The following is a 72,089-nucleotide window of genomic DNA, read 5'->3' on the forward strand; positions in this document are numbered from 1 at the left end:
GGCAAGTTGAGCCACATGGCATGAACACACAGACAAGTGCAAACACACTTGCTTTTAGGCCACTATTATCACAGCATTATTTGTGTGGCATCAAAAAAAAAAAAATCAAGAAAACACCCCTCAAAGACTGGATCAGCAAACAGCATGACCTACTGTACTGGCAACATTTCATGCAAGGTGGCAAGAAAAAAAAAATACACAGTGCACTGCCACTGCATTGTTGGTTTTGTTAGACCTACTGTACTTTTCCCATAAATATGAAAAAAACAATCAGTACATTCAGTACAGTACAGAATCAGTACATTCTGGCATGGGTAGTAGGGCCATTCAGACAAAAGGAAGCTTTCACTTTTGATAGTGGTTATAAAACTGGATGAAAATAAGTTAGTGAGAAAAGGAAATAGTTGTTACAGAACGAGACCTAAGACAATAAAACTAAAAGTGCAAAACTTGCAAAGCTATAACTTCACATATGGAGATGTTTGAAAGTATAGCAAGTGTACCACATTCATTCATGAGCATAATATCTGGAATATCAACCTCTGGAATATCAACATCATAATATTTGCTTCAAACATCACGATCCTGTGAATTATCTGGAATTTGCCTGCTGTTAACTTTTGTCAAAATATCCATCTATCCATCTATCCATCCATTCCCTACACCACTTATCCTACTGAGTCGAAGGGAACCTGAAGCCTATCCAAAGATACATGGGGCAGAAACAGTGTGTACCTCAAGATCCCCACTTACAGTACAGTCATACAGGTCAAGTCGCAAAACACAAGCAAACCCTTTTGAACTTGAGCCATGGTAACGGCTGCGGACTCACCATCCCTTATCAGCCAAAATATTATCACACTATAATTTATGTGAAAATAATGCACTGTTTCAGGGCCGCTTGGTGGCTCAGGGGTCATAAGTGATGGCCTATAGCTGAAAATTATATTAACAGCAAAATATACTCACATTTATATGGGTTTAATGATGTGAGGTACTACCCATCTATTTTTTTTTCACAATATACATTTTCATAGCCCCAAAATCTGCAACATGAGACAGACATTGTGATTCCAGTGCTATCAGGATATGTTTTGATTCTTATCTGCCCCTAGTAGACAGAGCTTTAAAACCACCAGATGTACTACAGGTACACAAGTATAAGTATATGATCCGTGCTGCTTGTGTAGCTATAATCACATCTCAAGTATACCTCAGGACTTATCAATTGAATTATCCATCCTATCTGAAAAATACTTATCCCAGCAGTTATTTTCATTGTATTGCATATAAAGTTTGCTTTTAAAATTACCACAGACACATCACAGCAATCAACCACCAGGTTTATGAACACAACCCCTGGGGTCCAATCATTGATCACTGGCGTTTATACTGCTTTGCTTGCATTGCGTCTTGCCATTGATGTATGTGCTGTGAGCACTTTGGTAGAGTGTTGGGCCAGCTCTAGTAAAATGTCCCACTGTTTTGGACACAGAAGGCTGTAGAAGCCCTCAATTGCTGAAAGAGTGCCAAGCAGGCTCGAGTGGGAACAGATGGGTCGAACACAGGGAACTGCTAGGATCATGGGGAAGGACCACCATCAACGCCACTGGTGCCCACAGCACACCACTCACATGGTCCTTCTATTCTCCTCCTACTCATTAGCAGTGTATGATGCAGAAGCCTAATGATGCCTCACCGCAATTTTCACTCACATATGGGCTTTAAGTCTAAGGGTCTGCTCTGGGTCATTGTGTTGGACCCTACTGGAACCATTTACAAATAATTACAGTGTAGGGGGAGAAGAAGGTGGAGGGAAGGAAGAAGGGAAAAAAGACATCCATCTGTGGGCTAGTATAGTACTAGCCTTCGGGATGCAGAGCAGAGCATCATGTGAACAAAATGAGGTATGGGAAGCCAGGCATGAAATAGACGTAAATGATGTGGTTTGTTCAACATTAGTCGATCCTCTAGATCTCATATGGAGCAGCTGCAGGTTCTCTGTGGTCTACAGAGAGATTGGTATATGATGAAAGGTGTGTAAGGGAAAAAAACGCCTCAATGATGAATACCCCTTGAATACCCCTCATGCTCATGGCCTGCAGAGACACGGTTCGGTGGTGTCTCCTGAGATATGTGGTTTGGACATGCTGATGAAGTCTACACTTTCTGTATCTGTAAAGAGCACTATAGGTCTCCAACATGCTACTATAGTTCTGCCTCGAGGGTAAAGTCCAGCACCATCATCAGCCCTTCTACCTTGTGGTGACACTTTGACAATGCAGCGCTGAAATGAAAATACGGGAGTGTGGGCAGATTGAGGAGTCAAATATCACCATTAACTGTTAAGGGTTCTTTCCGACTCACTTGCATAACCCGAGGCAAGTCATTTGCCTCAACCAGTGAGTGAAGCGGAGGTGGTGGAAGTGGTGGAAGAGTGAGAAAGATTTCTGGGTGGCTTTGCTTTCCACCCAAAAAGAAATAGAGAGAGAGGAGGGGTATGTGTTGACCACATTTTATACAAATTCTGAACTTTTATTCACATGTTGAAATGCAAGAGAGAATGTAAAAGAAGGGATAGTGTTTCCATAAAGAGAGTGATAAGTAAAGAATAAAACACAGTGGGACATGCTGTATATAGTAAAATAATCAACAACGGCATGGTGTGAGGAGTTACTACCTTAGAGTTGATTCTTTTCCAAAAACAGCATATCGTCGCTGTCAGGCGGAATCCTCGTATCTCCAAAACCGTTATTTTTCAGGAAATTAAAAAAACACCGTACCTTATCTGCAGTGCACAGGGTTTAGTCCGCATTGCAGTGGATTGTCTTGCACTAAATTCCTGTCCTCAGACGAGCACCAGAACTAGCGGGTGTTTTGAAGACATTTACCTCAGAAGACTTGTTGATTCGTTGCGACTCTTCTTGAGGAGAAATATGCCGCGAATCTCTCCCCCGGAGTGAGGAAGAGGTGTGTCCAAAAAAATGTGTTCAAAGTGTCCAATAGAGTTAAGAGATTTGCATTCAAGCTATTTTCAGGACTTTAGATTGGTTAATAACTTGTAAAAATAACAGACCACGTGGGGACTGACCAATAGCATCGATATGTGAAAAAATATGAAATTGACCAAATTTGGACATACGAGGTTTCCGCCCGACAGCGACGATATTCTGATGTGTGTTATTCCTCTTACAACCCAGTAATGTGCAAATGTTAACAGTTTTTTTTACCTAAAGTATGACAGGTTGTACTTTTTTTAACTAAAATTATAGTTACACTTTTTACACTCGTACCCATTTTTTCTAATGTTATAGCATTTGTCTCAGTTTTGAAGTTTCATGTTTTCTTCATTAAGAAATCTGTCCACCACAAGGCTGTCCACCAAGTCCACCTTTTTCATGTTGGAAAACCTAAAGCTCTGATTGTTACAAAGCAGTGACAGTGGAGACTCCTTCCAAAAACGCTAGATAAACGTCTCTTAACAAAAAAAAATGTCAACAGATCACACATTATTATACAGAATGTCAAAATTGGCCACCTTTAGATAAATATGGTAACTTATGTTGCCATGCACTTTTGAGATGTTTATTACGGAAATATACAGGGCTTTTGTGTGTATTTGTTTTATTATGTCCACGAGTATAGTACTAGTTGATGCAAACATACAAGCCATGTTTCTTCTGCTGACTTTTGACTTTGACTGGAAATTTGCTATATGTTAGGAAGGAACCACAGAGATACAGCCAGCCAGTTATAAAAGAACGAGTCTGACAGGAAGAGGATGAGAGAGAGAGAGAGAGAGAGAGAGAGAGAGAGAGAGAGAGAGAGAGAGAGAGAGAGAGAGAGAGAGAGAGAATAAAATAAATCAGTCAGAAGAATCAAAAGAGTGGATAAGAATGAGCTGAAGGCAAAGAAGAGAACAAATAAAAAACAGACGGAGGCAGAGAACAGTACACAGGGATATTCGGTGTGGTCCGAGAGCTGGAGGCACTGATTTAAAGGTTGTTGATCCCAGGCAAGCGTCCCAGTAATGCAATGCCGCCACCGACACATCCACTCCCTCACTTCACGTAAGTCACCACACTTAAAACGTCCTCATGTGTTTAGAGCTATTGAAGTGGAAATTTGGCCTTGCAAGACACTAGCTGTAAAGGACTACTGGATCTCTTCCTCATTTCGTGAAGGCATTCATAAACACATGACAGGACCTCATTAAATATGTCATAACTATGGAGAATATCATGACCACTTTCCATGCTCTTGGAATGTGAGATCTTGTGTGTGAAACACTTGTTACCATTACTGTCAGAGAGAAGAACACTGGGCCATTAACTGCTAAAGCATGTGCTTCCTGTGTCATGTAACTGTAGGTCAACCAAATGACAGCAGTGTCCCTGATGGCCCTATTTTTATGACATCCCATAAAGCTGAATTTCCAAATGAACTGTTGCATATTTTAATTAAAGCAGATCCTTCTAGATAGTCAACAGAAACATTCCCACAAAGGCACAATGCTGGTAGTTTATGTATAAAATGAAAATTTGAACTGAAGTATAAAAGTTCAAATATGAGCTTCAAATAAAGTTAAAATGAACACAACAGTCAATGTCCCAGATAAACAAATTTAAGCTTGTACCTCGAGGGTACCACCTCGCTGGCAAGTGTTCGTACTTTGCAAGTTCCAGTTAAGTACCTTGTTATTTTTTTTTTGAGCGCACTGCACCACATGCTCGTAATTATGAAAGGTTAAATTTGGAATAAACTCCTTTTACCATGGAGGCTCACTAACACCTATAATTATGACAGTCTGCAAAGAAGTTGCTCTGTCATGGACTCTTGGTGTGTGCAGCATGGACTATTCCACCATCTATAGGTTATTATATGAAATCTCTCTCTCTCTCTCTCTCTCTCTCTCTCTTACACTCTCTCTCTCAATCTCTCTCCAGCAGCTTTGGCTCCTGGAATAGTCATGTACTTCCTCTGAGGAAATGGTGAACTCTAAAAATCTAGAAAGCTTCCTTCCCAAATGAGGATAAGGTTTCCTTTTGAGTCTGGTTCCTCTCAAGGTTTCCCTCCTATAATCTCAGGGAGTTTTTCTTTGCCACTGTCGCCTCTGGCTTTCTCATTGGGGATAGGTATTAAAGATAAATAGCACTTTAATTCGAAACTAAATAATGTGGATTATTTATTATTACATAATCTGAGAATAGTTTCAGATTTGTTCATTTAAAAGTAAGCATTTCAAGGTTTCTGTGGATATGTTTCTCATGTCGGTGTTACAGTTTTATATACACTGAGTTTCAAATCATTTTTGTGATGCTATTCAGATAAATGGAGTCGAAAGTGCATCGAGTCGAAAGTGCATCAACATTTTGTTTTGATCACGTGTGGAAGCAAACGAAAGTAGAGCCTTTGCAGTTCCGAATGCTGTCTTCATTTCTGTATTTTCAAGTGATCATGCCAAGCTATCTCCATTGATTCCTGAAGGTTAACAAGATCAGAAAAGAACAGAATGCACAAACAAAGCATTCAAATTAGATAAGTTAATTGTTTTATAACTTAACAAGTTAGCGTTTATGGAATTCGGCAGACACTCTTTTCCAGAGTGACTAATTGAGAAGGTGATGGTTTAGGTCTTACGTAGGGCCTTAGCATTGGCAACTTGCCCACTCTGACTAGTTTCCTATTGATTAAAGAAGCTCACATTGTATATTTTAACACCAGTCTTTCTAAGCCATAATCAAGTCCACATAGGCCATGAACCCCTTTTCCCAGAATACACCACACTGACACTGACAACGTTAAACTACTTTACCCATCAGCCCCAGCATGTCACATGTCCATGTTACGTGTCCCAATGATCACTCACACCTAGTCTATGGCCACGTTCACACTGCAGGTAAAAGTGGCCCAAATCTGATTTTTTTGGGGTCAAGTGACCAGGTCAGACTTCTTCAGGAGTAGTGTGAACACCCAAATCTAGCCCAGATCATGCTACATGCTATTCAGACCACTTCCATATGTGATCCTGAATCAGACCCAAATCTGATTTTTTCCAATGTGGCCGCAGTGTGAACAACCGAGGCGGATTTGATGCAACTTTTACGTCAATCTACATCGACATTCGTCACAATTATGCGCCGGCGAGTACGCACACAAACGTGACTACGCCTACAGAATGGATCAAATAATCAAAAGTTGCCCTCGACATCCGAAAATTTTCAAAACACTGCGTCTCTGTGCTGCCATTACACAAACATTTAGAAAGAAAAGCGAAAATGCTTACTTCCTCCATAACCTCGCCAACTTTAGCGTAACGGCGTGCTGCGTGTGACATCATTGTTATTGTTCGTTTGCGCATGCGGGTCAGTTCGAAACAGCAAACAGTTCACACTGGTATCTGATATAGGCCACATTTTAAAAGGTAATGTGAACAGCCAAACAAAAAAAATCAGATCTGAGCAAAATATCCGAATTGAGCATTAAGACTTGCAGTGTGAATGCGGCTTATGTTACCCCTAATCAGCACCCTTATGCAAGTCCCTTCTCTAAAGCTTTCATGGTTTTTTCTCTGTTGTATTTGTCCTGTGTCTAACAATCTCATATGAATAGTTCATTTTTCAAGGTTTTGATTGTTTGTTTTGCTCTTTTTATTTTTAAAATGCTTAATATGTATTTGCTGACATGAACTGACTATATTTATCTAAGTTAAGCAAAAAACAGCTATTAAAGCTTGTATTAAACATTATTCCTTGCAGTTATACCAGAATCAAATAAAGGAAGCAATGAATCGAATGCAGGAGGTACTGAATTGAATGAAAGAGGCACTGAATTAAATAAAGGAGGCATTGAATTAAATAAAGGAGACACTGAATTGAATGCAGGAGGCATTGAATTGAATGCTGTAGGTCCTGACTCAAATGCACTAGGCACTGAATCAAATGTATTAGGTCCTGAATCAAATGCACTAGTCACTGAATCGAATGTATTCGGTCCTGACTCAAATGCAGTAGGCACTGAACCGAATGTATTAGGCCCTGAATCTAATGCTGTAACCACTGAATCGAATGTATTAGGCCCTGAATCAAATGCAGTAGGCACTGAATCGAATGTATTAGGTCCTGAATCACATCCAGTAAGTACATGAATAGTTACATTTTTTTGAATTCCATTTAACTTCTTTTGTTTGGTCTGGATCTGTCAACTTTTTTTTTAACTGAGGGAGATTTTGTCACATTATCTATAGTATACTTTACTACTAAAGTAAATCTAGTATAGTATAATAAAATCTAATATAGTATATCCTGATTATTCATATGTGCATTGCAGCACAAGAAACTCTGGCTGAGGATTCGATCATGATTAGTGTGTGCTGACTACAACACACACCTGTAGCATTAGTAATGACCTCTATAAGTGGTGAGGGCACAGAGGAAGGGAGCAGGCAATGCTGCCAGGCCTGTATTACATCCTCTAATGACTCTAGATGATCACATGAGCCTTCCACTTCTAGTGACTTGCACAGTGTTGGTGGTCCCTTTGTGGTCAGAACCATGTGTGGTTTTCTTTAAGGGCTAAAGGACTACGGGTTATGCCTTGCCATTTTCAATCGAGAAAACCAATTTTGCACCCAGGGACTTTCCCAAATGACAAAGCAAGACATATTCTGGAACTGCCCACCACAGTCAGTGTACATGCTGAGCTTCCTAACCACGGAAGTGTATTTTATATAAAACCAAAGGAACAATTGCCATAAACGCACCCAGTACTCCTATGCGAATGTGCTTGTTCTTATGATATGTTTATGCTTCAGCAGTTCAGCAAGTTTTCTTTTTCACAAGCCATTTTAATTCAACCAACAGGCAGCATGACAAATGTACATATGGATTCATTTTAGTAGATGCAGTAGCATTGTTCTAAATTGTCCATTACTACAGTAAACAAAACAGACAGTCCTGAATGGGGGTTTTGGTTAAGTTTTTTTTTTTTTTTTATATTAAATATATTAAATCTTATCCACAATGACATGAATGACTATTGATGAATGAAAGCTTAAGTTCACCGGCCACTAATGTGGAATCATGCAATTGTATGTCACTATAAATAGACAATAAAATACAATTATTGGGTGGTCTGATGAGGCCTGTTGATTTAATATAAATCATTATAAATATAAATTAACTATTTAAACTCTTTTTATTATAATTCCTGTAACGCTGGTTTGAGACAATGTCCATTGTTAAAAGTGCTATACAAATAAAATGTAATAGTATGGAATTAATGTTCATTTTGTCAACAACAACAAATTCTATATTGTGGTCTAAGAGGAAGAAAACAGTATAGGATTTGTTGTTGACAAAATGAACATTAATTCCATACTATTACATTTTATTCGTATAGCACTTTTAACAATGGACATTGTCTCAAAGCAGCTTTACAGGAATTATAATAAAAATGAGTTTAAATAGTTAATCCAACCCCCCCTTCTGACCCCAAGTTAAAGAACATCAGAAACACCTGTTATAAAGGCTTTATCCTGTTTATGAGTTCTAAGCTGAATGAGTTCTATGGGTATTTTTTATTGAATATAACACACATTGAGTGCACTGGTTAGTTCAGATTTATTGCTCACAGTTAGCATTTAAATGACCATGTCTAAAAAACAAAAATCTTCTGAATCTGAGTCAACCCACTGTTCTCTCCAAGCCGGTGGCCTCTCTGGTTCTCCTTCACGTTAGTTCTCTAAGGCATTTAACTCTGCTCTCCATCCACAGCTGCCTTCCACATGTTTCCACCTCAATCAGGATTGAGGTTCTCATACCTGAGATGCATCTTGTAAGACCTTCCTGTGTTCCTATCTGCGCTCTCTCTCTCATTCTCTGTGATCATTCTCATTGAATGACTCTACACCTTTTCTGGACATTTCCTCTCAAGAGCCCAACTAGAATGTTGCAAGCATATGAATTGTTTATTATTATAATTATCTTGACTAGCACGCGTTAACTATGGGAATAAATATTAAATGTAAATAAATACCTGGTATTTATGGGGATTTCACACGCATACAGCATATGACACGTAGTGTGTAACTGAAAAAATCATGAATACACATGTATTTCCAGAGCACACAGGAGGGTGTTCCAGTTGTCTCAGTAACATTACAAGTTATTTTGTGTTACTACAAGAAAGAGTAATTAGACAGAATGTGAGAAAACAACTGATTATAGCTGTGATAGCATAAATGATAGCAGGAACTACGGTGAATCTTGAATGTTTCATCATATTAAATGTAACTATAGACAGATTAAAAAGTATATCATTCTGAGGAGAAGGTTATAACACCAGGTTCCCACCTCCGCCAAGTGCACACCAAACCTGTGTGTTTTCTTTTCAAGGAAATGTTCGAAGACATGTTGTAGGCTGATTGGCATCTCTAAGTCATCCATAATGTCTGGAAAGAGATGTCTGAGATTGTCAGTCAAGAAGATGGATGGATGGGTATGTCATTCTTTAATGAATAAAAATCATAATTGGCATGTGCTTTTATAAGAAAAACAGTCAACATTGGGATGATAAGTTCTTCTTACTATTATTATTCACATATGAACTTGCACTCAAATTAAATTTTCATTACATTCATTACTTGTATTTAATATAACATCTGATTTCTATCATGGATAACCACTTACGACAGGAAAAAGGTCAAACAGAGTTTTAAATTATATATATAAATAATATATAATAAGTTCATATGTGAATAATAATAGTTTATTTTTTAAATAGATTACTTTTTAAATAGATTTTTTCCACTTTTATTTTTGGTTGTAATTCACATCATATCTGCCAACATTGCAAACCAACAAAATAGAATTAAGTTAAACAGTGCGAATAAATAAGATAAGACAAACTTTTCCCATATGACAGGCTGTTTGGAGTTCGGAAGCATTTCCATAACTGTCCACCATTTCACAATCAGCGTAGATTCCTGCTGCTCCTGATCTATAATGATAAGCAAGCAGAGCTCTGGTCAGGGTTAGACCCCCAAGGAAGTGCAGGTGTGGCAAGGGAGCTGATTTGAGGTCTGTTCTCGTTTCTTCTTTCTCTTCTTTTTTTTTATTGCCGTGGACATTCCCTCATGGACTGGCAATCTGGAGATCTCTCTGAAGACGAGAAGAAAAGAGAACTTGTCCTGCATTTGGCTCTGTCTTATCAGGAGCCTTCTGAAGAACAGAAATACCAGGCATTCTAACATCCCCACTTGTGTAATAGCGTAGCATGTTTTAATCAACGGAGACCATCCCGCTGTGGCCTCCTGATTAGCCCTGGAAAGAGTTTGTTTGCATTTAATGACCAACAAAAGTTAAAGGGGAGATTCCATTATCTCATTCCCTTGGGTATGCTAGATACAGGCCTGGTTCCAACATCTAAATCAGCAAGAAAATGTTTCACTGAGTTTGCAATAATCACAACTGTCCATGACGCCATAAAACTTGCATCATTTTTTTTTTTTCCCAAGGGGTTTTCGGATTTAATTAAAACATTATTTGTCAATAAAATGTGCAGTATTAGAAAAGCAATTTCAGAGACTGCCTGCCTTTTTCATTATGGATGTATTCAGTGATGCACTTTATCCACAAAACTTACCTTGGTTGATTCTACATTTCTTTGTTCATTTATTATTCTTTTTCTCCTGCTGATTAATACACAGGACTTGTGTAATGGCCGTTTAATTTACCTTATATGCCTTAAATACACACATATATACGTGTATATATATATATATATATATATATATATATATATATATATATATATATATATATATATATATATACATATATATATATATATATATATATATATACATATACATATATATATATATGTATATATATATATATATATATATATATATATATATATATATATATATATATATATATATATATAATTGTTTTTTTCTAGTTTCCCATTCAGTTCTGTCCTAATTTAACTAATCTCATTAAAAAGTTATTTTACATTTCGACATTTACATTATTTTACATTTCGACTACAGAACACGACTTGCTTACTTGAAACCATGCTTATTTATTTCATACTAAACTCTCTGTGACTATTTTAACACACACACAAAAACCCTTAAAATGTGCAGTGCATGTGGAACTTAAGGACCTGGATGAAGAAACACTGCTCTAACACACCCCGACATACTGTACACTTCTACACCAGCACCCGTTCATTTTACCCTAAGCCCTTTCATGGAGGGGTGTAAATGGGTGTGCTAGAGAAGGGGATAACAGTAACAGCGTGCACGATTGCGACACGAGCTATCAGACCGACCCGTCCCAACAGGTAGCACACTGCGCGTTCGCCTATTGCGCGTTCTCGTCGACGCACGTCATCCGACTCGCTTCTCGCGCGCTGGTTAAAAAGAAGACGGAGACGGATCGGGACAAGCACGTGAGCGCGCGGAAAGCTTCGCGGGAGAGTGAGAGAGAGAGAGAGTGAAAGAGAGAGAGACACGCGACTAAACTTGGTGCTACTTTTTACGCACCGCTTTAACGGGATTTAACTTTAACGTGCGTGGAAACCAGCTGAGATTATTTGCCCGGATGCATAACCGTATTTATAATCGCTTTACATTATGAAAGAAAACGTTGCTGGGTGTTTTGGTATCTCCTTGATATACACTTGATAGAATATTTGATGCGAAGTTACTTTACAAATTCAGCAAATATAAAGCAGTAAAGGACAAAATAAATTGTTGAAGTGGGGGAAACTTTACTTATAAATCCGAGGCAGCAGAGCAACTCTTGTTAGATCCGTGATATATTTATTTCTCTGCAATGAGGCATCTGAAGTTCGTGCTCGTGTTGGTGATCGCCGCCGCCGACCTGTGGGAGTGCGCGGACGCCAAGTGGGGCGACAAGAGCGAGCTGAGTCCGCGGAGGCGGAGATGCTACGATGGAAGTCTACCGAGACGCATGAAGAAGAAGGAGCGCAAAGTAGCCGGCGGCGGTGGAGACGTCTGTTCCGCGCTCTACCCGCGCGCCTCGTGCTGCCCAAGCCGCAAAGTCCCGTACCGGACAGACCCCACGGTAACCCACTCACATGCACACACGCCACATGCATGCTTGTTTTTACGCTCCTGTCATCCTCGTGCTGTTCAAAGCGAACTCAGGCTCTCACACACCTACCTGGTCATGAATCAGGTTGTGTGTTAAAGCACTGAGATCAACTGACTGCGCGTATTTCTTCTTTATTCAACCTGAAAATATCATATAAGCATAAAATAAGCTTTTGTTGTGTTGTTTATGGGTGCATTTTAAACTTTGTGTAGACATCTCAATGAAAGTCATAAGAATAGATATGGATTCATCTTTACACTTTGGAACGTTTCAATCCAATGAAGTTATGAATGGAGTCTGTTTTTGGTAGAGTCTGAATGGTGAATCTTACTGTAATGCATCCTGTAAAGCTTTGGAATTTTTAAATTTATGCATCTGAATTTAAAAACTGAGTGATTCATAAGAAAGTCATGTGAAGGGGGGGTCTAAAAATTCCACCTTATTTCTGTCTCAACAAAAAAAAAAACTCCTGTAAAGCACTTCTCAGTCATAATTTTGTAATTTTCTTGTGGCTCATGGTAGTATACATTTTGTTGCAGGTTCCTACTGGTTTCATCTATTGTTTCTGAAATGTTTTTGTGTCATCTGTGGCACTGCATTATTTCACACGTGTCCAATATCCATGTCCATGTCCTTGTCCTGTCCGTTTTTTTTTTCAAATGTTCATCATTCTTTATTGTCCTTTATTGTTAAATGATATTCACCAACTATCACCTGAACAAATCCTGTCTAAACACCTGATGTTTCCAGCACACAGGTTTCTATTTGAATGCAGATTTACTTGTCTAATTGCCAGGTCTTTTGCACCTGCAAACTGGGTCCCATTGGTGCCATAGTTAAATTGAATCATGGAACAAATAAAAACCAACTTTTGTGATTCTAAATCGAATTCACAAAAAAGGTGCCCCTTTTCTCATGTAAAAGGCCTTGGTCGAGCAGCCCATGTGGCTGGGTGGCATTACACTTTAGTAGAATAAAAAGCCATATTGCATCATTTCATTTGCTCAAGTCATGCAAATAAGAGTGGTTCTGAATGGAACAAAAACAGGGAGTGGACATCTCCTCCTCCCCGCTACACTGCCCACACACGGAGCCTTTTGAGCCTATGGCAAAAGAATAACAACAACACCATTGTGTTTGTTAGTTTCACTAATGGCTGGAGCTGGAGAACATCACTCTCCCGAGTGCTCAGCTCTGGCCAAGTGTTAATGCCGTGGGGAGAGCGTTTGCCCTGCTCCCCACCCCCCTCGCAAACTTACACCTATTCCCCCCGAGGGACCAAAAGTGTTTGGCTTGAGCCCTTAAACACCCTTCAGAGCTGAGAAGGTTCCTATAGAGAACTTGTGAGTCCTAAAACATGGTCAGGTTAATATGATTTTCAACCAATAGACTCCAATCAGATCTTGTCTGGTTCTGTTTTTATATAAATAAATAAATAAATAAATAAATAAATAAATAAATAAATAAATAAATACTCAGCTTGAACACACATCCAGCTATCCATGACGTAATGTGACTCCTTGGCCTCCTGGTTGCCTCTTACCGTGTGGCCTTGTGGGACTCCAGCAGCCTCTATTGTGTAAGGGTGAATGACAAGCAATTGTTTTCAAGTGTGTCTTTGTGTGTTTATATGTTTGTTCTGGTAATCTCACTGACAAAGGGAATTGTACAGATCTTAATAAGTAACCCCAGCAGCTGCAATATCACGCTGGAAATTTTTCAATCTTGGTTCTTCCAAAAATAAATAAATAAATAAATAAATAAATAAATAAAATAAAATAAAATAAAATAAAATAAAATAAAATAAAATAAAAAGATGATGTTATTGTTAAAATAAGGCATGAGCAACATGTATTTAGGAAATTGGGTCATAGGATATGCACTGAAAAGAACTTTTCAAAGTGCAACAGGATCAAAGGAAGTTTTGAAACAAGGTTATTCCAGGGATAATGTTTGTTTAATGGGTCATTTTTAACTTTGCTCTTAGTGTTCACCTTCTTGTATGACTTGGCCTTTATTCATGTTAAGTAATGGAAGCAATATATTCATGAAGCAACATGACAGAATGATGCCTGACTTAAAAAGGTTGAAATCTGCATTACATTCACAGATGGTTTTCCACCCCAGTATAGGAAATGCTTCCAAACTTTAGATCACATATAGGTTTTTTCCCCTCTATCCCAACAAATAAAGGTGCCCTTTTTTGTGGTATGGGTGATGGCATCACTGGAGCATATCCCAACAGCATATGGGCACTGGGCATGCTTGAGAGCGCACAAATGCTCCTCTCCCTGGACCATGTGCCAGTCCATGGCTCACTAAATCAATGGGCAGTTTAGAGCAGGCTAACGGGTATGCGCTGCACTGGGGAACTAACCAGAAGAACCAAACTGAGACAGCCTGAGATGCTTGGGGTTATGTAACTAGCATACTATTTTGGAGAATCTGAATGGGTTTAGCTTCATTTCCTGGCATGCCATCTTCACAGAATTGCTTCGATACACCCCTAGAATTGTATCCTCAGTAGAAATTGAAGCCAGTTTCATCATAGGATCTACTTACTTGAGTAACCACTAACCACTCAAACGTCTTTCAGTGCTCATTTGGCTTAATTATAGACTTAATTATAAAGTTAAAACTCCAACTTTTGTGGCTGAATGTTCCTGTTTAAGAGGCTGGGGGCAGGCCACAGCTTTAATTGACTTGGACAGACTGCTAATTTGTTGATCCCAGCGGTGGAATGATGTGCCTGTCTATCTCTAAATTGGTGTTTACATACAGACCTCACACAGAGCAGGCGAGTGGTACCAGGCGGCTGCTGCTGGGCCACAGGCGCACGCCTGTGGAGGGGAGGCCCATTACACTGTTGTTTTATTACAGCTAATTTGTTACGTAAATAAGCCCGCTAATTTTCTCGGCCCCGATCTATTTGTTTGCATTTGTTTGCTGACTTAAAAGAACGTTTAGAATGCACTACGATTTTTTTCTCCGTTTCACATTGCTGTGTTTGTTTTGTTTTCAGCATGGCATGCAGCCAGAATGTGATGGGCAATTTTAGATTAACTGATTTAAATTTAACTGTTTGTCAGCCTTTAGAAACTGGATCAGGATTATCAAGTGGCCCAGGAATCATTGTGAATATAACACCAAGTACTTCAAAGATGTAAATCAAATATTTGTTTAATTCTGCTTGTATTGAGCACTTAGACAATCAAACTAATCCCAAATCTAACAATTAAAAAAAAAAAGACAATGAAATCTCATCTGAATGCCAGTCAGACTCATTCCAAATCTAACAAGAAAAGTCACTGTGACTCAACACAATGTCAATCATAATCGAATCAGACTCTTCCCAATGTCAAGAGATTTAAAAAGGCAACAAGATTTATTCCAGTGCCAATCAGACTCACCCCAAAGCCAGTAAGACTCAAAAGCCAAAGCCTCATCTCAATGCCAACCAGATACTACTCACTCTCACTCATTTTCTACCGCTTATCCGAACTACCTCGGGTCACAGGGAGCCTGTGCCTGTCTCAGGCGTCATCGGGCATCAAGGCAGGATACACCCTGGACGGAGTGCCAACCCATCGCAGGGCACACACACACTCTCATTCACTCACGCAATCACACACTACGGACAATTTTCCAGAGATGCCAATCAACCTACCATGCATGTCTTTGGACCAGGGGAGGAAACCGGAGTACCCGGAGGAAACCCCCGAGGCACGGGGAGAACATTCAAACTCCACACACACAAGGCAGAGGTGGGAATCGAACCCCCAACCCTGGAGGTGTGAGGCGAACGTGCTAACCACTAAGCCACCGTGCCCCCAACCAGATACTAATTAGACTCAAATGCAAAGTTCTCCAGAATCACCCAAAAGCCAATGAGACTCATTCCAGTGCCAATGAGTCTCAAAAGCTGATGAGATGCCTACCCATGCTAACAAGACTTAAATCTCTATCAAGACACAAACCAGTGACAGTCAGCTACACTTAAAGGCAAATTGGAATCATCCAAAAAACTGCAAGACTCCAAAGTCAATCAGACTCCCCACAAATCCAATTATTTTAAAGCCTCAAAGCCAATCAGACATCCCTCATATTAAGTCATACACAAGTGTTCTGCTTCTATAGCAAATTTAAAATGATGTGGCTGTAATACCGGTTGCCTGATCTCCTCAGATCTTTTCCACCAATAACACGGAGTGTTCCAGACTTCTGGAGGAGATCAAGTGTGCCCGCTGCTCACCAAATGCCCAGATGCTCTTCCACTTATCCGAACAAGAGCCGGGACGACACCGTGAACCAGACCTGCCACGTCTTTGCCTAGACTACTGCCAAGAGTTCTACTACACCTGTAGAGGACATGTACCAGGTAACGCAAAATAGCACAAAACACTTAACAGTAAACCGCATTTGATGTTTCTGCTTTGTGGAATTGTTCTGCATTTTACTTTGTTATCAAACAAAAGTGATTCGAATGTTATAAAAGAAACAGCTTAGCTGAAATAATCAACAACATTTCAGCAAACGTTCAATTTCATGTTTATCCTGAAGGTCTTTTTACTGTATATAAGACAGCTCTTAAGCTCCGATACTCAGTGAGCACATGCACGTTTACAGCATGCATGCACACTAAGCCTAAAGCCAAAGGAAAAGACGTCAGTGCCAAACCCTTTCCAAATGTTTGAATAAAATCCCAGTAAAGGTTAGAATACAAGGATTATCATTCCACAGATACTACGCAAAGACACTGCGTGAAAGGTATTGCCTTATCCCACAGCAGCGGCCACTGTTTATGGGTCATGCACATACACACAAATACGGTGCTGGAGGCTTCTGCCAAACCCTAACAAAAGCTGACTGATTAGTCCTGGCTTTCGGGATGTACTGCTTGTCTTTTTTTCCTCACAATGCCATCCCACATGGTGCATTGGAAAAGGTTCTCTAAGCTCCTCAAGCACTACCATCATGTGCGTTCAGTGTAAGGATTACGCGAATGTCTAAATATTTCTGCTTTTTGGTACAATCTGAAATACAGCAGAATCCTCTCTGATCCACATCGCTCGCATTTCATGGTACTGTTTTTGTTTTGTTGTTGTTTTTTGTTTGTGCTAGATCATTTTTTTTTAATATGCATGAGCTCACAGGCAAATCTCATGCCTACTACAAACCAGGAAAAAAAAAAAGTTACACAACATCTACAATGTGACAGTCTACAGAGTTAGCTCGGTTATATCTCCTCATTGCAAACAGTCATGGACCAAGTGGTGTTCTCACATGCTGTCATGTCGCAGCTGTCTGACACACCTCTGCACCCATGAGTGGACGGAGACACACACACCAAACAAAGCCCAACAATCTAGAATGAATACACATGAATGAACGATTTAATGATGAGTTTCTTTTTTTGTTTTCCTGCCAAACGGCTTCATTTACATCAGCGGAGCCCGGGTGCATGTATACGATTAAGGTCTAGACATGACCGACCCTGACACCTTGCCCTACTTCACAACGCGACGAAAATACCAGCTGTTTTATGACAGTCGTTTATGACAGTCGTCCTCTCTGGCGGATTGTTTTTCTTGGTGCTGCATTCAAGAAAGTCAAAACAGTGCAGGTTTTCTGCGAAGTTTAATTGTATAAGCAGCTATCGCTATCGGATTTATGTTTTCTACACAGCTTGAATGGCATTAGCAACAAATTGCCTGTGTTTCCTGGGTGTGTCACCACGCAGGGCCACAACTGTCACTGCTTGGCGCATTCCATCAGATGGGATGGTATGTAGATTAGGCAGGGGCAGATATGCAACCAGGCCACACACATACACTAACACTTACATGTATATATACACACACACACACACACACACACACACACACACACACACACACACACATATATATATATATATATATACAAACAAATCAGTCATCCTAAACACACCGTCAGTCAAACATACTGAAAATGATGGAAGCAAAACTGTTGTGGTAAAAGGCAGAAAGACACAGTCCGAGAACAGAAGTCCACAAACCTCAGCTCTCCTCCTCTGTTCCTCCTCCTTCCCTCAGCCTCTCTTTCAAAATCAGCATATGTGGTGACGAATGACACATTTATTTTTCTACAAAGGTTGTGTATATGTAAAACTGCTGAAGTGCATCAAGATGTCAAGTACTTTGGGTGGCCACCCAAGTTGCTCTGGAAGATAACCAGATGTAAGTATAACCATAGAAGCGGCGATGTGGACAGAGTCTCGCTCTCAGAACAGTACAATAAAAAAACGGGCTGTACTGCGTGGACGCACAGACAGTGTGTGGCCACATAGTAATTTTACCATATGTTTAGGGAAGTTGTTAACCATAAATGGCCCAAATTAGAACAGTTGTTTTTCATGTACATATAATTTATCATCGAGCGAACACTTCTTTAGTCTCTGCCTCTTCTTTTTTTTTTTACCCAGAAATGATTCTTATACTTATATGACTAAATAAAAACGCTCCTTCTCTGATCTATTTAAAAACTGCTTCACAATGAACAGCTTACATTAATTAGTTAAGAAATACGTTTCAGGGTGTGACGTTATAGAAAAACAATGAATTATGGGATGTTGTGATGTCACTCAACAGGAAGTACATAACAAGAATAACAGCAAGTGTTTCATTCGTATTCTTATTCTTCGTATAAAAGTAAAGCAATTTTCCTTCTAAACAAATGAAGTTCCAAGTGGCCTAAATTAAGTTGTTGTCACTGGTTAAATTACCTTGATGGATTTTGTTGAGGTTGCTAAAAACTCAACTCACCATGACACCAATCCTCAATCCATCACACAAAACACACACAAACACACACACACAAACACAAACAAATCGTTCTTTGTGTGCACTATTTCCTTAATCAGGAGAAAAGCTGACTTAGCACGTTCACGCTTAGCTAGCTACACTTCACTTGATGGATAGTATCCGCTAGCAAGCTTTTTGTAGCTTATATTTTAAATCCCATCATTACTCATACTCTATATACTGTGGTACAAGAATCCAAAAGCATGAACATGTATCTTTCGAAAGTCCTAAAGATTCTTGCTCGTACGGTTGTCCTTGTTCATGAATGACCTCAAACACTTCAAGGAAAGGTCATGAATTAGCACTTATCTACCTTCCAAGCATAGATTTTACAAGCTACTTATCCGTCCTTCAGCACCAGAGACACCCCAGTCCACTTCCAGACTATGTAGTAACCCCATAAAAGCATTTACTGCTTTACCTCACTCCCTCACGCCGCTATGACTCAGCACTTGCATTCGCAGGCCTGAGATAACCACATGTGCGTGGGTGGCATGGCTGAGTGGGTATGTGCGTGTGTCTTTGATCTCCTTGTTGTGTTTAGATGTTTAGGGATATCCTATCACCTCAGTTGTTGGTGTGGTCACCCCCAGCACCAGCACACACACAAACACACACTCCTCAGGCGTTGCAAAGGGGCTTGGCGAAGATGAAAGTAAGGAGGGGAGTGTGTTTGTGTTTCAATCGCTGGTGTGTTCTTTCTGCCCTCCCCAGCAGACGCTCCTCTCTGTGAGGGTTTAGTTTAGAGGAAATCACCAGGCTGGTTGTTTTTAGGTCTACGTGGAGTTGTTAACAACCTACATTCTTACAAACATTGCTTTACCATATAGGCCACGTACTGTATAGGTTTTATCATTTCCACTTCCTAAGCTCTGCCTTATGGGCTTTTCACATCCTAAGAGATTTATGTTGACTGTTAATAGAGAAATAAATCAGAGTGTTTCAGCGTATAGCAAGCAACAGAAATCTAATCTGCTAGGCACAATCAATCAAATTTGGGTGTTCATTCATCATTTACTTGAATTTGACTGACATGTTCCAGATGAACCAACGACCGAATGTTTGACAATTTGGAGTTTGACATATTCACTTTTGATGTGTTTAACACTCCTCAAATTTTACACATATGTCTAAATGAGGTTAGTATTTCTCTGCTGTGTGCGCTAATTGTTGGAAGATTCCGAGATTCTGATGTCGTTTTTTATTTATTTATCAGTTTTAAACACTGGATCTACAGAAAGAAGCAGTTAAAAGCAGTTAAAATAACAATTTTTGTATGGTTTCTTTCCTAAAGCCATCTGCCTCTTGTCACGTAAATGAGTAACAGCGTTGTAAATTCTTTAGTGTCTGATTGGCAAATACACATATTGGAATTAATTAGCATTCGTGCTTACGGCAAACAAACATCATGTTTATTCATTCATTCATTCATCTTCTACTGCTTATCCGAACTACCTCGGGTCACGGGGAGCCTGTGCCTATCTCAGGCGTCATCGGGCATCAAGGCAGGATATACCCTGGACGGAGTGCCAACCCATCTCAGGGCACACACACACACTCATTCAATCACACACTAGGGACAATTTTCCAGAGTTCGCCTCACACCTCCAGGGTTGGGGGTTCGATTCCCGCCTCCGCCTTGTGTGTGTGGAGTTTGCATGTTCTCCCCGTGCCTTGGGGGTTTCCTCCGGGTACTCCGGTTTCCTCCCCCGGTCCAAAGACATGCATGGTAGGTTGATTGGCATCTATGGGAAATTGTCCGTAGTGTGTGATTGTGTGAGTGACTGAGAGTGTGTGTGTGTGTGTGCCCTGCGATGGGTTGGCACTCCGTCCAGGGTGTATCCTGCCTTGATGCCCGATGACGCCTGAGATAGGCACAGGCTCCCCGTGACCCGAGGTAGTTCGGATAAGCGGTAGAAAATGAGTGAGTGAGAGCGAGAGAGATTTTTCCTGTTTTTAAAATGTCTTTTACATGTATGTTCTATAAATATTTGTAAGCATTATATCAGTGGAACACAAAGAACATGCCTATTGTAGAGTCCCCAGTGTTTTGCATTACAGGTTTCTGAAAAAATTCTACCAAAGATTTCTAAATGTTAGCATCTGACAAAACTAGCATCTGACAGTGTCCAACCAGTGCACCATAACCACAGATGGGATTTTGCTTGAGCCTGTGGTGAGACGTCTCGATCTGTGTGAGCTTGCCTGGGGAACAGCTTTAACTACAGGGGATTCTGCTGGTCTAAGAGGCAATGACATCATCCTTTAAGACTCGCGCGGTGTCTGTTAAGGGCTGAGCTCAGTTGTCTGTCTGTGTTTGGCAGAGCTCTTCCAAGCCGATGTAGATGAGTTCTGCCAATACTACGGGAGGAGAAATGGGGGCCTGTGCTTTCCTGATTTCCACCGAAAGCTACTGCGTGGGCAGGACTCCAACTACTTGGGAGATGAGCAAATAGAAGCGATCAACAGGTATGTAAATGAAGTACAGTCAGATTTCAGTGATTTTCTTTAATGATAGCGATCCCCATTTAAACATTCATAGATTAGGCTGTTTTCTTAACATTTCCGAAGCATCGTTCCAGATAATTCCACACTAATGACTTTGAAAATTGGATTCATCTCGTCAGTTTTTTTTTCCACAGAGGTCATTGGTGTCCCGATATGCATGAATGAGCCTACATGTAAAAATATTCCCGCTTGTGCTTTGAGCCTGGCTCGATGCCCCCTCCTTCCCATGGCTGAGCCATGTCTGTTTGTCCAGTGCTGGTTTAGCCAGCTTTAAAGGCACAAAGAAAGTGCTTATACTGCTCCTGCTCTGATCTGGACCAGTGGGCTTTGAAGCTTATGTGAAAAGACATGATGAGGGACGGTCTCCAATAGCAGCTATCACATCTGAAAGAATCAGAGGATCAACAAAAACAGGATTTAGCCTAAAGACCTCAAGGGTTCATTCTCATGTTGAGCTTGCACCTCGGGATTCTGAGCTGGGATACTTCAGCTTTGTTTACATTTGCTTCAGAACATTTTAATCCATCCCTGATTTTTTAGCCAAAATATCTTTCATTTGTTCACTTCTCGGAGCCAGAGCAATGAGGAAACCTTTAAGGCATGTGCAGGAATGTAAATATGAATAGATAGCTGTTAAAACATTGATATTGCTCTGATACGTATCAGTGTTATGAAGTATCCGCAAAATCATATTGCGCATTCCTAAAAGTATGCCAAATACCTCGCAATCTGTAAAACCCATTGCTGGGTGCCTCCTTTTTCTGACGCTCTTGGGGGTGTGCTGATATAATAAAATGGGTGATGCTGTGATGCCAAAGTTGATTATTTCCTGTACAACAGCACATCCTTTAGTGTTGTATTCTTATACTCAAACTCCAAATGTGTTTCCACATCTATAATCAGTCATTTCTTCACCAGGCTCTCACAAAAATGTGAAAACACAACATGTGCTGTCCTGACTTTGGAGACTCCTTCCTTACACGTAAAATAAAAACTTTACCACATTAATCTGTTTATTATTAATCATAGATTATGTGGTGCAACCTCCATAAATGTCATTATGGAAATGCTAACCTATTAGAATGAGTAGGTTAGTCAACAAAACAACTGTCAGAGCTGCTTTTATTGAAAATTAATCAACTTCTCATGACCGATCGATCCAAGCATTCTATAGTACTCTGGTGCAAGTCTTATGTATTAGCTGATGTGACCTGTTATTTAATCACATCAGATCTAAAGTGTCTGAGTGATCTGACCAATCTGCTCTCTTTAGCAGGAAGCATAAGCACAACTGCTACTGTGCTCAAGAGATCTTGAGTGGACTACGACAGCCCGTGGCTGTGGTGCATTGTGGGGATGGCTCGCAGCGCCTTTTCATTGTGGAGAAGGAAGGCTTTGTCCGCATCCTTACTCATGACATGGAGCTATTGAAGGAGCCATACCTGGACATCCACAAACTAGTGCAAACTGGGATCAAGGTAAGAGGCATCACATGCATTTCCTCTACAATATTGCAAATGCAGAAATTTATGAAAAAATCAAGCAAACTTTTGAGAAGCTTGTAATTTTCATATACGCTCTTAGGAACACTTATTGGCAAAGAATGTCCTGTTGTTAAAGCATATAATTAGAGCTTACATGGCTCAGAACTGCAAGATACATTTATTTCATTCAGTTTTTATTCAGAATCAGATTTATTGGCCAATTGTGTTGACACACACAAGGAATTTGGTTCCAGCAGTTTGTGACTCTCAAAGGTACTGATATAAATAACACAATACTATACAAGAAAACAATGCAGACGATGAGATACAATATAGACAGAATGAGTATAAAATATGGATATAGAATGAATAAAATATATAAAATATGAATATAGGTCATTGTTAACTGCTTTAGCTTGTTCAGGGCCATGGGATGTTTAAATTGTTTGTATTCTGACCAAATAAGGCATCAGAATAATAATATATAGCTATGGTTATATAATATACAGCTATGGTTGCAACAAGCTGGACCAGCAGGGTTATCTTTCCCTCAAACAAGATGTTTTTTACTATCTATAGCCCTATTCGGACGGGATTAGTTTTACGTGGAGTAATGCAATTTTACCTCAGGACGTCTGTAATATAAATTGGCCAATTCGCACGGGACAGGACATCTCAGTAAAACTAGCAGAAGTGGGAGGGGTAACTCGCTTTATGCACCACAGTAACCTCCTTGTCGTCATGTGCGTATGACGTTGCTTCCTGTTATCACGTTTACAACATGGCGCCTCCATGCTTGCAAAACGCGCCAAAAACTACTTTTAAACAGGAAATGACGGAATTGTACCGTACATATTTACAGTGCGTCTATTCGGACAGGATTAGTATTACCTGAGGTAATTTTTCCGGACCTTTTTACAGAAGGTAAAAGTCGCCGTAATCTTTACTGACATTGTCCGTAATGATTACCGAGATGGCACATTCGGACGGGACTAAAATCACCGAGAAGCTCTGGTAATAATTAGTTTACCCCCACGTCCCCAAAAACTAATCCCGTCCGAATAGGGCTTATGTGGCCCCTAGTTTGCTAAAATCAAGAAGCATCACAAACAAGTTCCTTTGGTCAATCTGGACAGGTGACAATGGCAGCATGCTCAGTATTCAGTGTCAGGTACAGTAATGAGTAGTTTTGGGAGGAGAATGGGGATTGTAAGGTGCTTCTTCAAACACAGGTCACCCTGTTAAGTGAGTTGCTCCAGACAGGAAGATGTGGAAGGTTGTTTTGAAGATGTCAAAGAACAATTTGTATCTACTAGAGATCCATCCAGCCTGGCCTTTTAGTATCAAAGGTATCTGATCTCCAGAATACAGAATATCATAATGCAAAAGGATTTTCAGTAAACTTTCAATATAGAGAGAGGTTTGTACCATCATTATAAGACATTGCACCTCTTACATCACTCTTTTCCTGTTTCCTGCATCTTGAATTTCAAGCATTTTATGTATGGTGTATTGTTTAATGAGTAATAAATTGCACAGAGCACAGCATAAGTGATGCAATGTGTAGCTATTGTTAATGTCACTGCCAGTGTAGCTATTGTTTATGTCCCTGCCCAGGCAATATGTTTAATTTCTGAGAATGTTGCTGCATGATTATAGGATATCCTCCCATACGTCTGTAGATGCTTTGCCGTGTGCCACTACGGATGTTTATCTGTCCCCATTACATATGCAGGCATTTATTTGCAAATGTGTCCCAAGGTGGAGGAAGCGGTCAACGTTTTTTCAGGAAGTTTACATGTGTCGCATGCTTCTTTTGCTTCCCCAGATAGAGCGATTATGGGCTTCCGTGGACTTGACATGCGAATGCTTCGCTAGGAAGTCTTTGTGCACCTTATCGTAATTAAACATAATTGGCTGTGGATCCAACACTCATTATGTCAAAAATGAGGGGAGTCTCAAGCCCTGCTAGACCCCAAGAGTCCTATTCTGTGAAGTTTGGCTGCTATCATATAGAGCTACACAGAACGGATGGTGTTTACGCAAAGCAACAACAGGATGTTGCTCTCTTTGTGTACGCGGTAGGTCCCCTGATTCCTTCAGAAAAGTAGATAGTGTTTTTATCACACAACTTTGATTCTAATGTTCTATGTTTCCTTAAACCGTCAATCCTCCCGCTGGCAATTACACCAGCTCAGACACAATACACTGTCCACTGTAGGGAGGTCCCTCAAGCGCTGTGGGTGTTCTCCGATTGTATTTTATCTGCTGTGTCTCAAGCCCCAAGGGCCCAGAACCACATGTATTTGAAATTTCTGTCATCATTACTCTGAATGTCTGAAACTGTTTTTAGACCAACATAGTTTGCATGGTTGCCGTTTTGTTAAGTGGCTTCTTGAATTCTTTGTGAGGACTCAATAGCCGGTATTCTTCTTTCAATTATGAAACTATCCTGCAAGCCAGTGTAATGTTGTTTAGCTTTAGCTCAGTGCTTAAATGGGACAATTAAACCCTGTCAGCTGACAACCAAGCCAACTGGCTAATCTGAATTGTTTGCAGTTTCTCAGTTTTTTTTATTCCTTTTCAGCTGTGCATTGTGGGATAATGATCTTGCTTGGAATAATCCTCCACACCATCACAGCTGTGCGGTGTTTACCAGGTTAACCAGCTGCTAACGTTGTCTGGATTTGACTGAGCAAGACTGCGCTTAAGCACCAGTGCTTCGCCAATTAACTTGTTTTGGGTTTGCATTGAGTCAAGCTTTTCCAGATGCCGAAATGAACTCCAGTCCTCATGGTGACACGTAAAGACCCGGAGCATGTGTTGATCTTTTAAAATATTTGTGTGAGGGAGATGGTGATTAAGAGTTTAGCCTTGATTTGCTGCACGTTGAATTGTTAGCAGCAAAAGCATTGGACTGCTCCGCTGTTGTGTCTGCTAGATCGGGGTGCATGGCGGTGGAGATGAAGACATCTGTATGCAACGTGAGCATGGCTCTATTGCCAGAGCAAGGGCAGCCAGCTGCAATAAAGTATTTCTTGCTGAAGCAAATAGTTCACGGCATGTCATGCTCTCTGTCACACTACACACACAGCTGTTGGTTTTTTCAGTCAGATGAGCAAGAAGGGCTCTCAGACCTGTCTGAGATAAGTACCCCAGCTTTGACAAATGGCCTTTTTCCTCCCCCTTACCCCCTCCTTTTTAACAGATCACTTCAGGAAATGACCACTGCTGTCATCTTACTTGAGTTAACTTCCCCCAGCACTGTCCTGATCTCCAGAAGAACATTTAGCTCTTGACAATCAACCAGTGTGGCTGAAAACATTGTGATTTGCGGTCTTCCATACAATTTTCCATTGTACTCCATTTCAGGCTTCAGTAATGTATACTAACAGGTGTAGGAGTGTGTGTTTTGGAGGAAGTGGAACACTAGATGTGTGTGAATCCCAATCCTTAAGTTGGGGTTCTAGATTTGAAGTAGCTTTTGTGGTATGCATGTTTTTTTTTTAAATCAGCTCCCGGGTAAAGATATTTTATATAGGATTTTCCAAGCACACTGCAACCAAAAGGTGCACTACAGTAATCTGCAAGCTAAGCTATGGCTGTGTATCATGCCTTGAAAGCTGCAGGCCAGGAAACTGCCAATGGCTACGTGAAAATGTAAGGGGAGTGTTGTGTAGTTTGTGGCTGTAGCACATCTCGTTCTCAATTCCTGGCACTGGTTCCACTACTGGCAGAGCACTTGTAAAGACAGGCTCTTATGGACATCTCTTTCTCGCTTTGCTGAATCTGGATATTGTAAAACAGACTCATATTGTTAGGAGGTTATTTCTAAGAAGTTGGTGTTTAAGGCACTTTCAGACAGAGTTAAAAAAGAGAACCCCAGAAAGATATCATAGCCTGCCCAACTCCCACTAACTTGAGTAATCTATTATGGTTGGTGTTACATAAGAAAGATATCTTACAATATGTCCAACTTGTAAATTCTTGAAGAGTTTGCAAATACGTGTTTAGAGTGTCTTGGCTTAAGATGGGGATGCTTGTGCCAGTGTTGCAATTAAGAAGACCTGTTCACTGGGTGCAAGTCTGCCAACAACTTGCCCCCACTGGTATTCTCTTGTAATATACTCTTGTAATGATAAATGGACCACAATGGATTGATTTCAGCTTCATTTTAGTGCACTTCAGCTGTTAATTTTAGATCCAGAGGAGTGGGAGTCTTCTTGCCACACAGTATCATCTTTGGGGTCTGCCTTCTTGTGTACATAGTGGTCCCTGGCTGGATATCATACAGTTTCATGGAATTCGTGTTTTGACCTTGCACGTGTTTGTTTTGGTATTTGGGTCATGACATTAGTCCTACATCTGAATCAGGTGGTTCAACAAAGTAATAGGAAACACATTTACATTTATTCTTTTAGTTGCATTGTACCTGCCAACTCAGGAAAAGGTGTTTAATAAAAACCACAAAAAAAGTCTTGTCAAGCTTAGTGAGCCCATAAGTCATTATTTATCTGTCAGATTTCACGGCTTTCCCACTCTTGCGGTCAGATTGAAAAGACTCTGGAGTGTGATTACTCAAGCCTCTGAAGATCTTTTACACTCCCCGCTTGAGCATTCCAGAGATGGTGCAGACTCGCGTCCGCATTTGTGCCACTGGCCTATCCAACTTGGATTAGTTCAGCGCAGCCTAACAGAGCTTCTCTGACCAATTTATGGTCTGTGTGTTTTGGCTCGTTCTGCGGGCTGAACCACAGAGTTAACTCAAGCAGTTCACAGAAGACCTCTCTTTACTCAATTCCTGTGAAATATCGGAAAGGAATGCCACATAACTGACATGACGGCATGCTGTATTTGTTTATTGGACATGCTACATTGGCTCATTGTGGGGCAAAAACACTCCTCCCATGTTACATCTGATCCCAAAGCGCTAAATCTCGGCAATCCTTGTTCTAAAAACAAGCTTTCTTGAAAATGCTGTTATTCACACATTCGGAATACATACGCCTGGCTTTCTGTTCGTTCTTTATATTTTCCTAACAATGCAAGAAAGAGAAACCCCAACCTGATCGTTTGGCCAGGGATTGAAATGATACAGCTGCTTATTATAACTGACGATGATGAGTAGACCACCAGAGTTGTGACAACTGATGTAGCTGCCCCCGGGGTGAAACAAAGGTTTACCTATTACACAAGCAATTTCATTGCTTTTCTAAACAAGTTGCCAAGACAGTGGGAGTTGGCAGTTTGCTCCTTGTTTATTTTTATGTTTTTTTTCTATCCCATTTTCCTCCCCTCTCAGTTTTTGCACGGATTAAAAAAAAGGGGAGGGGGGGGGGCAGGAGGGGAATAGGGCGGGGGTCGGGATGGAATAAGGAGGTGGAGGCCCACAGCTTGGGCTGAAGGACTCCTGGGCTTTTTGTGCTCTCTATGAACTGCCAGTGAGCTAATAAATTCTTTCAGCCTCTCGCCGCTGCATTCGTGGATATCCCCCCAAAGATTACACACACAAATCACTAGTGTGGTGGAGGCTGCAGGGAGGGCCCAAGCATCATGGAGGGGCCTTGCCCTAAAAATGAGCCACACATAACCAAAAGGAGGACCAGAAAGAAGGGGGTTGCTGGGAGTCAAATGTTTTATAATTGTTTGTAATGCAGTAGTCAAGGAGGGAGAAAGGGGTGTGAGAATAAAAGAGAGTTGGAGCAAGAGGGCATGGGGGTAACTGGCTCCCATATGGAGAAAGCGAGATAGAAAAGGAGAGAATAAGAAAGAGAGGGACAGAAAGGGACACAGGGGGCCTGGCTTTAGGCCTGGCCCTACGCTGGCTTTTAAAAAAGGAACATAATTAACTTCTAGATTCTTTGTGCTCCCCATCTGACTTGCAGGGAGGAGATGAAAGGGGCTTGCTAAGCCTGGCATTCCACCCCAATTATAAGAAAAACGGCAAGCTGTACGTCTCCTACACGACGAACCAGGAGCGCTGGGCAATCGGCCCTCATGACCACATTCTTCGTGTGGTCGAGTATACAGTGTCCAGGTAACAGTCAGCCACTTACACACTGCTCACATCTCAGACTGACCAGTGTTGTTGGGTGGGAGGGAAATAAAATTGGTTTAATTATTGTTATTAAATGTTTCAGGATATGTGTGGTTTTGAAACCAGGTTTTTGGCTGCCAAGGGTGTAGTAAAATATTTTATGACAGTGATGGATATTTTTATAGAGATTTAATGGCAGTGCATAATTAAACAATTTCATTGACTGGAATTATTTTCTGCTGCATTGCAAAACACGCAGCAGTTAAGAAAGGAAACTCATTTTCAACTATATAGTACTCATGAAAATAGTAATTGTAGATCAGTGAAAGATTTTGAAAGTTTTTTAAGCTTCTGCATGTCTAATATTATTTTATTACGGATCCTGCAAATAAGCATGCAACAGATTTTCATTTATAAATCATATATTAAACATAGGAAATAATGCAATCTGATCATTAGGCACAAACTGGTACTCGATGATGAAGAGTATATTGAGTGTTGTCAATGTTTTTCTCAGAAAAAACCCCAACAAGGTGGACACTAGGACCTTTCGAGTCTTAATGGAGGTGGCTGAGCTCCACAGGAAGCACTTGGGTGGGCAGCTGCTCTTCGGACCAGATGGGCTTTTGCATATATTCCTGGGTGATGGAATGATCACTCTGGATGATATGGAAGAGATGGACGGATTGAGGTGATTGTGCCAACAATGTATAGCAGGGGCGTCATCTTCTAGTATTGAAGGGTCACAGCAAAACATAGCAAACCATTACATATAATAGAGCATATGAAAATCATTAATCCACACACTTTCTAAAGCTCTAGAACCATATAAGCATATAATAATTAGCAGTGCACTTGCAGTGTAGGATGTCTTTGACCTTGATATTAGCTATGTTCCTCTGATTTTGTCAACCAACTAAGAGAGAGATTTGCTGCTGCAGTGACTTCACTGGATCAGTTCTGAGGGTAGACGTCGATACGGACCACTGTTCCACACCCTACGTTATTCCAGGGGACAACCCATACTTCAACAGCACCAATCAACCTCCAGAAATCTTCGCCCATGGACTGCATGATCCTGGCAGGTGGGTGACAATAGGAGGATGCTTCAGAGTACAGAGCAAGTCTTTAATATAATGTGAAGAACTGGTGAGGTTCTCTAGAGCCAGCTGAATAAAAGCCATAGTTGTTTTCTGATGTTTGCTTTGCCTACTGTTGCCACCTTTCTTTACATGCTTCAGAAAGATTGCATTTTGTTTATAGTCTGTAACAATAAATGGCTGACAAATTAAAGGATAATCCAGTGGCTTTGTTATGCTTTGGGGGAAAGGGAGGGCATTCTTTTTTTTTTTTTTTTTTGTGGTGATATGGTTCGACTTGACTGTCTCTCCTTCTTGTAAAATATCACAGTAGATCAATACAAATATCTACTAACTTCCGACCAGTTACCTTCTACGTTAAAGTGCATGGTCTCGGCTAGGATGGCTCTACCCCATCCACATGGCACAAGGGTTCACTAATGAGTATTAAAATAATAAATTCTATGCAATCTGCATGACACTCACCAGATCTCAACCCAAATGAAAACCTATGGGAGATTTTTGAGTGATGTTTTGAGTGACAGTTTTCTCCACCACCATCATCAATGCACTAATTGCAAGGACTTTTGAAAGAAAATGGTTCATCCTTCAGAAAAAAGTTCCAGATATGATGACACACTGAAGCTGTTATAGTGGCTTAATCTTTTGTTACTATCAATGAAAAAACAAACAATTATATATTTGACACCAACCATGTTTTGGTTGCTTGATTGAATTTCAGTGGCGTTATGCAAACACTACTACAAGCTGCATATTTCACACGTGTTATAAGTAATACACCTTGTCTTCCTGCTATTGTCTAATGACTGCCCTAAACAATATCCCGTCTTAGGTGTGCAGTGGATAAACTTCGCATGGACACCAATGGGAGCCTCCTGATCTTGTGCACTGATGCAACAGGAAGAAACACAACAACAGGAAGGATCCTGCAGATCAGCAAAGGGAAAGATTATGGTATGTCTGTCTACACTAGTTTTCATACACCAGATTTCATATAAACTCTCTATATTCTCTATAAACACATTAGCCTTATTCAGGAGTCTCTCAAAAACGATCAGTACAAAGTTTGAACTTCTACCTTCTAGGATACATTACTACATTATTTTAGGATGCAACAACACATCATTGAGGCATTTCCATCTGTGAAGGAGAAATAAAGAACATAAATACTTTGAATTGAAATTGGTTATACAGTGTTTGCCAGGGGAAGGCAAGTATGTGTTCATGAATATGATACATCATTATCAGATACAATTAGCTTTTAAATTACGCTTTGGCATCCCAACCCATATTGTGGACAGCCTAATCGATACCAGAAGATCTCACGATTGTTATTTCCATTGGAAACTAAGAATTAGTTGTTTAGATTGGTTACATTTCTGGCCCCATGAGCAATATTCATTCTAGCGTATGGCTCCATCTTAGTGTATACAGTACGCCACCATCACATGCCCCAAAGAAGCTCTACTAAGTTGGCAAATTACTGGTCCTAATACACTATTAAAAAATCACCATGCTGAAAGTGTAGGTTCATTAAACTGCACTGAAGAGTTTTACAACACGCTGACTGCAACATTATAATACTGGCCATTCCCAGAGCTGTCATAACTTATGTTGCTATACACACTGTCTCAAACACCCAGTACACAAACTCTTGTTAGAAACTGGTCCCTCCCTCACATAAGCTGGATGTTAACGATCCCATTTTGTGAAAAGGAGCACAGTCAGCTACCCATAAAATAAAGTTGTCTTTAATGTTCCCAAGCCATTGGTCATTAAAACCCTCCTCTATTAGCATTCTGAAAGATTGTTGGAAATATTGGGTATACGTTCCTATTAGGCAAAAAAGTACATTTGTTAAAGCTAAACTCTGACATAGTGTGATTTAAAAGCAGGATGCAAACGATTTATGATATTTTCATAACATCTGAACCATATCTCATACATTTTATTGACCAAGTTCTTTCTATTGCAATGCAGACGTTTTTATAATCATGACCAATTATAGACATTGGCAGAGAATTTTTTCTTAATAATTAACATGAGATACTTGTGTTTCTTTTGTATAGAAAATGAAGCATCGATTTTTGACGTAGAGTCTGCTGGTGGTGCACTGCCTGTTGGTGGGTTCATCTACAGAGGCTGTCAGTCAAGAAGACTTTATGGAAGTTATGTATTTGGTGACAAAAATGGGTAAGTCCATTATTAATTGTGAATGTGCTATATGTTTGCCTGTAGTCACAAAAAAATAGTGATAGTAGCCAAGGTTTACAGAGTTAGATCTAATCTGTATGATTGCAGATGTCAGACATCTTTCCGGTGGTTTTGCATATCCAAGTACACACATTTCCACCCACCCCTTATAGGAAAAGGGCTTATTTTTTCAGTGAAATTGAAATTGTCATTGATCATTTGTTCACAACCTCATATCATTAACACTTCACACTAACCCAACTGTTCTGTACATTTGGTACAACAGTAGAGGATAAATTATGGGGTTTTGGGGGATTTTGCAACTGGTAAATCTGTTCACAGAGACTTGATGATGTAATTTGCACCGTGTTGGTATTTCAGAAACCTCAGAATACTCCAGAGGCCTGCTGAGGACCGGCTGTGGCAGGAGAAGCCATTCTGCCTTGGAAGTAGCAGTTCATGTGGTTCCACATTGGTAGGCCACATCCTGGGGTTTGGAGAGGATGAAGTAGGTCAGTGTAAATCTCTATTTTTTTCTTAGCTAATCATTCTGATCACTGTTGAGCATGGAATTTATATACAATAATTATAATCATTATTATTATTGTTGTTGTTGTTGTTGTTGTTGTTAAGTTCTTCGTTCATCAGTCCAGATCAGTCCTTTTAAAATAATATTAATAAGACTTTAATACAGGATACAGATGACTTTGAGGCAAAATGGAGTCAAATTTGAAAAAGACATCTCCACGATACAGAACAAGGATAGACGGGGTCATTGAGGAAAGCCAACTCCTACTCCAAAATACTTTTCCTCCATGGCACATTCCATTATGACAGAGTACTTTAACTTCCTGACAGATAATTTCCTCTCTCTCTTGTTGCTGACAGAAGATATGACCAAGATTCAAAGGTCAGAATGATTTGTCAGTGACTGGGGTTTCCAATTGCAATTAACTTCCCCAACCAAGCCTCAAATTTAACCTCACGCCAAACGATAACAGCCTTTCTACACTGTAGAATGGCCATTTATCAGGGCCGTGTGCCAAGTTCAGTGATGAAGTTTCTACATGCTAGAACATAGGGATTGGATTGCAGGCCTTGCTGGAAATCAAACCTCCAAGTGACTCACAGCAAGCCTGTGTTCCATCATGCTGTACAATCTGCTTGACCTCTTATCACAGGAGAACATAAACTATTTGTTCCAAATGCCTAGAACAAGCAGAACAAGGAACTATCCTTTTTCAATAAAAGCTGTGGATACTTTAGAGGGATTCATTCAGAGAGCTGGGTCTCAAGACTCAGTCAATTCTATGTCACTAGATCACATGTGGATCAGGTGTGTTGGGGACAAGAAAAACACTCAAATATGCAGGGCAAGAGGTACTCCAAGAACAGGGTTGGGAACCTGACATAATAAATGAAGCAAACTTTGTACTCATCACATCCTCATTTTTCCCAATCTTTTTCTCACCAGGTGAGGTCTATATCTTGGCATCCAGCAAAAGCTTAGCCATGCAGTCACACAGTGCGAGGCTCTACAAGCTGGTGGACCCTAAAAGGTACAGAAAGTTTTCATTCATTCATTCATTTTCTACCACTTATCCGAACTACCTCGGGTCACGGAGAGCCTGTGCCTATCTCAGGCATCATCGGGCATCAAGGCAGGATACACCCTGGACGAAGTGCCAACCCATCGCAGGGCACACACACACACACACTCTCATTCACTCACGCAATCACACACTACGGACAATTTTCCAGAGATGCCAGTCAACCTACCATGCATGTCTTTGGACCGGGGGAGGAAACCGGAGTACCCGGAGGAAACCCCCGAGGCACGGGGAGAACATGCAAACTCCACATACACAAGGCGGAGGCGGGAATCGAACCCCCAACCCTGGAGGTGTGAGGCAAACGTGCTAACCACTAAGCCACCGTGCCTCCCTTACAGAAAGTTTTCATATTACAAATAATACTTTCCACTTTTTTGTCTAGATTGTAGCAATCCTCTAAGAAGCACTAACCTGCAGAACCTCTGGGCACACTTCAAGCAGCTAAACAAGCGCTTTATGAATATTAATGGCACAGTAATACAGCAGATCACACAGCTACAAATTCAGCTAGCAATCCTAGGAAAGGTTACTGTTTCTATGTATGGTTCCACCAGGTTCTCTGGTTTCCTCCTCTTTAAAAAAAAAAAAAAGACCAAAAATTGAAATAATTTTTGTGTATTTAGTGAAGTCTATTCTTATATGTGAATAGGTGTGGGTATGGTGTATCATAATAGACTGCCATCTTATCTAAAGTGTATGTTCACATCTCATGAGAAGTATTCCTGGAAGAGGCTCTGGATCCACTGTGATCCAGTTTAGTAACTGAAAACTGCATAGAATTTCTGCTTTAAAGCCACGTAGTCAGCAATGCTGAGCACTAATTCCTCTGCCTTCATTCCACTAATGTGAGTCTGGAACATTTCAGCATCCCTATGATGTAATGTCAAATTACTGTCTTGTGAAATAAGACTCCTGTTTCACAATGTTTCTGTCCATCACTCACCACTGATCACCTGCATATTAAGCTTACAACAAGAAGAGTAAAACAAGAGCTTGGGGTTATCATAGCTTTTTACATTCTTTAGCTCAGAAGTACATCATTTACTGTCTCTCTCTTTCTCTTTCTCGCTCTTGCATACGCACACAAGGACTGTGCCCCTTTAAACAAATCATCACACAACTGCCGGCCTCAGCCAACACAAACCTCAGCCATAATTGGAGAGTAAGCATACCATTTCCAAATGTTAGTGTAATGTGTTTCTAACACCAACACTGTCAGGGCAGTTCAGGCGTCACTGGTTAACTGGGGAGCATGTGTGGTCTGCTGGGATATTTTCTGAGCTTTGACGAGACTTGCACACCTGTCATCAACAGGAGGGATGTTTTCCTTATAACGGCAGAGAACCTTCATTTCAGGGAGTGCTCGGAGACGAATCCACCCAAAATCTGACCATGTATTATTAAGAGAATTCTGTTCTTAGGTTGGCATGACCAAGAGAGCAGGCTGCTTCCCTACTGAAAGTATCTTTGTTACTGCAAATATAGCTTAATTGTCCATGGCGTTTGTATCAAATCTTGCTTTAGGGAACATGCTAATGATCAAAACCTTTCTTTTACAGTTCTTGCTTCTACAATGTATTTTATTCATCGGGAATTTCTCTCAGCATGTATAGTCTAGAAGAAGTATGGTTCTAGATAAACATCAAAACTTCTTGAATCCTTGAACCATTTTCTACCATTTCTAGTCGAAAATGCAATCAAAACCACGGCTTTTGTAAATATTCCTTTACAACGACAGTGCCACCCAAGTCAAACTTAATTCATTATTCAACAGATGTTTCTTCCTTGCCCAGACCTCTTGCACTCTCTCTTGTTTTTTTATTTATGCTTTCTGGCAATGCTGCATTTTTTCCAAGGAACATTTCTTTCCATGATTAATTGGAGTTGTTTAGTCTGTAGGAACTACGGTGTTGGGTGTGCTTATTTACACACCCTGTCAGTTTGAGAGAGCTCGTTACCAAACGACGGAGAATGGATCGCGCAACTAACCTCACTTGAACAGCCTTGACAGGTGGTCTTGCATCGATGTACCTGCAACATCGCAACATCGCAAACGTTCCATGTTTTAGTCTTGTGTCTGTCAGAATCCAAGGGCTTCAAAACAAACATGTTTCGATGTTTTGATTTTGATCAGCTGTTTTGTTTTTATCGAGCAGTAAGGATTCAGGCACATGAGCAGAGAATTCACCTCATCAGATCAAATGATAAACATGTTACAGCAGACTTATTACATCCATCCATGTTTTTTCAGCGTGATCTAATGTCGAATAATAATTAGACAGTGTTCTGGGGATAGGCTCAGGATCCACCTTGACACTTACCATGATAAATTGAAAGATAATTAATGCTTTTTCTTGCTTTGAACAACACCCAAAGGCACAAATATATCCTTATGTCAACTTACCATGTGATGACAGAATGGCATGTAATTCTATAGATGGAAAAATATATATATTTTTTTTATTTATTTTTTTTTTATTATTATTTTTTTTTTTAGATTTTAGTAAGCAGCAAGAAGGGAAATATGAGCGGATGGTACTTAGGTGTGCTGAGTGCTTTAAGAGAATGTCCGCTTGCACTTTTGACGTCAAGGATATCCCCATCGTGCAAGAAAAATCCCTTTAATTCTATTTCTGACATTTCATAAAATGAAAGGTGACTCTCCCCTTTAAGCCCAGTAGGAAGTCTATTAGGTCAAAAGCATTGGAAAGCCTAGACGTTTTGCTCAAGTTTCTTACCACCCCGTGTTGAAATATTTTTCTTAATTTCATTAATCTACAAAACAACACAATTTCACGAAACCCGCAAAGCATCAAAGTTAAATCCTAGGAAGTAAAACTGAAAATGAATATCTTTTTTTCCCACCCAAGTAATCCTAAACTCCTAATAAGCAGTCAGCTGGCTGCGGTGGGTCTTTTTTTGGTCACTTAAGCTTACAATGGAGCTTTAGAGCATACTGTAATGTAAAACATAGTATATGAAGCATATGTTTCATGCAGATTTTGCCTTTTCAGTGGATTTCAGCGCTGAGATCTTGCGTTCTGAATGGGCTTTTTAGAAGCCTTTTAATGAAGTACTTTCGTTATGAAAGCCACAAATCACTTCAGGCTTTTTCTCGAGGTTAGCAGGCATGCACGTGTGTGTGCACAAGTGAGCGAGAAAGCCAGAGATGTGTGAAAGAAGAAGTAGGATACAAATACGTCGAAAAAACTGTTCACATTTTCTGGTTCTATAACCCCCAATTCTTCACCAAAGACCCCTTTATTTGACTTTGTCCTCTAAATCTCACGAACTCTCCACCACGTCCTTCCCTTTGACAAAGCCCCTTTGCAGTGTCACTGAATGGCCTACAGCTACAATACACAGTAAATTTTTCTGACACAATGTACTCACAAAGACTGCCGGACAATAGCGAGAGATGACAAAAAAAGGGATAGAGGGTCTGCAGCAAGCAGCGTGACGAAGCTCATTTTGGCATGGACGATGTATGTAACTCCCACAGTACACCCCACTGCTTGGATAAATCTACTGTTTTATTGTCAAATTCAGCAAGTTAAATCCTAGGAAGTAAAACTGTCTTCTGAGAAAAATGCACGCGTTGTTGGACTCCTAGGTTTTTTGTATGTGCATATTGGTTTGCTGTTGGATTCTCAGTGGCAGAGAGAAGTGGGAGAGAAGATAATTCTTTCTTAGGGGCTGTAAAAGGGATTCTGTGTCAATCAAACATCACATTAACAGTTTTGTATAATCTATTCATTTAAAAATGCCAAAAAAATAAACACTACATGCATTCCATGATCCCTATGTTTGCACAAGTACTGTAAGTGACAAGTTGACAGACAGCTAGAGACTGAGTCACATTTTTACAGCAACAAAGCAACAACATAAAAAATTTGAACTGCGATTTTTCTTATTTCTATGCCATTAGGTATGATCCATTACAGAGACACATACAAACATTGTGACCAGTCCGATGGTCATCAGACATGCAGTCAGACATGTTTCTGTTTCTCTGTGAAAGCAACTCACTACTTGCTGTTACAGTAAACATGACGTTTCACTTAAAATGCATTGGGAAATTACGAAAATATATAAAGATCGGACGGAAATAGGACAAATCATTGGGCTCTCTGGTGAGTGTACATAGCTAGTACAGTTAGCTTGCTTTGCTGGGCCACCAATAAAGCTAACATGTAACCTAGCATGTAGTGTATATGTCAAGCAACCAGTTTTCAGACTAATTATGGCATTATTTGTGTTGCTTAGGTTATTTAAATTGTTTGTGTCATTTCTTTGTGTCAACAAACAAGATAAATTGCTTGTTGTTTAACAGTGTGAACATATAATAAATGTAAATGTCAACAACAGAAAATGGAAAATGCCTAATTTAGGTTACTGAAATAAACCACTCAAGATCACAATGAATTAAAAGCTGAAAAGAATTGTGAGGCACTGAGAGCTTTCTGCACTTAATTCCAATTACAGACTTCATCGCCTCCTGGAATCTTGTTGTTGGGGTCTCGTAGTGTACAGGACCCTTATGACTATAGGCACTTTACTGTACGTTTCCAGTCTGAACTAGGATCAGTATACTTGAAGGACCGGACAAAGAGCATCCAAGCAGCTGATGTGTTCAGCCTCCTATTCAGCGCAGAGGAACGGCAGGCTCCAGGAAGGCCTTAAACTAATAAGCCATGGCCCTCCTTTAATTTATCAGTCTGTGTTTTATGCAAGTGGCCTCCCAGAGTTGATACATTCCCACAGTGCCTGTTGACCCAGCTGCCTTTGTCGAGGGCTGCAGCAGCAGGTGTTGTTTTCACGGCCACCCTGCCAGTAATGCAAACTGTTTAGTAGCTGCGCTGACCCTAGCGTCATTAACGGCGTTAGCCCAATCCTCCGGGGAACCACCTCTTTCTCTCCTTTCTCTTCCTCTCTCGCTCTTTCTTTTCCACCCTCCATCTCAGTTTCTTTCCCCTTATTTCTCTCTCTCTCTCTCTCTCTCTCTCTCTCTCTCTCTCTCTCTCTCCCTCTCCCTCTCTTTTTTGTTTTAACAACATACAGCCTGTCACAACAGCACAAAAAAAGAGTGCGGATGAGAGAAAGGGGAGAGTTGATGCGGGTGGTGAAAGCAGCGGTGGGAAGCATGGGAACTACCCCCTGCTACCCCCTTCAGGTCCCCTCTACCCCACCCCACCCTTCGAATACAGCCTGCCAGAAGCCCCTTGTTACCACCCTACTCCTGCCATCAGTCACTGATGCTGTCAGGCTGGTTCCAGCATCCCACACACACACACACAAGTATATACTTATAGAAGTAAGTCATAAATTCCTCCCACTATTTCCTCTCGCATATATTTCATTTCATCAGTAATCAACACTATTTCTCATGCAAAGGATTCTTAAACATTTTGTCAAATAAGAAGCAGTGGATCACTAAAGTGTAGAGAAAGACCTAAATGGTGGCTTGCTTTCAGTTTTCCACTTTCCTCACATGCTGGCCACCTCACTTTCCCAGGCACCACTCCCAGTGAAACACACAGGATGTGAACTAACTAAGTGCTCTTCAGTCTGTTCCTCATAGTCACTGCTTCAGCGGAGTCCAATTACAGTGTGCAAGTGTATGTATGTGTGTGTGTTTGTGTGTGTGTGCCTGTTGGGTATGTCAACAGGTCTGCCTGTTCTGTAATAGACAGCCTTGAAGAGATTCGCCTGGCTCATTAGCTGGTGTGTGAAGGCATTAGGTTGTTTGAAGAGCTACAGCTCTCACAGTTTCATTAGTAGCTACTCAGCGTGATGGCGAGGTTTCGCCTTTGAGCCTCATTACACACAAAACGGTACTGTTTCCACTTCCAGATGTTGCCAGGCCAAAAGAAATGTGCCGTCATCCATCATATGAAGTCTTCTTTGCTAGAAATAATAATTTTCTTTCCATACTTGCATGTTTTTGCATCTTGAGACAGTGGGATGTGTATCCACCCTGATCAATATGTGCTTCAGGGTGTGTATTTATCACGGCTCGTGTAATAAATAAAGCACTTGGCAATGTGTTGTAATAGGAAAATAGTAAATGATGGGGGTGCAATGGGGCCAACACAAAGCAGAGTTATTCTTACCACCCTGAAATTGATTATTTTCCTGAAGTTACTTAGTTCCTGTTATTTCTAACATTATATAATCACTTATTTCTCTCTCGATGTTAATAAAACAAAAAAATTGTACGATCATGTTGCCCATTCATGTTGCCAATAAACACAAAGCTCAAAATCTTGAAAAACTGGCTGACACTGGAGACACCTTTTAAAATTGTTGAATAAACCTTTCCTTACAGAAAATGTCACCATATCAGTGAATATTAGTGGCAGCTGATATCTTTTCTAATTGGCTATATTATTTAGTCTTATGGAATAGCATTTTTTTACCACCAATTTTCTGTCTATGTTGTTGCTATAGAAACATCATATGCTATACTATATGACATATTAAAACAAATCCATTTATATTAACCTGTGATTTGAGGCTGCAGTGCTGTCAGAGCTGTCTGTCCAATCGGATGTGAGAACTCAACAATGCTGTGGTATAAAAATTGATAGTCGCTTAAAGGAATCTAATCCTACAGCTGCTCATTTTTTGTACCAAACTGGTATTTAGTAACAGTGTGGTAAAGTGTGTGTGATGTTCCTACAGGCCTCAGGTGCCTAAGGAATGCCGGCGGCCAGTAGAAGCTCCAGAGATGCTGAGCAGCTCGTGTTCTCGGGAATGCAAAAATGGCCACTGCACTCCCACCGGAAAGTGTTGCTGTAACAACGGCTGGGAGGGTCCCTTCTGCTTAAGAGGTACTCATACATACCTTTACATATTATAATTAATATGGTGTTATATCAAAGGTGTGGAGAAATTTTGAAAAACTTCTTCTGCTCATCCTTTACAGCCAAGTGTGAACCCACCTGCCGAAACGGAGGAGTCTGCATCGAACCTAACAAGTGCTTCTGTAAGGAAGGCTTCTCTGGGGCACAGTGTGAGAAAGGAGAGCGAGGCGTAGAAGAGGATCAGGACAAAGATGGCATTTTAGATCACATCATCGATATGACATCATATCTGCTGGACCTCACTAGTTACATTGTCTAAATAGCGCAGGGAGACTGAGCAACTCTACTCCGGTCTGGAGGCGGAACTTTAAGGAGACTTTTTTCTTGAGGGTTTGCCTTCAGGACACCAACACCCGCAACCTCCAACTGCATCCCATCTTCATTACCACAATCATCACTGACTACCCATGTGGTGGACCATCATTGGTCAATTAATGCTGGTATTTACTCCCAAAGTTGGTTGATGCATTCAAATTCTTGTTTGGGTTAACCTCGTAGACTCATCCTGACATTTAGCAGGTTTAATTTTTATATATATTAAATTATTGACAAAGATCCCACTATGAGATTCAGTGCAAATACCATTGGTTCAAAATTAGATATAGCACTGTCCCAGGCGTCATTTACACAACCATAAACTTAGTGATATGAAATAGGAGTCCATGAGAAGCCCTTGCACAATGCTAAAGGGTCCAGCACTCAGTGCTTTAGCTATCTCTTTGCTGTGTATTCTTCCGGACTCAGCCCGTATTCTTCTTCTATGATTGGCCAGTGAAAAGGATATGCCTCAAATCGCTGGACTCACAATCTAAGCTCAGTTTGGACAGTCTGTATAAACCCTGCACATGACTATAAACCGACTGCACAACCATTGAAAGACCAATATACAAAATCAAGACATATAAGGCTACAAAGCTCACTCTGGGAAATCAAATGGACAGTCTACCTGACTGAAGCTCCTCACAGGAAGTCATAGTGGCTCTGGATCCATAACCTCACACCAAAGGCTTAGCCAAATAACATATATATATATATATATATATATATATATATATATATATATATATATATATATATATATATATATATATATATAATTTTTTTTTAAGAAGAACGTTGTATCTATTTGTTTGATAAACCTGAGTTTATCCCATTCATCATCGAGATAAAAAGAAACTGGTTACAATACATAGTGCCAGTGTAATTCCAGAAATATTCATGGAGTCACCTAGTTGGGACTTGATGCCAGTGTTTAAAGCTTGGTCTAGGCCATTAATAACTCTTGCAGAAACGATCAAAAGAATCAATTCAAACCTGAAGACGGCTGCAACCCTCGTGTACTTGTGTAAAGGAAAAATTTGCAAATCAAGAATGTTTTTTCGACAGTCACTTTGATTCTGATATTTCTACCAGTTTTCTGATATTCTTCATGACCATGCACGCTGCTTTTGATATAAATAATGTATCATAGATTTACATACATTTCATTAGGTTTGTGTATGTTTTGTTGTTCCTGTTTGAACTTCAGCAAAGAAACAAGCTAGCTTTGTATAAATCTTCTAAGACCAGCATTTTCACAGTATTTTTTTTGTTGTTGTTGTTGTTGTTGTTGTTGTTGCTAGTTACACTGCCACGAGTATAAAAGAAAATAATAGTATAAAACAAATAATAGATTACCATCATTCACTGGGATCTTTTTTTTTATTTATCAAAGATCCATGTGTCTTTTTTTTCCAATCACTGAATGGTCTTCAGTTAACAGTGTCAAAAGGGAACAAGCATAGTGCTGTACATTTCTGATAGTACTGTACTAAGATAAGTACTACTTAGCTTTGCAAAGTAATATAGTATTACCATTGTTTCAATAGAGGAAGGTTTATTTTTTTAAGCGTAATAATATATGACGGGAGAGTATTACTAGAAAGCAGTTTTACATTAAGCCTATGGATTCACATTGTGTATTATTAAAAAAAAAGATGTTTTTCTGATTTCTTTTTCATATCTAGGAAAAAAAAGCTATTGTAAACTCATCACATTGTGTATAGCATTTTGCTCTATTCATGAGATTATTTGAAGTCGTACTTGCTATCTCTATAAAAAGTGAATGATGCAAGTCTGTTTGTTTTTTTTTTTTGTATTTTATTTAATTTTTTTTTTTTTTTTTTTTTTTTAAATAATGACCCATTGTACTGAGTATGTGGAAAAAAAAGGCCTAAAGGCAAAAACAGGAGAATGTGTAATCATATACTCTAAGCATGAGTCACCAATAAAAATGAATGATACGGCCAATGGAACATTCCACATTGCAAAAGACTGTGTGATTATCCTGACTGATTAGAGGTTCCCCCCATCGCAAGCTGACAAACGTAAACAGATCCGACACTTATGTAACACAGAAAAGCTTATTTTTTTGTAATACGTAAAAAGTGATTTATATGCTGAACCTACCACAATTTAAATTGCTTGTGTTCATCACTTTTAATCTTAAGCCTGAATTTCATACACCATCACGGCATGCAAAAAACCTGGCCAGTCAATTGGACGAATTTTCTTCAAACGCATCCAAAGAGACGGACATTTCCATCCGAGATTTTATTTTATTTTATTTTTTTTTTATAGATCACTATCATTTGTGTTATTTAGTCCACTGTATCACTAGTCGCCTTTTTGTCCCTGCTCTCAGCGTCACACAGAGCGTTCCTTGCTTTTAAGTACACTAATGATGGTACAGTATGTTGTCTTCCATGTGAAACTGACTTCATTGCTTTTCCCATAAATGTAAGGAATCTATGCTGTAAGTCTATTTTGTAATATTAGCACTTAATGTGAAACTTGCATTGGAGCTGCTGGGAAGGTGTCATGTGAATAGAGTAACCCTTTTTTTTTCATTTGTTTTTTTTTTTGTTCATTTTGTTTTAATACGTTATTTAAGTAGTTATGCCATAAAGTTATTTAATTTTAATTGTCTGCAATGTTTGTTCTGTTTCATGTGAAGAATTTGATCATGTATTGTAAATAAAACTAGGGCTATCTTGGTGTCTTCCTAAAAGTATCATTATGTTTATTAAAGTGTATAGCATGTTTTAAGAAAAAAGAAAAAGCAGACTGTTTTTTCTCCAAATTTGAGGAACATGTTAGATATAAAAACACTGTTATTCAGTAGTGTTATTATCAATGAATGTGTCGTAACCGCTCATTGTACCAAGCGCTACTGGATTCTCGATTCTGATTGGTCAGTTTGTGTAGATTCAGTTCCTGTAACAAGGCCAATCAGTTTTTATTAATTCACTCGTTACTGGTTCCATAGAAAAAAGCACACATAGAGAAGATCATAACCGGAATTATTTTAACCTTTATAATATTTGATATGGTGAAGAGGAGGTTTATATTACATGTTTAGAAGGAGTCTCCAGTGTCAGTGCTTTATAACAGTCTAAAGTAAAGCTTTAATTTTTTTCTCCATGGGAAAGCCTTCACTATGGAGATATTTGGTTTAAAAGCTGCTTTCTGGTTTCTCCAAGCTTTCTGATGCTGGTTTGGGAACAACTATCTGATGAACAGTTCCAAATAAAATACTAATTCTGGCTTGAGCAAAAGTTTGGACACCCTCGTAGTTGTAAAGTCTCAGAACTAAGTTTTAGAAATAATTCATTATTTGGCTCATTAGGACTCATTAAGCTGAACAGGAATTAACAATTTCATAGCATTTTATATTTTCTGACTCTTTAAACTCAACAACCATAGGCTCCATAGGCTCGATGCCTACAAAGCAGCAGAAAGTTATAAAATGATATCAAAACACTGCCGAATTATTATTTCCAGTGTTAATTTTCATTAATAAAAGATAGTTAAAGGGAAACAAGGCAAGGCAAGGCAGGATCAGGAAAAACTCTAACAATATAATTTAACTAAAGCTGCAATTCCGAAAGTCAACACAAAACATTCTAGAAAGTTCTGCTAACACTAGAGTGGTGATACATTCATTCGTTCATCTTCTACCGCTTATCCGATCTACTTTGGGTCACGGGGAGCCTGTGCCTATCTCAGGCGTCATTGGGCATCAAGGCAGGATACACCCTGGACGGAGTGCCAACCCATCGCAGGGCACACACACTCATTCACTCACGCAATCACACACTACGGACAATTTTCCAGAGATGCCAATCAGTGGTGATACAGTGGAGTAATATTAGCACAGGAAACAACACACATGTAGATGAATGAATGGATTCTAGAAAATATTAGCAAATACTGGGAGCAAATGTGAAACAGGCTATCAAGAAACTGACCCTGGCTTCTACAACAGGACAATGCTCCAAAACATTTAGGTCAACATCCACCATGTAAGTATCCTCACAATCCCTGAATCCAACATCGGTATAACTCTGTATGGAGGTAGTTCTTAAGGCTACTGGGAATAAAATATGTCTGAAAAATTCTCATTCATTCATTCATTCATTCAAACATCTTCTACCGCTTGTCCGAACTACCTCGGGTCACATGGAGCCTGTGCCTATCTCAGGCGTCATCGGGCATCAAGGCAGGATACACCCTGGACGGAGTGCCAACCCATCACAGGGCACACACACACACACTCACACACTACAGACAATTTTCCAGAGATGCCAATCAACCTACCATGCATGTCTTTGGACCGGGGGAGGAAACCGGAGTACCCGGAGGAAACCCCCGAGGCACGGGGAGAACATGCAAACTCCACACACACAAGGCGGAGGTGGTAATCGAACCCCGACCCTGGAGGTGTGAGGCGAACGTGCTAACCACTAAGCCACCGTGCCCCCCCTGAAAAATTCTCAAATAAGAATAATTCTTTTCACTCTTTTCAAATATGTACAAAATATGTGACTTGGCCAGGTGTGTCTAAATCAATTGCAAGAGATAAAAGGAACAAACTTGTCTTGAAACCATACCATGGCATTCACTATGGCCAATAAATATGGCAATACTGTAAATATGGAATTTTTCCTTGCCACCGTCACCTCCGGCTTGCTCATTGGGGATAGATGTTAGACATAATAACTTAATTTTAAACTTGAAAATATTTTGTGTAGAAACAGAATAAAATATTTTCAAGATTAAAATTATCAAGCTTTTTTATCCAGTTACACTTACATTTCAATTCAATTCAATTTATTTGTATTGAAATGTAAGTGTAAATGGATAAAAAAGCATTTCATTTTATTAATTAAGTAAGGAATGACATGACCAGAAATCCATTTCAGGGCATTGTGAAGCAAAGACACATAGTTCTAATTGTATTATTGTCACATTACTGCACATCTAGAAAATATTAGCAAATACTGGGAGCAAATGTGACACAGGCCATCAAGAAACTGACCCTGACAGGACAATGCTCCAAAACATATAGGTCAAAATCTACCATGTAAGTATCCTCACAATCCCTGAATCCAACATCGGTATAACTCTGTATTCCGCTTTCACCACAGCAATTACAATGCTGCATTTATTGCTGAACAAATCATCATGCATTTTTGCATGATTTGAAGTTAGAGTTGATGTTAGTTCCTGTTATCACTTACGTTATAGCCGCAATAAACTGTAATTCACTCATCAGCTTTCTCTCTCTTTCTCTCTCCCTCTCTCTCTCTCTCTCTTTCTCTATATGTCTCTCTTTTTTCTCTCTCTGTCTCTTGTTCACAGCCTGATGTATTACAGAAAAAAGCAGATAGTGTAAACTTCTTTGTCCTGAAAACTTTCTCATGCTGGGAAACTTTACAAAGCTCCACGGCTGTCCAAAATACTGGCACCAGAGACTCCTTTCATAAATGTTAATTAATTAACTAATTAATAAAAAATTATTCAGTTTAAACAGTTTACAGCTCTGGTTTGAACCCTGGGTTTCACCTGTAAAGACTGACATGCAGACCAGAGAGCTGTCTATGGGAGAAAAGTGAGTCGAGAAAAGAGGGAAAATCAATCGGAACTATTGTACAAGCAATGGTTTTAGTCAGTACAACAATTTGGATTGTCCTGAAAGAAAAGAAACCACTGGTGTACTAACAACCAGACATCAAACAGGTCTGCTAAGGAAAAACACAGCAGTTGATGACAAAATCATTGTGACAGCTCATATCACAATCCACCATAACAAAAAGACTTCTAATGTAATGTAATGTAATGAAATGTAGAGGCCATGCTATAAGATACAAACCACTCATCAACAGTAATAATCAGAAGTCCAGATGGAAATTTACAAAGAAATACAGAGATAAGAAGCAAACGTACTGGAACCAAGATGAACCTCTGGCAAAGTGACAAAGAGGCCACAGTGTGGAGAATAAAAGGATCTGCTCATGATCCAGAGGATCCAAGATCATCAGTCAATCAGGTTGGAGGTAGTGTCATGACTTGGGCTTTGCATAGATGATTCCGGAACAGACTTACTAATTATTATCAATGGTGTAACTAATGATGGTAGCAGCAGAATGGATTCAAAAGTCTGTCTGACAATTTACAGAGAAATGCATCCAATGCGTCTTATTCGGAGGAACTTCATCATGCAACAAGACAATGATCCAAAATATACAGCCAATGCAACACTTGTGGACGGGTAACTTATAGTGGAATGTCCAAGGCAATAAACATCGATCTCTTAACCCAATTAAGTAGCATTTCACCTCCTGAAGAAGAGACTGAAGGGAGAAACTCCATGAAAAAAAACAACAACTGAAAAAAGCTGTTCTTATAATCTAATGCAAAATAATTGAAAGTAATCGGTGGGTTGCCAGATTGGTGCAGTTCTAGCAAGCAATGGATACACAAAAAACAAACTAACTGTTTTAATACTTTCACTCACTTAGATATTTTATTTATCAAAGTTTATTAACAAATCTATGTATATCATTTTCATCTTTTGATCTCATATCCAAATATCTTAATTGGCCTTGCTGTTTTTATACGGTTAGCAGTCATTGTCTTTTATTTTAATAATTTTTGTATTGTTGTTTATTGGGCAAGTTCTGGACAATATACAATATTTTCCTTTTTGTTAAGGTAATAAAACATTTTTTTTTTTTTTTTTTATTTTGGACTCAGATTTTCCTACCTGACTTTCCTATTTCTATGCACTGAGAATAGATTATCTGAAACTGAGTCCACAACAGGTACAAGGACACACTGAGAGGCTTCAGTCTGCACACGGTGTCCAGCACATATAAACATTTTATCCGCAAATATATCAGAGAATATTTTGCAGTGCAAACAAACTATTGCTTTACGTAGGTTCCCCTGGTGTCTGTTGTGGCTCAGTGCTGGGAAGTGTCTCATTTCTTGTGCGTCACTGGCCAAATTTCCAGCTAGGTTTTTTTTATTTTTTTATCAACGTACAGTGCACAGAGAAACGTTCAGACTACGCCAAGGAGGCCAAGGTGGCTTCTTAGAGCAATATTTTAAAAATGTTAATCCAGAATTAAAACCCTGGATGTTTTGCTCTTCTACTGCTGTTACAATACCTAAAGTAGACAGAAGTGACCTCGATCATCCAAACTTTCCATTTCCACACTTCCACAAGGTGCGGATTTCGGGGAAACAAACACGATCGGATTACAAGGGTGCACGCCAAATATAAACAGCCTTCATATGATTTGAGTTTGTAGCACACAGAGATACTCTGGATCTAAATGACCATTTGCGGTTTTCACTGTGCAGACTGACAGTGTTTAATTAAATTCTTCAAATAAATAGAACACATCACCCGGGGAATATCACCAAATATCAATCAGATTGAGTGCTCGTTATCATAACAAATGAGGACCACACACAGCATCGAAGCCACCACAATGTATTCAGAGAGTCGCTTGATGCCTGCTCGTCTGTTGATTGTTTGGAGCCAACTGAAATAGCGAGAGCCAGCGTGATGGGGTACGTTTTAGTTTATGTGTTATCTGTGGCATGAATCATTTCTTTCATTTGGAATGGTTTTCTTTCTGTCCCCCAAAGAGCCCTTGTCTGGCTATCTTTAATAAACAGTGTAACCCAGCACTGGGTAAACACCACGAGACTGTATACTAAATATTTCTCTGACTTGGATGGTTGGTATGATAGAGGTGTGTTAAAATTCTTCGTACATGTACTGTACAGAATTTATTCTTACGGATAACAGTTTAAAAACAATGACCAAAATAATGATGAATGTGCACTCACACTCTGTTCTCTATTTATTCAGGTTCATCGTCCTCACACGTAAAACCTTTATTAGAAAAGACTTTATTTTTGAGTAATAAGGTACAGTGTAATCATTTTAAATAATGGCAACAACTGTCTTATAGTACTGATATGCTTCGAAAGAGATTGAGTAAACAGCTGATGTACTTTCCTTTGCATGACAGTCCCCCAGTTCTGTATCTGGTCTTGTCACGGCCTTGATTGCGCAGCGTATTCTGTTACTTCATGTGTTTACATGACTGAGTCATTGAGGACTACTGCTGCAGTGTGTGTGGGCCATGAACGAGGAATTCTGATATCCCTGTCAGCACACACTCACCGACGGAGCGAGCCTAAGAGCAAATTTCTGCCTTTGACTTTTTTACATTAACTTTATGGAAATTAATAAACTAAATATCAAGAAAAGAAATGCATTTTTTTACACTGCGCCTAATCAGTAACAGTTTCTACACAGTCCCTATATGAACATATGAACAATATGTCAGCACTGATATTTTTAACCTATTAAAGAATAACACATAACTTTTCAAAGAGCACTTTAAAGTTGATTGCTTACGTTAAAACAGTTCTTCAGCTTTTTCTTCACTTTGCTCTCTTTTTTCTCTGTTAGTTCATTTTATAAAAATGCAATGATATGTTAGAGATGAAAAAAAAAAGTTATAGCTTTTTTACAGTTACACTGGAGACAAAAATCGCTAAATAAGCAGATCCTCACTGGAAATTTCAAAATATCTACGTATATATAGATGTTTATTTTAATCCGTTTATATGAGCATCTTTTATACAAGCCCTTGTGAAATAAACTATTTCTATGAAAGTAATAACAGCTCATAGCCTGAACTATTCTGACAGCTGCAGAAATCTAATAAACATCTTCTAACCAATCAGAATCAAGGCATTTATCTTAATGCCTCTTATACCATGATTCCACCTCATTCCATCTTTATTCTGGTATGGGTAATACTTAATTCTGTCTCTATCCTGGCAACACTGGGTGCAAGGCAAAAATACACCCTGGACGAAACGCTGTTCCAGCACAGGACTAATAGAAATACTTTTTTTTTTAAAGGTAAATCAGTAAATGGCATTTAAAAATGAATCACTCTACTGTAGTTCAAATAAACTTCCTTATACCAACCATGGTTTCTACACCTTATACCATCTGGTTCATGGCACTTTCCCAATTTACATCCATCATGCTGCCACTTTCACACTCACACTCTGAACACAGCCAACAGATGATCCAACCCAAGCATGCATGGTTTTTATGTGTTGGCTAGAACATAAGCTCCATCAAATGCCTTGGTCCTCCACTGTTTACTGCCTGTAAGCCGGTACGCTGACTCGCATCCATGAAATGATGCAATTAAGGTTCCCACTGGGGCCCAATCTGTCATGTAAACACACACCAAGCCCAATCTGATGGCAGGAGACTGGCAGGAGAAGACAGGTAAGTGTCAGGAAAGGAGGGCCAGGGGGATGGGTGTGGAGGAATGAGATCATGGACTGAGTTCCGTTGCTGCTCTGCTGTTAATTACCCGTCGGTATCGAATGCATCAGTTTGTGTGTGCAGGTACGGCCGTGTGTGTGTGAGTGTGAGTGTGGTTTTAAACAAAAGTGTTTATACATGAACATGTGCGTTAAAAGAGAGAAGGTGTGTCAAGGCCATTGTGTGCGGTTGTGAAACCAGACACTTGTCTTTTTTGTCTGTTTGTCTCAGCTGTGATCCCTTGAAGAGCGAAGTAAACAACTGGATGGGTGGAAAGAGACCACCTAGGTAAAAGTTTCCATGCTGAGGTATCTTCATCAAGCGACTGCGCAATTTTTTCCAAACACATTAAAACAAGTTATGCAAATGTTTTATGGTGGTACTTGTGTAGAGTGGTGTTATATTAACCTGCACATGTCGCCGTTCATCTTGCCTACTCGCCTGGCGTGCTTTTTTTTCATTCAAAAATGCTAGCGATCAAAGACTGCAGTGCAAAGGTGTTAGCCTTGCTACACTAGTTTCATTTAAAAGCTAATTACTGAATATCAAAAAAAGTAAACATAGGAAAAGTAGAAGTTTTTATGAGCCTAGAATTTCAAATAAAAAACCAAAGACTATTATAATGCTTGAATTTATAAGCGATCCAAAACCACTGTTTAAAATTGTGCACTTATTTTATTTGTAAACAATAATCACTCACTCACTCACTCACTCATTTTCTAGCGCTTATCCGAACTATCTCGGGTCACGGGGAGCCTGTGCCTATCTCAGGCGTCATCGGGCATCAAGGCAGGATACACCCTGGACGGAGTGCCAACCCATCGCAGGGCACACACACACTCTCATTCACTCACGCAATCACACACTACGGACAATTTTCCAGAGATGCCAATCAACCTACCATGCATGTCTTTGGACCGGGGGAGGAAACCGGAGTACCCGGAGGAAACCCCTGAGGCACGGGGAGAACATGCAAACTCCAAACACACAAGGCGGAGGCGGGAATCGAACCCCCAACCCTGGAGGTGTGAGGCAAACATGCTAACCACTAAGCCACCGTGACCCCTAAACAATAATCTTTCTTTGTTATTTTCATTAAATTTCCTCTACATTTACTCTAAATTGGTTTCAAAAATTTAAAATTCTTTGTTTCTACATTCTCAGTTTCTATGTGAGCTTTATTATGTTTTAACACTTGGAGTCTACCCTTATGAAAGAAAAACATTTTTAACCTGAGTTGAAGTTGCCTGTGTTTAACCTTTGGCCCCTTGTTTCAATCACAGCTGTTAGTCACATGACAACAAAGAATAGAAGCCTTTTTTTGGTTTTGTCCATTTTGAATTATTTTTAAGTTACAGTTTCTACAGTTTCCATAAGGTTTATAATTTTTATACAACATGTTCCAGTGTGTTTATTCCTCTTATACTACAGCAAAACATTTATGGTTACATTAAACATAATTACTTCTAGCATAGTAGCACCACTAGTACATCCCACTCTGGATATATTTCCAAGATCGTACAGACGTCAGACTCTGACTGTCCTCGTCATCTTTTTTGACTGCACAAAATGTTTACATTGTTAAAGAAAATCGAAATATTCCCTTAGTCTAATATCCCCCACTATGCCACTTTATGACTGCACACATTGTTTACAGTGCACTTTTATTTTACTTGCTTACTTATTGAAACATTTTGTACAAACAAACAAAAAAAAAAACACTGAGGCTAGGTAGGTAGGAGAGAACAACTGTAGCACAAGGAAGCTTAAACCATTATATTATCATTTCCTCTCTATTTTGAAGATATATTGAATAAGACAAAATCTCAGGTCATGTGACTGGGGAAGTGCAATGCCCTCCATCCTGTAGACTGTCGTTAATAAAGCTCTGACACTGGAGACTCCTTCCAAAGCTGTTAAGATTGTGTTCTCCTGAAAACTTCACCATATCAACAACTAAACAGGTTTTTTTAATACCTTTACATTACATTTACCTTTACCTTTATTAGCAATTAGCAGACAAAGGTTAAAGGCCTTGCTTAGTGGCCCAGCAGGGGCAGCTTGGTGGACCTGGGATTTTACGCAACCGTCCTGTTGGTAGTCCAACACCTTAACCACTGGGCTCCCACATCCCCAGTACCCAGACCGTCTGCCATACAAATCCCTGTGTAATGTGTTACTGCTATTATAGAAAACGATTTAACTGTTTTTTTTCTACAATGCTGGTGTATAAGGAAGCTTAAAGTTTGATTCGGAGCAACCTGACACAGAATGATTAATAGAAAATAAGTCAAATACTGTAGGTGCAATGACAATATAATAATAATGCTCCTTAGTATTATTATATATTATTTGCAAGCACTTCACAAAGAACAGTAAAAACACCACTGATCAAGAATAACAGACTTTTATCAATGCATGTTTGTTCTATTAGTTTTATCAGTGTTTAGGTGGTTATGTGGGCCGTGAGGCCTGCGCTCCGATGTGCGTGATGATGCCCTGTGCTTGTGTTGGCAGCTGGCACTCCGTCGTTTCTCCAAGCTTGAGGCGGGAGAAAAGAATGTGCTGTTTACAAACTGCATTCACAATGAATCAGAACAGTGAATGTCTGCTCAGTGCAGGCCACACGCACACTCCTGATCCACATGTGCATGTGCACGCACACACACACTTGCTTAATGGAAAACATCCTGATTCACCCATAGCACTGTCACGAGTTCTATTCTAATCTTAGACACGGCTAATTCCCAACGAATTAATCACTGCAAAATATCCCCTAATGAATATCAGCAGAGTGTCATGTTTCTCTCTCATCCTTGATGAACCCTGGTACTTTGATATAGTTCTTCCTTTTGGATTCACATCATTTGCATTTCCTTGGCACAGGATGCATCTTTTTTCCGTTTCTTTAATAAAGACCGCCGCCGCTCTGTTTTTCATACACAGGCTTGTGTGGTGCTATGTCGTGATTCACCACACGAGGTGGTGCATAATATTTTCTAAAATCATCCTCAGCCCCCTCAGAGCTTTAATCTAAGCCAAATGATGCCCTTGCATTCCATCTCAAGTGCAGGCTTTAAAAGAGTCCGGCTGTAGGTCAATGCTTTAGAGAAAGTTCTTCACAAAGAATAAAGGCACCCTCTGCTGAAGTTGCTTCAACAAGACATTCTGCTTATTCTGATATGACAAGGCCGGACGACATCTAATCATTTTCATTCTGCTTTTCAGATGCTTTCTCTAAAAATTACAGAAAAGTTGTAGCAACAAAAAATGGTGAAAAGCCAAGCAAAGTATTTCAGCAAATCAGACTAAACACTTAAGAAATACTGATCAAATATATAGCCTTAGCTTTTTAGCTTTTAGGCCATACTTAGCTTCATTGACTGTAGTAGTCTGGACTTCAACCATTACAGTTTCTGTAGTAGTCTCTCTGTTGTGGATTATTATAACCAATCACAAGCATTTATTTAAGTTATTTAGCTGAAAGTAGCTCACTGTAGTGACCGGTTAGTGGTTAGTGTAGTTTTTGCTAATAACCCCAAGATGTTCTTCACATGTTCTCCTCATGGCCTCCAGGTTTCCTCTGGCAGTAGGATGTTGTTGTTTTTTAAAAAAGAAAAAGGCTACTAAAGTGCCCCAGGTGTGAAAGAGTGTGTGAATGTGTGAGTTCCCGCCTCGCACCCTGTGTTCCTGTGACAGGACAGGCTCCAAACCCTGAGAATAACTACAGAGCTAGAGACATGACGAACATAGTGTTTCAAAACTATTTGACAGAAGAATGCCTTTATGTTGTCATTTTCAAATTTGAACCAGGCGTCTCATCTGCTCAGAAGTCATGGCTCTAGTCAAAACTCATTAAGTGAAACTCCACTACAAAATAAACTAGAACCACTTCAAAGAGGTGTGTTGTATTTAAAGCCATGAACTAATCATTAATACTTAGTCACTATGCACTAAAAGCTAACAGTTGTCTCTATTCACTTATGTGATTTACTTCATATTTTGTAGCTGGACCCAAGAATTTTTACGTATTCCATATTTAACAGTAATAATACCTCAGGATTAAAGTCTCTATATAAACAAACCAAAGAACATTCAATAGCATTTTAACTTAGCAGTTGCTATAACATAAATATTTTACAAATACCCAGAAACTGCACATGCAATGTGATATTCATACACCGCACTCATCCGTCTCTATGCAGGTGCCCTATCACACCCTCTAGACCCTGTGACCTGACCTCTGTCCTCACACACCTGGGAGTCGGTTCATTGCAGCGCGACCTTTGGCTATAGTGTTCCTGTCACTTCCAGGCACCTGTTAAACTTATCACAGTGGCAGGCAATTCTTCTTCGTGGGTTCACAGGACGGCAGGTGATAAAATGCTTCCCATTCTCATATTTCAAGTCAAATAAAAAATCTGAAATGTTTTCTCTAGTTTTAAATATCAAGATGTTCAGCAAAACCAACTGCGAACAGAATAAGGTTTCAGCACATGCTGCCAAAGGCTTGTCATCCAAAATGATGAATGATCCAGAATAATGAGCTACCTTGAGGTTTTTAGACACTGTCTTTTCAGTGCAAAGAGAAGGTGGCTGTCAAGTCAAGTCATGTCAAGTCAAGTCAAGTCAAGAAACTTTTATTGTCATTTCAACCATACAGTATATAGCTGTGGCAGTACACAGTGAAATGAGACAACGTTTCTCCAGGATCATGGTGTTACATAAGACAAAGGCAGGGCTAAGGACTTAGTAAGTAGTCCTAGCCACATAAAGTGCAACTGTGCAACCTGGTGCAAACAGTGCAGGACAAGAGAGACAAGACAGTGCAGGACAAGAGACAGTGCAGACACAATGTTGTACTGGACAGAGTGCCAACCCATCGCAGGGCACACACACACTCTCAATCACTCACGCAATCACACACTGCGGACAATTTTCCAGAGAAGCCAATCAACCTACCATGCATGTCTTTGGACCGGGGGGAGGAAACTGGAGTACCCGGAGGAAACCCCCGAGGCACGGGGAGAACATGCAAACTCCACACACACAAGGCGGAGGCGGGATTCGAACCACCAACCCTTGAGGTGTGAGGCTAACGTGCTAACCACTAAGCCGTCGTGCCCCCCACAAGACTATACAAACAATACAAAAAAGACAATACACAAAAGACAATAAACAGAAACAGCGCCGAACGACCAGTGTAAATACTGTATGTTCAGACAATATTGCGTGCAGTAATACTAGAATGAACACAGTTTCTATGCAGCAGGTCCCTGAAATAATGTTAGGATTTGTGCAAAAACAGCAAACGACTGAAATATTGTGCAGTATGCGCAAAACGACGGAAATGTTGTGTACAAAGGGACAGTGTGTACAAAGAGCAAAAAAGTTAAAAAAGTGTAAAAAAGTATGCGAAACAGCATGTAAACTGTTTGATGGATGTAAGCAGCGTGTAAACAGGTTGATGGATGTATATTGGAAGTGTGTGTATTTTGTGTTGGTCTGTGCAGTCCATATAGCTGAACCAAATTAAGGCTGCTTTCCAGGTTAGCATAACCACTGACTTTTGCTGGTCTGATCCTGACCCAAAAGACAATCGTGAACACTTTCCTGTTGTCAGCACCTTGGATTCACTGTACAATCTAGGTTGCAATTTACAATCCAGTTTTTTTTTTTCCCAAACCTCAAAATCGACCGTTTTGACCACACATTATTCTGAGCAGTAAAGCACTGTCATCTGGCTAGATGGATGAGCTTCAGAGAGGCTCTCGTCTTACAGACAAAGTGGCTCATATGGGGATTCGAGGAGGTAACCGTTATAATCGGCGAAACAGAGAAACCCTCTCGAGAAGCCCATCAATCTTGATGCCACACACTGAGACAACCAGGGAGCTCTGCCTCAGCTGTCTTCTACCCGATCTCTCTCAGCAGCCAGTACTATATTTAATTGTGTTATCATCATGAGCAGACTCTGAGGCTTGGCGGGGAGTCAGCGGCAGATCATCCACAACTGTTTCTCTGGTTTCTTCCCACTCAGTGATGTGCAGCAGAGCGCTTCGACAAAACCACGCTGGCTTAACACCGAGAAATCCAGTTCCAAACCACTCTCACCCTTCTCAAGTCACTCTGACACACAGGTGCTGTGGTTTACAGGCCCTGAATATCACACAAATACTCTTATTCTTCATTAGAGGAGCTCATATGCTTACTGGATGTTTTTTGAATAGATTACAATGTTTATATGCCGTTGCCTTATCAGTCAAAAAATAATTACTTGCACGCAAACACGAGAAACATCATCTGTTCTAATTAAACCGTTGTTATGGCTTATAAATGTATCACACAAGGTTAGGAATAGTTTACATAGACAGAGTAAGCATGGTATTTTACAAAGGATATCACTGTTAACTAGTTAATGTTACATCAATGTCAGCTGGATGGATAAATAAATGGATGGATGGATATGTGGGTAGGTTGTTGGTAGGGGTCATTGGTTGGTTTTGTCTGTATGTGCATGGATGAATGGGTGGTTGTATAGATAAGTGGTTGTGTGGGTGGGTGTTTCGGATGGATAAATAGATGGATCAGTAAGAGGGTTTGTGGGTATTTATGTGGATGGCTGGATGCATGCATGGGTGGGTGCTTGGATAGATGGATGGATAAATAGATGGGTTAGTGGGATGGATGGATGGATGGATGGATGGATGGATGGAGGCATGGATGGATGGGTCGGAAGGTCTATGGATAAATAAATGGGGTAGTGGGTGGGTTAATGGGAATGCAGATGGATGGATGAATGGATGGGTGTGTGGGTGGGTGAATAGGTGGATGGATAGATAGATGTATAGATGGATGGATAGATATTGATAGATAGATGGGTCACTGGGTAGGTTTGTTGGTATTTGTGTGGGTGGATGGATGGTTGCATGCATGGGTGGGTGCTTGGATAGATGGAGGGATAAATAGATGGGTTATTGGGATGGATGGATGGATGGATGGATGGATGGATGGAGGCATGGATGGATGCATGGGTCGGAAGGTCTATGGATAAATAAATGGGGTAGTGGGTGGGTTAATGGGAATGCAGATGGATGGATGAATGGATGGATAGGTGGGTGGGTGAATAGGTGGATGGATAGATAGATGTATAGATGGATGGATAGATATTGATAGATAGATGGGTCACTGGGTAGGTTTGTGGGTATTTGTGTGGGTTTATGGTTGGATGGATGGAAGGATGAATGGAAGGACAAATGGACATTTAGATGGGAAAGTAGGTGAATGAATAGGTGGACAGATTGACTAATTGAAAAAGAGTGGGTGGGTGGATAGACAAATAAATTGTTTTATTGGGTGGGTATGTTTGAATGGATGGCTGATTGGAGGAGAAAATAAATGGATGGATAGGATGACTTGGCTGGATAAACAGGTTCAAGCAGATGTGAATATATTATTTGCTCAGAGCACAAACTCTGTAAATAAGAGGAAAACCATCAACATCAATCCAATTTAGAATCAAATGCAGTGATGCCTGTTAATTTACAAACCCCCATCTCTTACAGTAGCATTTAGGATCTAGTCTAGGCGGTGTTAGAGCTGGTGTTTTTATAAGGGTGTGGTTTTAAAGAATCTTCTTTGGGAGAGGTTATATTTGTTTAGTTTTAGATGCAGCTTAGTCATAACTTAGTCCAAAGCCTCTGAATTCTCTGAAGATATTCTCTGGTATAATTTGTGTATATTTTACGTTGTTTTGTGTATATTTTACGTCTGTACAGTATGGCACAAATTATAAATACACTCAAGCCCTACTTACTTTAGGCAATTTTACACTTAAGACAGGCAATTACATACAGTCTCCTATGGCCCACTGGAATGCTAACTGCTTCAAAAAAGACACTTTAATAACTTCTGTGTTTCGTTTTTGGGCTCTGAAAACACTTGTTGTTTCATGTTGGTTTTAAATTTATTTTCACATGAGCGTTGATTTTACTTCAGCATGGTCATGGTGTTTGCATGGTGTTCAGCGTACTGCATCAATCACAGTCAACATACACGTACACATACGCAAACATGTACACATACACCTAGACCTACACATACACAAAAACGTACACTAACATAAACACATACACATACACAAACATATACAAGTACACGCATAAACATGAGTATGAAAAGTAGCAGCTGTACTGTGTGATCAGCTGCTGCTATTGTATGTTTATATATGTTTACAATAATCCTTTTATTGTTCTCATTGTGGGGCAGTGGTGACTTGAGAGGTTAAGGCTCTGGGTTGTTGATGAGAAGGTCAGGGTTCAAGCTTCAGCACTGCCAAGCTACCACTGTTGGGCAATTGAGCCAAGCCCTTAACCATCACTGCTCTTCGGGTGCTGTATCAAAGCTGCCCCTGTGCTCTGACCCCAACCTTCTCAGTTGGGATATGCAAAGAAAAGAATTCCGCTGTGCTGTAAATGTATATATGCTGAAAATACCAGCTTCTATGTCCAAATTCCATACTTATTCTGTTTATCTGATTATTTGCAAAATGGTGATTTACAGACTGAACAGTGGTCAGCGCTGTTTTATTCCCTGTAGTGTATTGTATTGTCTGTCCACATTGTCTTGTTCTGTTTGCAATAAGTTGCACACTATGCACTTTATTTGGCTAGAAAAACTTACTTTTCAGTCCTTAGCTCTGTGTTGTACAGTATTATGTAGCACCAGGGTCCTGGAGAAACTTTGTTTAACCCTTGTATGTTGTTCGTATTTTTGTTACTCAGCCAGTGTTGGTGGGTCTGCTGGACCCGCTGCATTTTTAGGATTTTAATTCAACGCAATCAAAAATTTTATGTTAAAATACTCTACAGATGTTTACTTCATCCCAATTACAAGCAATATAAACAGCATATATGGTTAATATTTGCCCTTTACCTTTATTACATCACATTTTTTAATTAAAGTGCTACTCGTTTTTTTTTGTTGTTGTTGTTTTTTAATAAAATGTAATAAAAAAAAAGAAAATCAAATTTAATCAAGTTATGAGTGGGAAAAAATCAACAAATTTACAAGGAATCAAAGTTTTTCAAAACTATTGATGTTTATAAATATGGGTCCCACAGACCCGAACAACACACAAGGGTTAATTGTACTTTGTCAACTATATATGGTTGAAATGACAATACAAGCTTCTTGATCTCTTGACTTGATGAATGATGGCGGATTTCAATAACAAGAAGTATAATTCAATGACATAAATACAAAGTGGCTTGTGAAATTAATACCAGTAGTACAGTACATATCAGTTGTGCAATAAAGTGCACGATTGCTTATTATCCTGATTATACAGTAAGCATAGAAAGTGTCTGATGTGGGAATCTATGGAGGGAGAGTACAGAAGCACAATACATTACAGAAGTTGTACAATGAAAATTATTGTAAAGCTTGTGGCCAAAATACAGATATCAGACACGCCATAGCCTGTCGCAGAGTATCTCAGAGACAAAGCTTAAGTAAATTTCTCAGCATAAGTGAGAGAGTTAGAAAAATATATAACTCAACAGTAGTATTAAAATTCTTGGAATATCTGTGGCACCGAGTGATAATTGACAAGATAGGAACCTAAAACTGCACTCTTAGTCCTTCATACCACTGCACTTCCATTCCGGACATTTTCAGTCAGAATAAACAACAGAATTATTTTACCACCGCAAGTCTGATATAAAATTGGTCAGGGCGTTGTTAGCTTTGTTTGATTCTTTTCTATTAGGAAAATAATCATCAACAGAGTGGTGTGTTTTGTCCAAGCAAAATGACTGTCAAGCAAGATTACTGTAACAAGCCAAGTTATTTTTTCAAAAACATCAAAGTCTGAAGTATTTTGTTCATCTTACATGAAATTCTATGCAGAAGTAAACATTTACTAATGTATATTTATTGTAATAAAGAGCAACACATCATAATTTTTATTCACTTATGGTTACAATCATTCATTCATTCATTCATCTTCTAGCGCTTATCCGAACTACCTTGGGTCACGGGGAGCCTGTGCCTATCTCAGGCATCATCGGGCATCAAGGCAGGATACACCCTGGACGGAGTGCCAACCCATCACAGGGCACACACACACACTCTCATTCACTCACGCAATCACACACTACAGACAATTTTCCAGAGATGCCAATCAACCTACCATGCATGTCTTTGGACCGGGGGAGGAAACCGGAGTACCCGGAGGAAACCCCCGAGGCACGGGGAGAACATGCAAACTCCACACACACAAGATGGAGGCGGGAATCGAACCCCCAACCCTGGTTAAAATCGGTGTTCCTGTTATTTTCAAAAGTTAAAGATGTTTATCCTCTTCCTACCAGAGGTGGGAGCAAGTTTTCAAGTGTTTCACGAGTCAATGCATTCATGTCCCAAGTCAAGGCAAGCCAGTACCAAGTCAAGTCCCAAATCTTAACTTGTTATGTTTTGCATCCTAAACAATTCATTATGTTCTCTTTACCAAATTTAAAGCAGAGAAAATTTGGTGTTCATAACTTTATAACTAAATGGAAATATAGATGTATTTTGTCCTGGGATAATAAATGGCAAACATAAATCATTAAAGTTGCTGCATTTGCAACTTATGCATCTGCTTTGTTACTGCAAACAACATAATCTCTGTAAGTGACAGGTGAATCTTCAGAAACATGATTACTGCGAAGTGTCCCGGTCTTCTGGATATAAGCAGTCTTTACACTTTGGCTTGCAAGCTGATAAGTTGAGCATTGTCCTTGGATTTGAAGATTGATGCTGAAAATAAATAGTTGAATTATTTTGGATTTTGAGACTATATCCAGACTTTTTCAAACAAAGGGCTCCAGACCAAGTGAAGTCATTGATGTCAAAGTCACAAGACAGCAGATTGCAATTGGAGCCCTGGCTAATAACAGATCTCTGTTCTACGGTCTTGTCTTTCTCTCTCTCTCTCTCTCTCTCTCTCTCTCTCTCTCTCTCTCTCTCTCTCACACACAGGTGGTATAACGTAAGTACTTGTGTCACATTATTTTTCAGCACCAAAGACACCATCATCCTGTTATCCTGGCTAGTTTTTGAGGCAACTCCAAAAGACATGGATCCTGGAAAACAAACAAATTTCTTTTTTGCCAGACTCTGAATAGGCATGATTTATCCCAACCAAAGCAGTCACATGGCGCCAGCTACGCACAATAAAACTTCAGAAAGGAAAATTTGGAAAATTCTGATAGCTGCATTTCTTTTCTTCCCATTCTGCATGAGCTCTTCTCCTAACAGGTAATTTCTCTCGTTCTACTGATTTTTGATCTACTTATGAAATCTAAGCTCTACAATTTCACTGGGTTACTGTTTGATTATGATGAAAACAAAGCTATACTGTTCAACCCTTTCTTTTTTTTTAATCTTATGTTTAAATTGTAATTTTATTTTTCTGTGATCTTTGAATGAAAACAAGGAGATTAATTATTATGACCATAATAAGGAAAGCAAGGACATTGAGAATTAGAGTCTGATATCAATAAAGTACAATATGTTGTGAGGAGACGTGAGTAAATGTGTCAGTGATTATTTTCACCGCCAAAAAATGGAATTTCTTGATGTTTCGTCATTTTCACGTTCATCACTGGATGTCTTTGTCATGTCTCACTCCCCAGTGGTGGGTAATATGAAGCTCATATGAAAGTAGACACTCGGGACTTTAATAATTTGTAATGTTTCATTTGTTTCTGTTATATATCTAGACTATTAGGAACAATATTTTCAAAGAAACGGTCCAAAAAACAAGCATTGTTAGTTGTTTATTTCACACAGAAACTTCTATCAGATAAGATAAGATAAGATAAGATAAGATAAGATAAGATAAGATAAGATTATTTCGCTAGAGACTGGTTCAGATTACAAATGAAATAAATATAAATGAAATATTAATGAAATATTCCATATATTGTCGCTGTTGGGCGGAAACCTCGTATGTCCAAATTTGGTCAATTTCATATTCTTTCACATATCGATGCTATTGCTACAGTCCCCACATTTTTTTTACAAGTTATTAACCAATCTAAAGTCTTGAAAATAGCTTGAGCGCAAATCTCATAACTCCATTGGACACTTCAACTGTCCACCTCTTCCTCACTCCGTGGGAGAGCTTCGCGGCATATTTCTCCTTAATAAAAGTCGCAACGAATCAACACGTCCTCTGAGGTAAATGTCTTCAAAACACTGGGCTCAAAGAAAAAAAATCTTGACCCCCGCTAGTTCTGGTGCTCGTCTGAGGACAGGAATTTAGCGCAAGACAATCCACTGCAACGCGGACTAAACCCTGTGCACTGCAGATAAGGTACGGCGTTTTTTTAATTTCCTGAAAAATAACGGTTTTGGAGATACGAGGATTCCGCCCGACAGCGACGATATACACAAAATGTATACAAAAGTTAAAAAAAAACATTCTATGATATTGCACATGGTATGATACATTAACATACATATTGTAATTATTGAGATTGCCCCAAGTGTCTAAAGCATCTAAAGCATCTTTTAAGCATCTAAAATTTAAAAGTGTTTATCTTCAACCACTAAAATTCAGTGTAAGGTTATGAACAGAAGGGAAAACACACGTCTCACACTGAAATGAATCCTGACTCATTTTAGATCAGACATGCGGGCAGAAAATCATACATTTGTTTATACTAATTGAAAATGTCTCACCTTTTATTCTGCCAGTGTTAATTTAGTTTAGTGGAATAAAGAAATTATGATGAGGTTCATGTTTAAACAATGTGAGCGACTTTTCACTAATCACAGTGAAAACATTCTTGCTAGTTTGTTGGTTTTTTACAATTTGCTAGTAATCAGTAGCTAGGTATTTTAGTTTAAGTAGATGAAATGAAATCATTAAATGTTAATATCTCCCTCATTTGGGTGTTTAAAAGTGTGCAGTTCGAGTTAGGACTGGATCACAATAACATGTATTTGTAACCACACAGAGCAGAGACAGAGGCGTTCAAGCAGCAAAGGAAGCTGGGGTTCTGCAACTTCGGAAGAGTTCAGTCCTGCTGCTATGGCTGGAGAAACGTGAACGGAGAATGTCAGCGTGAGTGACGTTGTGAGAAAGTGTATGCTGCGTCATAGTTTCTAGATAAAAAAAAAAAAAAGACAAAACACAACTTAGCTAAAAACACCAGTATTGCAAAATTATAAATATGTTGCAAGATAAAGAGAATTTTTAAGAATAAAGACTGAGATGAGAAAATAAAAATAAAGATTTCATTTTTTAATAGAATTTTTATTTTCATTAAATTATTTTTGTTCAATTTTTTTCAGCTGTGTGTATAAAGCCGTGTATAAACGGCGTCTGCGTCGGTCCTGACAGATGCTCCTGCACAAAAGGCTACACGGGGGAACAGTGTAATGAGGGTAAAGTCCACTTACAGTCTAGGTGTCCACTTAAAGGAACATCTCTAGAGAGAGGTTCCATTTCACACCTTTCTTAAAATCTTTCAAATACAAGAGTTTTAAGGTGCTAGATATTAGACTTTATTGAAAATGCAACAAAACTGAGATCAAATCATTTTCAAGAAACATCTGCAAATCATCTAAATCGATGTAATTACATCACCCGCTACTGTTAATTCATCATTCTCTTGTTTGTAATTGTTCATAAAGGGTCACTAATCTTTTTTTTTGTTTTGCTTTTAAGCTCATTCTTGAATGCGAATTATAACTTAAGTTTGTATCAAACACACTTTATGTTTAAAAGCTGATTTCCCTCTCAGTCCTAAGAATAAAGCCTGAGAAGAATTGAAAAAAATGTGATTCGCTGCAAGGACACACTTAGTCCATGACAATTAAAAACAATGATTTTTGTTAAATATATTTATTTACCTGTTAAATATCAGGTTAGATATTCTTATTCAAATAGGATAAATATTGTATAACATATTGACACTGTGAGACTGATACAGGCCTGAAAAGATGTAATAGAAGGGATTTTTTTTATATGCTATACAGATATCTGTTCAACTGTCAGATCTACTGAAGTAGGAAAAGTGAAAAATCACTAGAAATTCTCGAATCTGATTGGTCAGTAGGTATAAATTAATTTTCTCTACAATTAACAGCAGCTCTGACAGTCGTTCTGGCTACAAGGCAAATCACAAGTGTATATTTCCACTAACAAGACAAGTTATATTTTTGGCATAATTACTTCAGTAACATTGAGAAATAAAGTCGTCCACAATGTTGAAAGTAATTAAAAATTGCTAAAAAAAAAAAAAAAAAAAAAAAGGATGACGTTTTGTTTTATAATAAATAAAATGTGCAATCATTGGTGAATTTCTGTGCTGAAAGAGCAATAATTTTTTTTTTTCCAATCACTGTGTCAAAAATCTCAAAATGTCAGCACCATTCATAAAGATTATGAATATTTAAATTCTATACAGTATTGTAATTTCTTCAGAGTACAATAAGTATGTTTAAAAACTTAACAGAGTATCTTAACTATCCTTTCTGATATTCCGATGGATAGACATAAACGAGTGTGGCCGACCAAGCAGGCCTTGCTTTCACAGCTGTATGAACACACCGGGCAGTTTTCGTTGTTACTGTGATCCTGGATACACGCTGGATGCTGATGGCAAATCCTGCAACCGTAAGTCAATGTGAAGTTTATAGACCACCAGCAACCTTTCGTAGGCATTATAATCTTTTACAGCATGGAGTCTCAGTCATTCTCTGTGAGCTGTGAGTGTTTCAATGCTATAATTTATTACCATATGAGTAATACGAGTGTGTACAGGGAAACATATTTCTGTAACACGGTCTTTAGTAACTGAACTTCTTTAACATTATTTTTTCACAGAGGTTCAGTTCATTTTCTTTTTAATAGACAGAAAGCAGTGTTACAATAACCTGGATGGAGATTTAATATCCTTAATTTGTAAAAAAACATGCTAAACATAAGATAGTGGCATATAAATAAATAAATTCTCACTCACTCACTCACTCATTTTCTACCGCTTATCCAAACTACCTCGTGTCACGGGGAGCCTGTGCCTGTCTCAGGTGTCATCGGGCACACACACACACACTCTCATTCACTCACTCAATCACACACTAACGACAATTTTCCAGAGATGCCAATCAACCTACCATGCATGTCTTTGGACCGGGGAGGAAACCGGAGTACCCGGAGGAAACCCCCGAGGCACGGGGAGAACATGCAAACTCTACACATACAAGTCGGAGGCGGGAATCAAACCCCCAACCCTGAGAGGTGTGAGGCAAACATGCTAACTACTAAGCCACCGTGCCCCCATAAATAAATAAATAAATAAATAAATAAATAAATAAATCTCCCTGAAATGACAAGGCTTCCACTTCCGATAAGTATTTTTATTAGAGCAGAATTTTACTTTCTGTATACAATTTATTCACACCTTATGTTCCTGCCATTTCCTTTTTATGCTCCTAATTGTTCTTACCATGTTTACTTTATTCAGATGTTAACATCTGTAGACACATCTTAACGGCATTAGATAGTGGCTCAAAAATATAATCGGGCAACATGAATATTCACTTCATAACTGCTGAAATCAAAAACTGAATGTAATACACTCAGTAGTTTAGACTTAAAATTAAATTAAAATGACAAAATGTAAAAAATTTCTTTTGGTGGCTCATCTTTCCAGGGCTGGAAGTTAAATTCTCCTGTCTGTTGGGATCTTAACTGTTCTCTCCGTGCTTCAGGGGTTTTCTCTCAGTACCCCAGTTTCCACCTACAGTCCAAAGATGTGTTAATTAGCAATTAAATTCTCCATAGTGTGTGTTTGCATGTGTGTGTACTTATTTCCTGTGATTTCCCCTGTGTTGTATCTTGGGTCCCCTTCAGGTTCCTTGACACCATCTGTAGGATGGAGGTCTACAGAAGACATAAGGACTCTTTTTAGTTACTTCTTTTTCTTTTTTTTAAGGTCTAGAGAAGCCCGACTGCACTCAACTTCATTGTCAGTTGAGTTGCCAGATTGATAGTAATGGCACACCGAGCTGCACCTGCCCACCTGGACTCCAACTGGGACTAGATAAGAGAACATGTAAAGGTGAATTCAAACTCAACTACATCTCTGTGATACGCTATGATAACATAATGGATTTCAAGCAGTCAAGCACAGTTTAATGAATAATTACGTATAAGAGCAGCTCTGAAACTAGACTAATCACTTTCCACTATGGGAAAGCCTTCATATTATTATCTCAAGAAATAAATACACTAATTTGCATGAAATGTAACTAAACACTGTCATGTTCTTTAAATAAAAAGCAAAAGTGTTGTAAATTGTAAAAAGCAATACTGTTGGTAAATTAGGGTCATATCAAGTCAAGTCAAGTCAAGAGTCAAGAAGCTCTTATTATCATTTCAAACATACTGTATATAGCTGAAGCAGTACACAGTGAAATGAGACAACGTTTCTCCAGGATGCTGGTGTTAAATAAAACAAAGACAGAGCGAAGGACATAGAAAGTTAGTCCTAGCCACATAAAGTGCATCTGTGCAACCTGGTGCACACAGTGCAGGACAGAAGACAAACAATACAATACAAAACAAACAATAAAATACCTTACACAAAAAACAATACAAAAGCAGAGCCGACCAGTGTATATACTGTATGTTCGACGGTACATGTGCAAAAATACTTGATTAAACACGTATTGTAATGTATTGTGTAAAACAGAAATTGACTGAAATGTGAAAGACAGCATGTGCAAAGAGCAAAAACATCATGTAAACAGTTTGATATGGGTGGTGCTGTACATATGGATGTATATTGGAAGAGTGTGTATTTGGTGTAGGTCATTGCAGTCCATACAGTTGACTGTGCATGTGTGTGTGTTAGGTACAGATCAGTTATTGAGGAATTATTGATGTCTTGTGGAAAGAAACTGTCACACAGTCTGTTTATGAGGGCCCGAATGCTTCGGTACCTTTTCCAGAAGGCTGGAGGGTGAAAAGTGTGTGTGAGGGGTGTGTGGAGTCATCCACCTGTTGTCCTCACTATCCGCTGCAGGGTCTTGCGATCTGAGATGGCGCAGTTCCCAAACCACAGTGATGCAGATGCTCAGGATGCTTTCAATAGTTCCTCTGTAAAATGTAGTCAGGATGGGGGGAAGGAGATGGGCTTTCCTCAGCCTTCATAAGAAGTAGAGATGCTGCTAGGCTTTCTTGGTGATGGAGCTGGTGTTGAGTTACCAGGTGAAGTTCTCTGCTAGATGAACCCCAAGAAGTTCGGTGCTCTTGTCGATGTTCAGCTGAGAGTGGTCGCTCTGTGCTCTCCTGAAGTCACTACCTTCCACTTTAATGGGAACACCTGTAAACATGCTTTGTTATAAATCTCTAATTCTGTGTGTGGAAACGCCTTACTGTTGAGAGAGATCAGAGGAAAATGTTCCGAGCTGCCAGGAGGAATATAGAAACTCACTCTTTAGAACCGTGTTAACATGAAATCACAGCACACACGAAATATCGACTGTATGTACAGATACAATAGATGTATGTGTGAATATGTATAGAATGTAGTAGTTAGTATGTAAGATAAGATAAGATATTCCTTTATTCGTCCCACAATGGGGAAATTTCTCTGTTACAGCAGCAAAAAATATATAAAAAGAATAAAGAATAAAGACATAATATAATATACGGTATATACAAAAACAAAAATGTATAAAAAGAGTAGTGGTTACACTGCAAGACATATTGCACACAGGTAATATTGCACATTTTTAAAAATGTCTGTAATATCACATGTTTAAAATGCTTTGTTATTGTTTATTATCGCAGTGAAACAGTAATAACAGTGTGTAATTACGGTGACTGGTTCACTGGGAGAAGCTTTGATTGTAAAGTCTAATAGCAGCAGGGAGAAAAGACCGTCTGTATCGCTCCTTCAGACACTTAGGATGTAACAGTCTGTCACTGAAGGAGCTGCTCAGAGATGAAACCATTTCATACAGTGGGTGAGAGTCGTTCTCCAGCAATGATGATAGTTTTGCTACCATCCTCCTTTCTCCCACCTCCTGTACAGTGTCCAGAGGAATCCCCAGGACTGAGCTGGCCTTCCTGTTCGGCTTGTCCAGTCTCTTCCTTTCTGCAGTAGAGATGCTGCTGCACCAGCATACCACACCATAGAATATGGCTGAGGCCACCACAGAGTCAATAAAGGTCTTCAGTAGCTCTCCCTGCACTCCAAAAGACCTTAGTCTCCTCAGCAGAAACAGTCTGCTCTGTCAATTCTTATAGATTGCCTCAGTATTGTCTGTCCAGTCCAGTTTGCTGTTCAGATGAACACCCAGGTATTTGTAAGAGTCCACTCTCACAATGTCCTTTCCCTGAATGTTCACTGGTGGTAATGAAGTTTGTCTGTGCCTACGGAAATCCACCACCAGTTCTTTAGTTTTCCCCGCATTTAACTGGAGGGAGCTCCATTGGCACCAGTCCACAAAGTTCTGGATCAGTCCTCTGTACTCCCTGTCATCATCATCCGTGATCAGACCGACGATGGCAGAGTCATCAGAGAACTTCTGTAGGTGACAGGTTGCTGAGCTGAACATGAAGTGTAGATGGTGAAGAGGAACGGTACCAGAACTGTTCCCTGCGGGGCTCCAGTGTTGGAGACAACCATGTCAGACTCACAGTCACGAGTCCTCACATACTGTGGTCAGTCTGTGAGGTAGCCCAATATCCAAGCCCACAGATGATGGTCCACTACCATGTACACCATCTTATCCCTCAGGAGCACAGATTGGATGGTGTTAAAAGCACTGGAGAATATTTGTTATATAGCATGATTTCGCTCATTTAAACATCATACAGTAAATAAGACAAAACTGCGGAAATATAATAGAATTGTTTTATGTACACTCTCCAAAAAAGATTTGCCACTGAAGCAACTTCCTCTTTAATTTTTACATTTTTTTTCTACTAATCATTTTACATCTTAATCAGAGGATTCTGAACACTCAGTGTGAGGTGAAAAATACACTGTGGATGCCATTACATCACAGCATTCCTAAACTTATTTACATCATTTGGCAGGTGATCTTATCCAGAGTGACTTACATTTATCCAACTAAACAACTAACGGATTAGGGCCTTGCTCAAGGGCCCATCAGTGGCAGCTTGGCGGACCTCAGAGTGGAACTTACAACCTTTCGATCAGTAGGCCAACATATTAACCACTGAGCTTCCACTTTCACAGAAATAGTAGATCATTCATGCTTTCATAATTTACCGTATATACAAGCATGTATTTGGCATGTGGGAAGAAAACCAGAAACCAAGAGGAAACCCACATGGAGATGGGAAGAACACAAACTCCATACACACAGTGACTCGTGCTTATAGGATATATGAGTTGTTTGGTTTCTAGGCAGGATACATAATTACATAACATGTTGAATTACTGCAGCTAGATTACATTAGAAGTTATGTTAGAAGTTCTGCAGCTACAAGACCTTTTACACTGATCCGCAATCTGAGGTAAACTGTTGGATGATGATAAAAGCTTTTGCTCCAAAGTTCTCAGAGAACCCTGGAGAGGAAAGGTTCCCATGCAATAAAATAGCCTAGTGTTTACAATCTAGTCTGTTATTACCCACACAGCCAAGGAGATGATCTTCAGTCCTGCTCATGCTCGACTAGACGGTTTATCGTCAATTTCCCAAAGCAATGCCAGGAGCGATTGGGAAATATCTCTGAATTTTAATCAGTCAGTGTTAAACATATCGCCGTCAGTAAGGTTTTCGTTCGTGTTTTTATTGGACTTTTCAAAACAGAAATGTCCGAATTCTGGAAGAATGTCTAAATTAGGAAAGGTTTTGATGTTTGCCTGAGGTGGAAAAAACCAGAAGACGCAATATGGGGTGATGGAAACAGATGGAATCACACTTACTACGTCATTGTTTATTTTTGAATAAACAACGATGTAGCTAGTGTGTGTTCCAGTCTCTCCATACACACACACAGACACACACATGTTTGACTGGAGCTGTTTTGATGACATCATCCTGTTGGTCCTCTTTAGAATATTGACCAGACAGTAGTTGAAAGAAATGGAGAACGTCATGTTTTCGTACAGTTTTTTTGGGGTTTTTTTTTGGAAAATCTGCTTATAGTTGGCAGTACTGTTATATTAAATTGATAACAACACACCATACAGAAAGTCACAGGAAATTCCCCTGTGTTTTTGTTCACGAGCCAACCATTTTACATATTTTAATTTTCTATATTTTTTCTTTTTTTACATGATTATTTGCATTTTTTTCAGTTTTAAAATATGCATTGTCTTACAGTGTTCAATTATTTTCTCGTGTTTTGTTCCCCGCACTAGTCATTTATTTTTACATAATTCATTTAAACTTACCTGTAATTTTTCACTGAATTTATTTTCAAGATTCATTAAATTTCTCGTGTATTTTTTTACACTTCATTTATTTTATCGATTTTTCTTACATGATTCCTTTATATTAACGTGATTTTTTTTTTTACACAATTCGTTCATTTTCAAATGTGGTGTTTTTGAGGGGGTTTTTTTTACACAATTTATTTCACATGATTATCGATTCGTTTATTTATCAGATATTTTTTTCCTGACTGATTTTCATATAATTTATTCATTTCGGTTTATGATTTTTTTCGCAATTTGGTTTGTTGTTATTTTACAATGTGATTTGATTTCACATGATTCATTTATTTCTTTGTGTAGGTCATGCGTTTTTATTGTCACATGGTATTTTTCTCACACAAATAATTCTTTTTCACTGAAAATGCACCTTCACCATGTTTAGTTTATATATATATATATATATATATATATATATATATATATATATATATATATATATATAGAGAGAGAGAGAGAGAGAGAGAGAGAGAGAGAGAGAGTTTAGTTTAGTTTATATATACCTATATATCTGAGACAGTTCACAGCAATCCTTTTCATTGTACATGAAACATACAGCAGCAGAATGTTGTTGTAGCTTTAATAATTTAATAATAAAAAATTCTGTATGTACAGTATGAGAAGTTGTTTTAGACCTAAGCATTGTGCTTTCCTAGGAAATTACAGATTATTTTAAATTTCCATAGTTTACACTGTGATAAATTCACAAATTTGTAGAAATTGTAGCAAGCAATTTTTTAGTTATTCATGCTAGTATTTGACTTACCGTTGGTCTGTAATCTATTTGTGGAAGGGTGAGAGAGAGAGAGAGAGAGAGAGAGAGAGAGAGAGAGAGAGCATTGTCTTACAGTGTTCAATTATTTTCTTGTGTGTTTTTTCCCACACTAGTCATTTATTTTTACATAATTCATTTAAACTTACCTGTAATTTTTCACTGAATTTATTTTCAATTTACATTAAATTTCTTGTGTATTTTTTTACACTTCATTTATTTGAACACGATTTTTCTTACATGATTCATTTATATTAACGTGGTTTTTTTTTTGTTTTTTTTTACATAATTCGCTCATTTTCACGTGTGTTGTTTTGAGGGTTTTTTACACAATTTATTTCACAGGATTTGTTTATTTCACATGATTTAATTATTTGA

At 39.3% G+C, this 72,089-nt stretch overlaps 1 protein-coding gene across 2 annotated transcripts; it reads left to right on the forward strand.

Annotated features, from left to right (window-relative positions):
- Positions 1-11,351: 11,351 nt before the first annotated feature.
- Positions 11,352-41,801, forward strand: hhip (hedgehog interacting protein). Of its 2 annotated transcripts, none has more exons than XM_060873117.1 (13): positions 11,352-12,098; positions 16,314-16,506; positions 21,295-21,439; positions 22,752-22,956; positions 28,848-28,999; positions 29,517-29,690; positions 29,941-30,084; positions 30,932-31,053; positions 32,169-32,292; positions 32,674-32,804; positions 33,767-33,851; positions 40,590-40,738; positions 40,834-41,801. In XM_060873117.1, the coding sequence occupies exons 1-13, from the start codon at positions 11,847-11,849 to the stop codon at positions 41,028-41,030; spliced, it is 2,073 nt and encodes a 690-aa protein (XP_060729100.1). In that variant the 5' UTR covers positions 11,352-11,846; the 3' UTR covers positions 41,031-41,801. The 2 variants fall into 2 exon arrangements, with proteins under 2 accessions (XP_060729100.1, XP_060729101.1); XM_060873118.1 differs by having other exon boundaries at positions 22,755-22,956.
- Positions 41,802-72,089: the final 30,288 nt, after the last annotated feature.

Source organism: Tachysurus vachellii, chromosome 6, assembly GCF_030014155.1.
Source record: "Tachysurus vachellii isolate PV-2020 chromosome 6, HZAU_Pvac_v1, whole genome shotgun sequence".
Taxonomy (NCBI): Eukaryota; Metazoa; Chordata; class Actinopteri; order Siluriformes; family Bagridae; genus Tachysurus; species Tachysurus vachellii.

What these genes read in the sequence shown, in the direction of transcription:
- hhip (XM_060873117.1), top strand. Translation starts at nt 11,847, where the DNA reads ATGAGGCATCTGAAGTTCGTGCTCGTGTTGGTGATCGCCGCCGCCGAC. An exon ending in GTCGAGTATACAGTGTCCAG is followed by an intron (nt 29,000 to 29,516) that starts GTAACAGTCAGC and finishes TGTTTTTCTCAG; the next exon opens with AAAAAACCCCAACAAGGTGG. An exon ending in GTATTTGGTGACAAAAATGG is followed by an intron (nt 32,293 to 32,673) that starts GTAAGTCCATTA and finishes TTGGTATTTCAG; the next exon opens with AAACCTCAGAATACTCCAGA.